At 43.6% G+C, this 71,073-nt stretch overlaps 4 protein-coding genes across 4 annotated transcripts in view; 3 read left to right on the top strand and 1 right to left on the bottom strand.

Moving 5' to 3' along the window:
• Nucleotides 1–5,171, top strand: part of STRC (stereocilin) — a 5,220-nt gene extending 49 nt beyond the window's left edge. Inside the window, exons 2-11 of the mRNA XM_053463783.1 lie at nt 45–241; nt 626–716; nt 1,587–1,767; nt 2,145–2,314; nt 2,401–2,556; nt 2,659–2,801; nt 3,226–3,374; nt 4,553–4,650; nt 4,730–4,880; nt 5,021–5,171. Of these exons, the coding sequence (XP_053319758.1) occupies nt 45–241; nt 626–716; nt 1,587–1,767; nt 2,145–2,314; nt 2,401–2,556; nt 2,659–2,801; nt 3,226–3,374; nt 4,553–4,650; nt 4,730–4,880; nt 5,021–5,112 (1,428 nt within the window). The 3' untranslated portion in view covers nt 5,113–5,171. The remainder of the gene's footprint in view (nt 1–44; nt 242–625; nt 717–1,586; nt 1,768–2,144; nt 2,315–2,400; nt 2,557–2,658; nt 2,802–3,225; nt 3,375–4,552; nt 4,651–4,729; nt 4,881–5,020) is intronic.
• Nucleotides 5,172–38,450: 33,279 nt separating this feature from the next.
• Nucleotides 38,451–44,198, top strand: EIF3J (eukaryotic translation initiation factor 3 subunit J). Its single transcript, XM_053462514.1, has 8 exons — nt 38,451–38,597; nt 40,759–40,850; nt 41,345–41,402; nt 41,743–41,834; nt 41,939–42,053; nt 42,420–42,578; nt 42,933–43,006; nt 43,123–44,198. Exons 1-8 carry the CDS (start codon nt 38,576–38,578, stop codon nt 43,252–43,254), a joined length of 744 nt encoding a protein of 247 aa, XP_053318489.1. The 5' UTR covers nt 38,451–38,575; the 3' UTR covers nt 43,255–44,198.
• A 1,848-nt stretch (nt 44,199–46,046) lies between these two features.
• CIAO2A (cytosolic iron-sulfur assembly component 2A) lies at nt 46,047–49,493 on the top strand. Its single transcript, XM_053463603.1, has 5 exons — nt 46,047–46,177; nt 47,094–47,258; nt 48,015–48,064; nt 48,830–48,875; nt 49,091–49,493. The coding sequence occupies exons 1-5, from the start codon at nt 46,081–46,083 to the stop codon at nt 49,186–49,188; spliced, it is 456 nt and encodes a 151-aa protein (XP_053319578.1). The 5' UTR covers nt 46,047–46,080; the 3' UTR covers nt 49,189–49,493.
• A 1,941-nt stretch (nt 49,494–51,434) lies between these two features.
• SPG11 (SPG11 vesicle trafficking associated, spatacsin) lies at nt 51,435–68,089 on the bottom strand. The gene is made up of 40 exons (XM_053463577.1): nt 67,896–68,089; nt 67,438–67,625; nt 66,997–67,224; nt 66,683–66,857; nt 66,452–66,583; nt 65,947–66,302; nt 65,602–65,747; nt 65,333–65,456; nt 65,080–65,235; nt 64,681–64,835; nt 64,195–64,371; nt 63,949–64,020; nt 63,740–63,873; nt 63,498–63,661; nt 63,182–63,395; nt 62,603–62,803; nt 62,213–62,319; nt 61,787–61,932; nt 61,397–61,558; nt 61,106–61,172; nt 60,817–60,982; nt 60,200–60,408; nt 59,982–60,090; nt 59,486–59,630; nt 58,999–59,247; nt 58,420–58,617; nt 58,094–58,201; nt 57,812–57,974; nt 57,509–57,723; nt 56,695–57,424; nt 56,063–56,196; nt 55,711–55,909; nt 55,485–55,622; nt 55,214–55,347; nt 54,926–55,033; nt 54,671–54,839; nt 54,344–54,432; nt 54,089–54,244; nt 53,453–53,604; nt 51,435–52,112 (listed from the first exon to the last, which is right to left on the bottom strand). The coding sequence occupies exons 1-40, from the start codon at nt 68,087–68,089 to the stop codon at nt 51,932–51,934; spliced, it is 7,050 nt and encodes a 2,349-aa protein (XP_053319552.1). The 3' UTR covers nt 51,435–51,931.
• Between the last annotated feature and the right edge of the window lie 2,984 nt (nt 68,090–71,073).

The raw sequence follows: 71,073 nt of genomic DNA, 5'->3' as shown, positions 1-71,073 counted from the left end.
TTCCCCAATATCTGATATTGACCTGCTCCTGATATTGTTTGCAGGGCCAAGCGGGGATTTCCAGCCCAGCAGAACAATTTGTGACTCTTGGATCCCTGACTCCATTCCTCAATGGCTCGTCCTACCTCTCCGTGTACCGCAAGATTCTGATGCAGAATGTGGAAAGTGTAACTAATTACTGTTACCCCCCGGAGACACAACAAGTGCTGACACAGCTACTTCAGGAGCCAAGCATGCTTGGGTATCCCTTATTTTGCAAATCTATGATTCCACATAGTAATATTGCGCTTTGTCTAATATAATAAAAAAGAGTACTGAGATGAGAGCTGTGCAACTGTCTAATATCACTGATTTGCCCTGCATAAAATATATGTCTTTGGGTATTGAATTACGTGTTTTAATGCAATTTTCAGTGTAGTAATCCATTTAATATTACAAATATGGTTTCTACCACTGTTAAATGAAACGAAAATGTCCTCATTTAATAGTGAAGTGTTTTAGACATATAAAGATATGTTTTTTGGATCTGTCAAGTATCTTGATTGGTGATTCGGTGAGATGTAGGTAATTAGGTTATTTAGTGGTTCTGGATTTATGACTTTTTATGACTTGATTGTCCACTCAGAAAACCCATTCAGTGGCAGTCTCTGGCTCTACAGCGCTTGGACAGGTTGGTTTCCCTCTTTCCAGAGCGTTCTCTGCAGTCGTTGAACACAGTAAGTGTGTGCAGTGTGGAAAGGAGAGAACATGGTGCCTAATCATTGGCGTAACAAAAAAAAAAACTGCCCACCGCTAGGAAACTTATGGTGACGGCCCCCCAAGCTTCTCCTACACAAGCACAGTAACATACTTACACACACTAACAAACTTACATACAATAGCATACTAATACACACATTGTAACATACATACACACTAACACAAAAACACACAGTAACATACTAACATACATACACAACATACATAGTGACATAGTTACACATGCATAGCATTCTAACTTACACACACTAACATACACATAGTAACATACTTACACCCATGCTAACATATGTATTTAAACACACACATCCTAACATACTTACACACAGTAATATACTCACACTGAGACACCCACACAGTAACATACACACACATACGCACACTTACACACTTACTTAAACACTCACATTTACTTAAACATACACACAAAGACATTTATACACACGCACTAACTTAAACAGACACACATCCACCAACTCTCCTCTTGCCCTCCTACCTTTATTGTCCATCGGCCAGGGAGAACTCTTCTGCTCCCTTGCGGTCCTCATACCCGCTACATCTGAGCGCCGACAAATGACCGTACCTGTGCACTCTCCAAAAGACCATGCTCTGGGTAGCTGGAGTCTAGATGTTCCCAGGTATCGAAATGACACCATATGACGTCACCCAGATTCACACCGCTGACACACCATGCGGAATGCATGGCACAGGGTGGGGAGTATTTTGGCGCGGTTGCGCTGGCTTTGCCCTCCATTACGCCAGTAAGCCTGATGATTTATTTTGCCATTTGTCTCTTTCGAGATGCAATTTTGTCACTCTTCTCCTAGGCTGTGCTTTCAAGCCGCTGGGTGCTGCAGATTTTCTCTGAAGAGAATAAGTGGGTGACGTCGCCCTTGGGTGCTGCTTGTGTTCAGAGTGAAAGTCCAGCTCAGCGTGCAGCGCATACCCTAAGAAGACGCACGTTGCTGCGTCGTTCTCTTATAGCACAGCCTTCATTGAGAACTTCATGTAAGCAATCCTGCTTTGTCCAAACTCTCCTTGTGTAGTGTTTCACAGCATTTGCTAAACATTCTATATATATAAAAAATGACTATGGAGCATGGTTTGGAAAATGGTCACATCACCATAGCAACCAAAGGAATAATCCTGCTATTGTTTGCTATACAAGAGCACCCTTTCACTTTGCACCTTAATCACTTTTCAAACATAATCGCATTGTACCTGTTCTGTCCACCCTTCTATGTATTCTGTTTGTCTTGCCTCACTATTCTAACCTCTGCCTCACGTTTCTGCCATTGGTGAGAGTACATCCCTTTTAACAGTCAAAAACTATAATAATGCGCATGCAACAAGAACTTGAGATCCGGTCTCCCTTCTATCCCAAGTGCCAGCTCCTGACTGTCGCACACTCCGTGGCGTCACTGCCTCTGTATGGGGCACAGATATTCTGATGAAGATGTCGTCTATAGATTTTATGGACTGCCTTGAAGACATTGGTCAGGATCCTGATATCACATCTAAGGAGTTGACCTCTCTGATGAGTAGAGTTCTGCAGGTAAGCTGACAACGATAAGTGTGAGTGAAAGAAGGTACTGTCCTCTTTTAAAGATATAGCAAGACCTCATCATCTTTTATTCTCAGATCAGTGGTCCTGTGTCTGAAATCCCTCCTCTTATGATTGCTCGTCTTGGACGCTTGTCAACTAAACTCAGTGAGAGTCAACTTCAGCAGGTACTTCTGGCAGACATGCAAGTGATGGAGGCTCTAGGGAGAGAGAAAGAATGGACCACAAAGCAGGTTAGTACAAAATATGAACATGGGGTCTATATATCCCGGTAGGCTCCTTTTGTGTATGTGCTGCTACAAGGCATGGTACCAACTGGTCTTTCTGCCCTCCAGTTACAGATATTGGCACAGGGTTTCCTCAGATCAAACAGTCTCTCAGTGCAGGATCTAGATGGTGTGCATTTGGCGACTCTGGGCCATGCATTGTGTGGCTTAAGAAGTGAGGACATGGAGCAGCTGCACGCTTATGAATTTTGGTGAGAACAGGATCTTAAATAACATTATAAACATAAAAATACAATTTAGCAAATGTGTGCGTTTTTGTGGCCATGTACATCATTATGATTATTATTATTATTATTATATATACGCTAACGTTCCAAAGTTTGGGGTCACTTTGAAATTTAGTGTAGATTACTATCACTCCTGTGTTCTAATTGCACATTGTGTTGCCTAATTCAAGTTTAAATTTCAAATGCTAATTGATCATTAGTAAACCCTTTTGCGATTTTGTTACAGCTAGAAATGTCCTTGCTTTCCATGAAAACAGCTAAGTGACCCTAACCTTTTGAACGGTAGTGTATGTATGTGTGTATATATATATATATAGAGAGAGAGAGAGAGTATATATAAACATAATTTAATATATATGTAATTATTTATAAGTATAACTTATTTCAGTTCTGCGGTGCTTTATCTGGGCTCACTCCCCCTTCAATGTACGGAGCAGCAGCTATTCATTCTCACCCGACTTTGCGCGCACAGTGACGTATTTGGACCAGTCAGCCAGTGGACAGAGGATATTTTTCGGGAAATGGGATCTGTGGCTGGTAAGATGTGATGGTCGATAGAACTAACATGGAAAGAATACAAACGCTAACCTTGAATTCTCTCCAGTGGCATAGCTGCTTTTACTCTTTGTGGATGTCTCTGCTTTTCATATTCTCATGTGCTGTTTAAATTTGGCCACTAGATGGCGCACACATTAACCCCGCTGCACGATTTGTTCATTTCACTGACTGCCAAGGCTTACTAGGCGTTTGACATGTCACTTCCTAACCAGGGGCAGATAAACAATGGGCCTATTGCCCCAGGGCCCGTGGTGGCAAGGTGCCCCACTTGGTGCTTACTTGCTGCATGGGGTAATTATTGTATGTCAATTGCACAGTATGCACAGTATGCACTTGGGTACAGTGCCCAGGAGTGTGATGGCCCAATAAATAATAAAAGTCTGTGTGTTTATGCATGTATATCTTATAACAGTGATGCCCCCACTTATAAGAAGAGTGGAATTTCCCCTGGGACTGGCAGCTCTACATATAGCCAACATGTCTAGAGATGCCTATGCGTTTTCTTTCTGTAAATGTTTTTGGGACAGGACTGTGTAGTGCACATGGAACATATTTTCTGTTTATTGGACTTTTCTTAACTAAACCACTCTGCTGGACTTGCCTTCCACGCTGAATGTTTTCAGCTCCCCCATGCCCCTGAGACCCCTTAAAACACATCTCTTGACCTTAAGTCTGAATCTAGGGTGAGGAGTCATTTAGCTGTTCTGCATTACTCATGTATATTACTCATGAATGCATGGGCAGCGCTACAGTATTCATAAAAAAAAACAAAAAACAGGTCACCATAGAAGTAACCCTGGACATCAGGACATTGGTTCCCCAATAGAAGAGTCCTGCTAAACTTGAGACAGTTAGTGGATATGCCTTGCATGTGAACTTGTGTGTTCTTTAAGATATCCTCAGTTAAGCAGACTTCATTTTAGAAGTTATTTTAGAGACACATGAAGTTGGTGGCTCAGGTACCATCAAGTCGGTGTAGAGTATGAAGGTGTTGGTTACAGACTCCACTGCTGTGACATTTGAGTTAAAACACCGTGATTCAGGGACATGAACCAAGTTCCCATGTATGTTACTCAGATTCTCGACACTCTCATTTCTGCTATATGGCTCCCACTGACGTGACGTATCCAGTGAATATTTTCTGCTTTATCACACAGCTGGATTGCAGGATATTGAGCTCTCTTCCTTGGTCTTGGAGCAGATTCAGGGACTGTCCCCTCTAGCCGTGTCTCTAATGCCTCCCAAGAAGTTTGCAGTAAGTATCAAAGTGTCAATTCTAAAGAAATAATTCATTGGTAAGTGACGGATGAGACCATGTTCTCTCTGTCCAACAGGTCTCGTTCTCAGCTCTGCAGCTCCGCATGTTCTCCTGGTCTCAGGCAATGGGTGTAACAAACCAGCAGTGGAAACTCCTGGACCAAGAACAACAGAAATCGCTCAATGTGATCCTCACGGGGGAAGAGAATGGAACGCAAGATTACAGAGGTACCTATCACAAATGATACACCCTCATGCACCCTGTAATTAAGACAGTCTAGCAGAATATGTCTTATGTGCTTGTATTAAGAATAAGCAATACAAGAGGCTGTATTAACACCTTCCTTACTGATCTTTCTCTTTTTTAGCAGGGATGTCCTATGCTGGTCACTGCTCCCCGTGTCCTCTACTCTTTTACTGCTCTCTGCTGCTGGCGCTGTGTGTGATTTTCCTTTCGTGACACATCTGTTGCCAGTCTGGCCCCTGGCTTGTGGCTCTCATGAGGACTCTGTGTGGGATTTACAATAAATGACCTGTATAATAAAGTGATTTTGGGTACGCATTTTGTTTTCAAGTGCGTTATGTATATTATATATGCTATAATGCCTCTTTATTGTTTGTTGTGAAGATCTATAGCTTTACTTCCCTATTAATAATCCATGGAACATATGATCTTGCATTAAAGCATGATGTTCTATTCCAGGGTTGGAAGGCCTGCTGGCACTATGTGGTGGTATTTCTGTTCCATAACCGGATGGTGGGCTATAGTTTGTTGGTGCAGGTTTTTGGCATCTCTCACAGTAACAAGCGCCTCTTCCAATTACACAGATAGATAAGTACATGTAGTAAGGTGTAGCCTTCATACATCTGACAGTTACATCTCTGTACCAACCAACTGCGCGCCAAAGCACAAGTCTGCTAAAAACACACAGTGTCTTACTTCTTACTTGGGACGGCACCATGGGAAATTACGGAAAGTTTGCGAGAAATGCCCTGGCTATACCTTCGGTGGAAGCAAATATGCCGTCACCATTGGTATATATATATATATATATATATATATATATATATATATATATATATATATATATATATATATATATATATTTTATATTTATTAATATTAAAAAGTTATAATTTTTGTTTTACATCTCATGCACATGACGTAGTATTTTCAGTGTTGAGTTCTATCCAGGTTTAAGATTGGCTTTTGATTCTAGACAGGTTTCTAAGTTAACTCAAAAGGAAAATATACTTTGGGCTACTTTTCACAGTGACAACTTATTATAATTTTGGGAAGTTTACCATAATTTTTTAAACGTAATTAATAGAAGAAAGGCCTCATATCCCATGAACCACTATGTGACTGTCAGGGGCCGTCACACTGCAAACGTGCATTTATTATTAATTGTTTTGCACTGTGCTATCATATTCCACAGAGCTGTATAATGGGTAAACAGGAGTTAACAAGTAGTAAATAACATAACAATTCGACTTATAGAAACAAGAGGTAAGGAGGGCTCTGCTCAAATGAGCTTACAATCCAGAGGGAATCATGCAGACATCCAGTTAGAGAGAGAGGCAAGCCGGTTAGATGATCTAAAAGTGAAGATAGGTAGATCTGAGTGTCATTGGCTTACAAATGGTATTGAAAGCCAAAGGTTGAGATTAGTTTGCCAAGTGAGGTAGTATATGAGGTAGTATAAAGTGAGAACAGAAGACATCCTAGAACTAAACCTTGGGGTACACTAGCTGAGAGGGGAAAGGGAAGTATGAATGGAGCGGGAGATGCTGAAGAAATGGTCAGAAAGGTAGGATGTGAACCAGGAGAACAATGTCACAGGGATCAAGACTGAAAAGTTTGAAGGAGAAGAGGCTGGTCCACAGTGTGGAAAGCAGCAGAAATGTCCAGTAGGATTAGCATAGAGTAGTTGCCCTTGGGTTTAGCAGTGATGAGGTCATTAGTAACTTTAGTAAGGGCGGTTTCAGTGGAACATCGAGAGCGGAATCCAGGTTGAAGAGGGTCAAATACGTCAAGACTTACTTAGTTGGGTGTATAAGACTTGTTCAAGAAGCCTGGATGCAAAGTAGAGAGATGCTACCTTAACTTCAAGATGGAAGCTACTGTACCATGCGTGAAGGCGGATGGGACAAATCAAGTAGAGGTTAAAGATATGAGCTGGTGTAGGAACAAGAGTAGATTAACTCTTTGCTAACTAGAGCCTTCAATCTTAGTGAACAGGAAGCTTCCAGATACCTGAAGTGGTGGTGTGATGTATGACAGCTCTGACATTACAGAAGTCTGAACTTTACTGTAACGCTAACATTGAATAGTCCTTTCAGAGTGGAGGCTTAGAAATAACCAGAGACAAGGAGTTACAGTGACTGAGAACAGCCAGGGGAAGTTCCTGGACTATAAAACATAGGGCCATCCATTACACATGCACAGGAGATATACGGAAAAACCTTGAACATGTCTTTTCTTCTCCTGCTGTACTATTATGTTTTAATGTGTGTTAAAGGGACACTCCGGTGTCCCATACAGCCTCACTGATGAAGAATGCATATTAAAGTACCTCTCGGCAAAACCATTTCCGGCTGTTTCTATACACATTATTGTAACTTTTATGGCGTTAGTCACATTCACCAACATTTTAATAATATAAAACCACACACACCAGGGGTAGAAAGAGGGACTGGGGATTGAAAGAAGTATGATTGGGAGGTACGATTTCAGGGCCAGAAACTTCTTCAGGTTGGAAATATGGCAGTCATGGGGGACATACTAAAACAAATGACAAAATGGAATGCCCATAGACTATAATGGGGAGGAATGCCCATAGACTATAATAGAGGGGAAAAGAATAATTGATTTTGAAATAAAAGTTTAAGACATATCATCTAGATCTTTGGCACACATACTCCCCTAGTACACACACATGATCCAAAACTCATATTTTGTGGGATTATAGCTGTTTTCTATGGAATGACAGGTGAATGACAGTTTTGAGGGAATGCCCATAGGATATAATGGGAGAAAAATTAAACCTGTTTTTCAGACAAAACCCTCTGAAATATCATATAGATCTTTGGTACACCTACTCCCCTAGTACACACACATGATCTATATTATGTGGAATTATAGCTGTGTTCTATGGAATGACAGGTGAATGACAGTATTGAGTGAATAACCATAGGATAGAATGGGAGAAAAATGTAACTTGTTTTGCAGAGAAAACCATCAGACATATGATGTAGATCTTTGGAACACATACTCCCCTGTTACAGACACATGATCTAAGTGTCAGATTAGGTGGAATTATGGCTATGAATTATGACAGTTGAATGACAGTGTTGAGGGAATGCCCATAGGATATAATGGGAGAAAAATCAAACCTGTTTTTCAGAGAAATAGATAGATTTTTGTCATGTATGCTCCCCTAGTACAGTTATAGGTTCTAAAACTCAGGTTATGTGAGATTATGGCGGTTTTCTAGGGAATGGCAGGTGCATTACAGAATTGAGTGAATGCTCATAGGATATAATGGGAGGAAAATCAGTTTTTTCTGCAATAAAACCATCTGACATATCATATAGATCTTTGTCATTTTGAACACTGGTGACACTTGTATTATGTTGGCAGTTTTAAGGTGCTTTGTAAAAGGTATGCTGCATGTTACCATTGGCGACAGAGGCAGCATAAAACCATGCAATCAGAGGGAGAAAATGTTCCTGGGCATGCATCCTCTGCACATGTGGACCATCTGCTACTCTCGTTTTGGAGAAGAGATGACAGATATGTAACCAATGGTCTTTCAAAGACAGTGACATTCATGTTCATTTTCAGAAGTGCTTTGTGCTTCTTACTATATGAAGCACTGCTCCATTTTTTCCTGTTCTGCGTTTTCCATTTGCACTCTTTGTGTTGTGCTATATTAACATTAGGGCTGAAACAACTAATCGATAAAATCGATAATAATCGATAATGAAAATCGTCAGCTCTGAAAAACTCCTCTCCTTATATAATCCGACCTCAAAAAGAGATCGGATTATAACACTAGAATCCAGATCCCCCGCAACGCTGCAGGGGACCTGGATTCCACTCACTGCCGGCCGGTGGGTGTCTGTGCGATACGCACAGACAACTTCCGCCTCTCCCCTCCACTTCCATACACCCCTCTGACGCCTCCCCCCTCCCATACACCGCTCAGCCTCTCTCCTGACTCCCTGGTGTTTTGTGAACCTCCGTTGCTGACAGGCACTTTCACTGCAGCTTCATAGAAGCCTCAGCGTAAGTGAAGGGCAGTAACGGAGGCTGTCTGTGCGCATCGTGCAGACCCCCACCGGCTGACAGAGAATCGAGGTCTCCTGCAGAGGATCATCCTCTCTGTCAGCTGGTGAGGGTCTGCCCGATGCCACTCTGCCTCTCTACCCGGCTCCCTGGTGTCTTGTGAACCTCCGTTGCTGACAGGCAGAGTGGAGTATGGGTGGGGGGAGGAGGCAGAGTGGAGTATAGGGGGGGAGGCAGAGTGGTGTATGGGAGGGGGAGGAGCCAGAGTGGTGTATGGGAGGGGGGGGGAGGAGGCAAAGTGGTGTATGGGAGGGGGAGGAGGCAGAGTGGAGTACGGGAGGGGGGAGGAGGCAGAGTGGAGTACGGGAGGGGGAGGAGGCAGAGTGGTGTATGGGAGAGCGGAGGAGGCAGAGTGGTGTATGGGAGGGGGAGGAGCCAGAGTGGTGTATGGGAGAGCGGAGGAGGCAGAGTGGTGTATGGGAGGGAGAGGAGCCAGAGTGGTGTATGGGAGGGGGAGGAGGCAAAATGGAGTACAGGAGGGGGGAGGAGGCAGAGTGGAGTACGGGAGGGGGGAGGAGGCAGAGTGGAGTACGGGAGGAAGGAGGAGGCAGAGTGGTGTATGGGAGAGGGGAGGAGGCAGAGTGGTGTATGGGAGGGGGAGGAGCCAGAGTGGTGTATGGGAGGGGGAGGAGGCAAAGTGGTGTATGGGAGGGGGAGGAGGCAAAGTGGTGTATGGAAGGGGGGAAGAGGCAAAGTGGTGTATGGGAGGGGGAGGAGCCAGAGTGGAGTACGGGAGGGGGGAGGAGGCAGAGTGGAGTACGGGAGGGGGAGGAGGCAGAGTGGTGTATGGGAGAGGGGAGGAGGCAGAGTGGTGTATGGGAGGGGGGGAGGCAGAGTGGTGTATGGGTGTAAGGCACCTACCTTAAACAGCTCCCGGGAGATCCTTGAACCGCCTTAAAATCACTCAAGGGAGCCGGTGGTCTGTTAAAGACCTCCGATACCGCTCCCTTGCGATCAGCGCGGCAACAGCTGTTGTGCGCCGGGGTTTGTTGTCAGATCCCGGCGCACAACACTGAAGCCGCGCCCACCGCTGAACGTGCCCTCTGAACCCCGTTCCCTCGGAACCGCTCCCTTGCGAGTCTGCTCCTCCAGCGGCGGACGTTACTGTCCGTCTCTGGAGGGGTGCCGGGTGCCGGCAAGTTGGCACCCCCCTGATGAGCGGCACCCGGTGCGGACACCCCCCCCGCTAGGTACGCTACTGATTGTAATCACAGGAGTTTTTTCTTTGTGGGCTGAAATATGAAATGCTTAAGAGAGAGAGAGAACCACAATTTGGGCAACATTCTAGAAAGCTGTTACAAAACATGACACAACAAAAGTTTTACTGAGAGGGTGGTTGATGCATGGCACAGCCTTCCAGATGAAGTAGTAGAGGCTTAACCAAGGATTGATTAATTTTAATATTAAGTTATACATATACTTGGGAACTAGCTTGACACTCAAATACAACACTTCTGAATTAAGTCACCCGTACTCAAGCAGGGGTATGTTTCTATAATGTTCGTGAGCTCAGCTGTTCTGAGAAAAGTTAAAAGGAGCGCTAATTCACATACAATAACACTTTCTATAAATGTGTAAAATAATGGACTTTAATGGTTTCTGACTATGCTTGGCCTGCTGTGTGATTTGTAACTCAGGCGTGCAGGGACTTCGATATTCTCTTTCTTTGTAAAAGGTCATGTTATTACTCTTGAGTGGCAGTACGGGAAGAGGAAAATGACTACATTTTTATGCCCTTTCTATAGCAGATTATACAAACAGGACCTATGAGATCATCATGGTGTCTATTGCAGGAAGTATTATGCTGGTATCTGCCGTTATCTTATTGCTGGCAATCATAAAAAAGGTACGTCATGTGGCATTGATAAAGATTCTGCAGAAGACCCAGACAGATAAGGGCGATTTTAAGGATGGGGGATCAGCTGATCCCCATGATTTTTTACTTGTAATTATATGTATGCCCTCAAGCGGTATTTATGCTTAAATGTAGCTATGTCTTTAGTTTTGCCCTGGTCTTATACATATTTGGGAGGCAAAGCAGGCCTTAGGTGTTCTGGCGCCCTGTGCGGACTACTCCTCTGGCGCCCCCCCATCCCAAAAAAAGAAAGGATAAAAAATCTTGTCACAAAACTCCCCTTTCTCACTATCTATCCCCTCTCCCCCTTTATCACTATCTATAACTTCTGCCCCTTCTCACTGCCTCCCCCCCTCTGCCCCTTCTCACTATCTACCACCTCTGCCCCTTCTCACTGCCTCCCCCCCCCTCTGCTCCATCTTACTGCCTTCGCCCCCGCCCCTCTCCCTACTTCTCATTATCCTTACTTACCTTGTTGAGTCCTGCGGTGAGAGCGGGAGGGGTCCGTCTTCCCGCTCTGCCGCGGTGCACGCTTCACAGCTGAGCGCCGGAATATGACATCATATTTCGGTGCTCAGCATGAAACGCCGGCACCGCCACGGAGAGTGAGGGGCGCCGAGCGGTTGCTGAAAACTTCACGAGCGACCGCTCTGCGCCCCTGCCTGGGACTTAAATTAAACCATTGGGGTTTTTTTGTTGTTTTAACTTTATTTAACATCCTCCATGTAAAATAAAGTAAAAAAAACCTTTATTTAACATGGAGGATGTTAAATAAGGTTAAAACAAAACAAAACAAAAAAAACCCTGATGTTTTAAGTCCCGGGCAGGCGCCCCTATTGCCATGGCGCCCTGTGCGGCCGCACAGGTCGCACACCCCTTAGGCCAGCCCTGTTGGGAGGGACACATAACCTACCTCCTCATCCTTGTACTGAGCGTAATCTTGGAGTACCAGGACATGACTTCACATAATAACGTCTCCAGAGGTCACACAGGTTGGCCAAAGGGGTATTAGGGAGGTCTGTGCCTGCTGTGATGTCAAATACACAGGAAAGCCTAGATCTAGATTTTACTTTGCAGTCTTATTTAGTGAGTGCTGATGTTGGTGTGATAAGGCTGTCAAGCGAGCATTGAGATTGTTCTTAATGTGTTTTTACTCAGCTCAACAGTTGAAAGGGTGATAGTAGGGTATTACGTCAAAGTTGATACTTTATTGGACCAAGATACAAAACGATGTAAAGTTACAAAGGTTTTCAGAAAGTCACGGGTCTCTCCTTCAGATGGAACATTTTCTGTGAATATCACTTGTCTAAATGGTTCTTTGTCCTTCGCACAGGCGTTGGGGTGGCTGTGACTCCTCTTACAAAGAGTACGCAGAAGAAACAGGAGTCTCAAGTGTCAACATGAATCGGAACACACATGGCAACATCTCCACAACTGACTTCAAAGGCCTGGTGCATGTAACTTATGTTACAGAGAAGGAGAAACCACGCTCGGAGATTCCCATCAGTAGGGTGAAGCTATCCAGAGATGCTCTTCTCTATATTTTTCTGATAACCTGTATGAACCTTCCCGATGACATTGATTCAGAAGAAACTCTTTAAAGATGACAATGCATCAACATGATTCTAAGAACCATTCCTAGAGTCCTGACTTGGTATGGCCACTTTCACGTTCCCATGAAACCACCAAACTGTTTAAACATAATGAATTATATCATTAATTAGAGAGAGAAAAAACAATTGAAAAAAGTGATATAAGTGCATTGATATTCAATAAATGAATAAGAAAGAGTTGAATTAAGAGTTCACACTAGAAAACTTGTTCAAGGCTCCACAATATAATAATATCTCCATTTGTCGGGCTTTTGTATTGGACCCACTTGCCAGATAAAATTGAAGATCTGTAACCAATGTGATGAAAACCAGGAATACATCGCTCATAACGGGATTCAGATTGAATTAATGAATTTTTATTTATGTATATTTTGAAGAAGCCAGGTGTTGTATCTTTAAAACAATATCAACATGTTGTCAGTTCCATTGTACAGTTGTGTCTATGTTAAGTATCCATCGTGTATTTAAAATATTTGAAATAAAATTAAAAGTGTAGCAAAGTCTTGGTATTGTTCTTACTGAGCTCCACAAGCAAAATGGACACTTAACTGCATACGTTGTATGATTTCTATTGAAAGGTGTATGTTTGGACATCAGAGGTCTCTCCTACAGAAGAAATGGTGACGAAAAGACCTCTGAGGTCTAGAAAGCTTATGTGCTTATAGCATGGACCAGGTTAAAAAAGTATAAAGATCAGTAGCAAGAAGGAAAAATAGGAAACTAGAAATGTATGTACCTTTGGTATCCAGGTAGATAATTCCGATACCAGCCTGGAGTTGTTTAATTTTTTATATATATATATATATATATATATATATATATATGACACCCCAGCCTAAAAAGCTTCCATCCACCAATTGGTGTACCCAAAACAAAAGTGCTCTGTGAAGACATGTAGAGTATGTTCTCTCCTCCATACACAATGAAAGTTTGGTGCTGGTACATGTCAGAGGTAAGGGTGATGCACAGTTCCCAAAACCACAGTGCATTATCAATAACAATAAAACGTGGTGGGGTATACCTTTCTGATCAAAGTCAACAGCCCTACCTAGTGTTAGGCAAAACCACAACATGGTATACAAAAGTTGTGATCTACCTGACCCAAGTTTCCGTGTTTAATACATAGGTACTTTAAGATAAATTTGGAACTGGAAAGAATTACACTTTTCTACAGTTCCAGCTAAAGATTTTGAGAAACATCCTCTGATCCAAAGACAAAAATGGCATTTTCCTTGTACAATCCCCCCACCAAACGCACAAAAAGTCTGCTATAAAAAAGGTATTAGGACAGACTCCTTAGGTACCACTGCCCTTCCTGTCCCTCTCTACCAGGTCTCTGTATCATACAAAAATAGGGAATAGGGAATAAAAAAACAAAAAACCGTAGGATTGCTGCAACTTAGTAAAACAAGATGAAAATGTAGGGTATTTTGATGGCACATGACCTATATAAAAACTCTACGCAGCTATCAAAAAGTTTGTTCCAGGCAAGTTAAAAAAAAAATAATGTAAAAAAACTTATGCATGTAGGGTATTTCCATAATCTAAAAAACACATGCTGGATTTCTCTGCCATAACTCATAACCTGTGCCAAAAAAATTCTACAAAACACAGAAGCGTTGGTGAAAAAAAATTCAACAGAGTATTTCTATAGCTAATTTCGGCAGTGATTGGTGGCCAAATGTCTGCTTGGACTGTGTCCTGAAACCACTAGTGACATATCCTAGATTGGGTGGTGTTCATGGCTTCTTTGTTTAAAATTTCCAGTTACAAACCCAACATACTAAATGTAAAAAAAAACAGTTCCAAAACAGCAATATACACCTTATAAGCCCAATTAAAATGCTTGAAATGCATATACAATCTGGACACCTGAATTGTTGTTGGGGGTATGTTCTGTCAATTTAACTGATTTAGTGAGGGTTTAGATATGTATGAAAAATATGGGGTTTTAGTATTTTGTATAACATTACTCATTCTAAATGTTTAACTATGATGTGTGTGAAGATGTAAGTGACGTCTAAACATGAGACGCACTGATGCAAATTTGTAACCTTTTAAATTCATACATTGTCCTTTTTGTACACCTGTGCATTGGTGTTTTTTTAATAAAGCATGAAATACCTGGCAAAGGGCCCTGAGGAAGCCAGCCCTGCAGCTCTTTAGCATACACACTGGTTGGGCACGAACCATTGGTCTGGATAAACTCCATTCATTTTTGTTATTACATATGGTTACAGCTACTTTTAGTCAATAGTATAAAAAACACAACAGAAACTGATGGTGATTTAATTTATTTATTATTAATTACAAAATTAATAGTCCAATTAATTAGGCCTGAAAGCAATGATCATGGTGACAGCTACCTCAAGACTCACGAAGAGTCACCTTTCAGCACACAGGAGAGGAAAAACCACCCTAAGGGTGGAAACCTCTAGGGAACCATGGCTTGAAAGATTGTCCTTCCCTCTGGACACTAAGAGGTTAACTGTGTATTTATACCTGTAGAAAAGAAAAGGCAAAACGTAATTGACAACATGGAAGCACAAAGCTTCTGTGGATGATTATGCCTCCACCGCAAGCTCTTTCCCTTTAATAGGACTGCCTTAACATCAGTTCAATATAAACGGACATCGCATTAAAAATGGACATCGCATTAAAAATAGACATCGCATTAAAAATAGACATTGCATTACACATGGAGATAGCATTAAACATGGATGTAGACCTACTCACAGACATAGAATTAAACATGGACATAGCATTAAACATGGACAGAGCATTACACATGGGTGTAGCGTTAAACATGGAGATAATGATACACATGGACATAGCATTACACATAGAGATAACATTAAACATGGACATTGCATTACACAATGACATAGCATTAAACATGGATATAGCATTAAGCATGGATATAGCATTAAACATGGACAAAGCATTTGTCACGGAGCTGGCTAGTCCGACCGACCACCTCCGCTGTCTTGTGCCCCCTTAGCCTGGGACAACGCACTTTCCCTGGTTCCCCAGTCACTAGCCGAGACTCAGTGTAGGGTAAAACCAAACGAAGACTGATTTATTTTGGACACACAGGGCTGGATATATCCATCAAAACACACATTTACATAAAATAAGATATTGGGACACAAACTGCCCCCCTTAATCTGCCTCCCAGAGACAACAGGGGCAGTAACGAGATTAACAATACAATGGGGGGGGGACTGATTTATACAACATTAAACTGAAACAATGGCAGTCACTCCCTGGTTGCAGATCCTGGCTGTATGCTGGAGATAATCCCCTCAGCCAGTGATGAGATGATACTGCTGGGGGTAGCCACAAAAGTCTTTACAAACCCAGGGCCCATAGTCAATAGGGAGGAGGCTGGCAGTTAGGCCTCTCCAGTGGTCCCAGTGATTGAGGGTTCCGTCATAATTCTCCCCCCCTCCAAATTGGACTGACACAGGAGGAAACCCCAAACAGGTTGACTCCGTAGTCAGTCAGTTCATTTGGCCCATCAATGCCCTCCCAAAATTGTTGCTCCTGCTGCTGCTGGGGAGATGGGCCGGCTGCGCCATCTTCCGGGTACCGCTGGGGAGTGATGTCTCCTGCATCCCCTCCCTGGTGCTCCTGCTGCCGTTGAGAAGGGAGGTCAGGTTCCTCCTGTCCCGGAATTAGGTTCTGCCGCTGGGGAGATGGACCGGCTGTTCCACCTCTCTGCTTCTGCTGCTGAGGCGGGTCGGCCGCTGTATCTCCCTGAATTCCTGCAGCTTTGGTATGTGCTGGGCAGAGGCCAGCGATGCTCTGCCCTGTTGCCAGCGCTTCAGCTGGGGTTAGGGCATCTTCTGAATCCGCCACTCCGCTGTACTTACGAAGTCCGGATCCTCCTGAAGACTATCCCATAATAATCCTGGGCCACCAAAGTCATAGCCCTCTGGGGAACATTCTTTCACAGTTCCCCAATATGCTTGCTCTGTATACCACTGCAGAGCCCTATAGTAATTTTCCAGCTCTACCTCCTGTTGGACCAGCTTGTCCAATTCGGATACCCATTGCTCCTGGGGTTGCTGTCCCAGGAATGACATGCATAGTTTCGCTGGTCTCTAATCTTTTGTTTGGAGCTTGGAAGACACTGACCCTGGCATATAACAGCCCTCTGCCATAGTGACTATCAAACCAGTTGCCTCAGATTCTGGTATTGTTCTGCAGGCAGAGTAGTGGTGTAGCAAGAGAGGATGACCCACAGCAGCCCCTGGTATTCTGATACCACATCCATGTCCTCGTCAAGGCGACCGAACTCTGCCGTCCTGTTGTTTAATCCCGGTAGAAAGTGAGTGTCCCTCAGACTAAGAAGCAATCCCACTGCTTGCCACCAATGTCACAGAGCTGGCTAGTCCGACCGACTACCTCCGCTGTCTTGTGCTCCCTTAGCCTGGGACAACACACTTTCCCCGGTTCCCCAGGCACTAGCCGAGACTCGGTGGGTCCAAGCAGGGAGTCCGCTTGGAAGGACGCAAAGCAGGGAGTCCGCTTGGAAGGACGCAAAGCAGGGAGTCCGCTTGGAAGGACGCAAAGCAGGGAGTCCGCTTGGAAGGACGCAAAGCAGGGAGTCCGCTTGGAAGGACGCAAAGCAGGGAGTCCGCTTGATCAGGAGACAAAGCAGCGAGTCCGCTTGATCAGGAGACAAAGCAGCGAGTCCGCTTGATCAGGACACAAAGCAGCGAGTCCGCTTGATCAGGACACAAAGCAGCGAGTCCGCTTGATCAGGACACAAAGCAGCGAGTCCGCTTGATCAGGACACAAAGCAGCGAGTCCGCTTGATCAGGACACAAAGCAGCGAGTCCGCTTGATCAGGACACAAAGCAGCGAGTCCGCTTGATCAGGACACAAAAGCAGCGAGTCCGCTTGATCAGGACACAAAGCAGCGAGTCCGCTTGATCAGTACACAAAGCAGCGAGTCCGCTTGGAAGGACGCAAAGCAGGGAGTCCGCTTGATCAGGAGACAAAGCAGCGAGTCCGCTTGATCAGGACACAAAGCAGCGAGTCCGCTTGATCAGGACACAAAGCAGCGAGTCCGCTTGATCAGGACACAAAGCAGCGAGTCCGCTTGATCAGGACACAAAGCAGCGAGTCCGCTTGATCAGGACACAAAGCAGCGAGTCCGCTTGATCAGGACACAAAGCAGCGAGTCCGCTTGATCAGGACACAAAGCAGGGAGTCCGCTTGATCAGGACACAAAGCAGGGAACCAGGAACAGTACAGGTGCCGAGCCACAGCAGGAAGATCCATAGACTTCAATACAAAGGCCCTGACTGAAGGGCAGGGCAGGTTCATAAAGGCAGGGTAATCACAGGTAACAAGGCCCAGCTAGATGTATTGGCTAGGGCTCAACCTAGGTAACAAGGCACACCTGAGTTCTGAGTGCTCCAGAGGGCGACCACTAGTGGTAGCAGATTTAAACACCACAGGTATAAAAAAAAGCCATGGTTCAGGCAGCGAAAAAGTGGTTCCTGACAATAGCATTAAACATGGACATAGCATTGCACATACAGATAACATTAAACATGGAGATAGCATTAAACATTGACACAGCCTTACACATGGATAAAGCATTAAACATGGACATAGCATTTGCGACAGTGTAAACCCCAGGGAGATGCTTAGTGTGGCATTTGGGTACAGGTGCTATCCAGATCGTAAATATGGGTCCCTGGGGTGGAGCAATTGGAGAGCAGGGTGGGCCAATGCTCCGTTTCCCCATGCTGTGGATATTCCATGCCAAGTTTTCCAGGAGGCAAGAAATCTGCAGGATCCGGTCCGGGATTCCTATGGGGCCGGCATCAGGCACAGGTGCTGGACATTAAAAGCCCCTGGAGCTTGATACTCAGAGAGACTGTTGGGGGAAGAGGAAGTTCCCTGTGCTCCTAGGGCAAGGAGAGGCCCTGAAGAAGACAATCCCTGAGCCAAGTGAGGCAATACCTGCCTGGACGTTTTGTGTGTTGTCTGGGGGAGGTTTTCCAGAGCCTGGCGTAGCTGGGTCTGGCTGGGAGGTTGAGGTAGTGGGTGATTAGGCTGGTCAGTCTGGACCAGCATAGTTCAGTTAGAGAGGGCTCCAATTGGGAGCTAGGTTTTCTTTTGCAGGTTTCACAGATATGCAATACTTTTATCCAGCAAAAAGAAACTTCACGTCCGGATCATCAATAAGTCGTCACAAACACATCAAGGCCATCCTCCATAAGCATATGTATTTCAGCCAGCAATACACAAGGGCACATACCATGCAACAGTCAAACAGTGGTTTTTGAGGTTTAAGTGGTTAAAATAAAGCAAATTTTTTTTCTTTTTTTTTTGGTTCCTGCTTTCTGCCCACAGACCATAGCAGTGCTTTGCCCGCATCCTCCACCATATGTGACAAACCCTATAGCATGAGGGCCATACATGTCACTTTTAGGGGTCTTAAGCACAGTCCTCCAGGGCAATTAGAGCCAGGAACAGCAGCTCATTTTTTTTTTTTTCGTTTTTTTTTTTTGGTTCCTGCTTTCTGCCCACAGACCATAGCAGTGCTTTGCCCGCATCCTCCACCATATGTGACAAACCCTATAGCATGAGGGCCATACATGTCACTTTTAGGGGTCTTAAGCACAGTCCTCCAGGGCAATTAGAGCCAGGAACAGCAGCTCATTTTTTTTTTTTCGTTTTTTTTTTTTTGGTTCCTGCTTTCTGCCCACAGACCATAGCAATGCTTTGCCCGCATCCTCCACCATATGTGACAAACCCTATAACATGAGGGCCATACATGTCACTTTTAGGGGTCCTAAGCACAGTCCTCCAGGGCAATTAGAGCCAGGAACAGCAGCTCATTTTTTTTTTTTTTTTTTTTTTTTCCTCGCTTAAACCCCAAAAGCCACTGTTTGACTGTTGCATGGTATGTGCCCTTGTGTATTGCTGGCTGAAATACATATGCTTATGGAGGATGGCCTTGATGTGTTTGTGACGACTTATTGATGATCCGGACGTGAAGTTTCTTTTTGCTGGATAAAAGTATTGCATTTCTGTGAAACCTGCAAAAGAAAACCTAGCTCCCAATTGGAGCCCTCTCTAACTGAACTATGCTGGTCCAGACTGACCAGCCTAATCACCCACTACCTCAACCTCCCAGCCAGACCCAGCTACGCCAGGCTCTGGAAAACCTCCCCCAGACAACACACAAAATGTCCAGGCAGGTATTGCCTCACTTGGCTCAGGGATTGTCTTCTTCAGGGCCTCTCCTTGCCCTGGGAGCACAGGGAACTTCCTCTTCCCCCAACAGTCTCTCTGAGTATCAAGCTCCAGGGGTTTTTAATGTCCAGTACCTGTGCCTGACGCCGGCCCCATTGGAATCCCGGACCGGATCCTGCAGATTTCTTGCCTCCTGGAAAACTCGGCATGGAATTTCCACAGCATGGGGAAACGGAGCATTGGCCCACCCTGCTCTCCAATTGTTCCACCCTAGGGACCCATATTTACGATCTGGATAGCACCTGTACCCAAATGCCACACTAAGCATCTCCCTGGGGTTTACACTGTCACACATTACACATAGAGATAACATTAAATATGGACATAGCATTAAACATGGACACAACCAGGGCCGGCCTTAGGGGTGTGCGACCTGTGCGACCGCACAGGGCGCCATGGTTGCAGGGGCGCCTGACCGGGACTTAGATTAAAGCATCGTTTTTTTTTGTTTTTTTTTTTTAAACTTTATTTAACATCATTGATGTTAAATAAAGTTTAAAAAAAAAAACGATGCTTTAATCTAAGTCCCGGTCAGGGGCGCCGAGCGGTTGCTCGTGAAGTTCTCGGCAACCGCTCGGCGCCCCTTACTCTCCGTGACTCCGTCCCGGTGCCAGCATCTCATGTTGAGCGCCGGACTATACCGGCGCTCAACATGAAATGCCGGCAGAGCGAGAAGACGGATGCCTCCCGCTCTTACCGCAGGACTCCGGCAACAAGGTAAGTGGGGGGGGGGGGGTAGTTTGAAGGGGCAGAGGGGGGGGGTAGTTTGAAGGGGCAGAGGGGGGGGTAGTTTGAAGGGGCAGAGGGGGGGTAGTTTGAAGGGGCAGAGGGGGGGGTAGTTTGAAGGGGCAGAGGGGGGGTAGTTTGAAGGGGCAGAGGGGGGGGTAGTTTGAAGGGGCAGAGGGGGGGGTAGTTTGAAGGGGCAGAGGGGAGGGGTAGTTTGAAGGGGTAGAGGGGAGGGGTAGTTTAAAGGGGCAGAGAGGGCGGGTAGTTTGAAGGGGCAGAGAGGGGGGGTAGTGAGGGGGGGCGCCAGAGGAGTAGTCCGCACAGGGCGCCACAACGCACAACGCAATCCCACTGCTTGCCACCAATGTCACAGAGCTGGCTAGTCCGACCGACTACCTCCGCTGTCTTGTGCTCCCTTAGCCTGGGACAACACACTTTCCCCGGTTCCCCAGGCACTAGCCGAGACTCGGTGGGTCCAAGCAGGGAGTCCGCTTGGAAGGACGCAAAGCAGGGAGTCCGCTTGGAAGGACGCAAAGCAGGGAGTCCGCTTGGAAGGACGCAAAGCAGGGAGTCCGCTTGGAAGGACGCAAAGCAGGGAGTCCGCTTGGAAGGACGCAAAGCAGGGAGTCCGCTTGATCAGGAGACAAAGCAGCGAGTCCGCTTGATCAGGAGACAAAGCAGCGAGTCCGCTTGATCAGGACACAAAGCAGCGAGTCCGCTTGATCAGGACACAAAGCAGCGAGTCCGCTTGATCAGGACACAAAGCAGCGAGTCCGCTTGATCAGGACACAAAGCAGCGAGTCCGCTTGATCAGGACACAAAGCAGCGAGTCCGCTTGATCAGGACACAAAGCAGCGAGTCCGCTTGATCAGGACACAAAAGCAGCGAGTCCGCTTGATCAGGACACAAAGCAGCGAGTCCGCTTGATCAGTACACAAAGCAGCGAGTCCGCTTGGAAGGACGCAAAGCAGGGAGTCCGCTTGATCAGGAGACAAAGCAGCGAGTCCGCTTGATCAGGACACAAAGCAGCGAGTCCGCTTGATCAGGACACAAAGCAGCGAGTCCGCTTGATCAGGACACAAAGCAGCGAGTCCGCTTGATCAGGACACAAAGCAGCGAGTCCGCTTGATCAGGACACAAAGCAGCGAGTCCGCTTGATCAGGACACAAAGCAGCGAGTCCGCTTGATCAGGACACAAAGCAGCGAGCCCGCTTGATCAGGACACAAAGCAGCGAGCCCGCTTGATCAGGACACAAAGCAGGGAACCAGGAACAGTACAGGTGCCGAGCCACAGCAGGAAGATCCATAGACTTCAATACAAAGGCCCTGACTGAAGGGCAGGGCAGGTTCATAAAGGCAGGGTAATCACAGGTAACAAGGCCCAGCTAGATGTATTGGCTAGGGCTCAACCTAGGTAACAAGGCACACCTGAGTTCTGAGTGCTCCAGAGGGCGACCACTAGTGGTAGCAGATTTAAACACCACAGGTATAAAAAAAAGCCATGGTTCAGGCAGCGAAAAAGTGGTTCCTGACAATAGCATTAAACATGGACATAGCATTGCACATACAGATAACATTAAACATGGAGATAGCATTAAACATTGACACAGCCTTACACATGGATAAAGCATTAAACATGGACATAGCATTTGCGACAGTGTAAACCCCAGGGAGATGCTTAGTGTGGCATTTGGGTACAGGTGCTATCCAGATCGTAAATATGGGTCCCTGGGGTGGAGCAATTGGAGAGCAGGGTGGGCCAATGCTCCGTTTCCCCATGCTGTGGATATTCCATGCCAAGTTTTCCAGGAGGCAAGAAATCTGCAGGATCCGGTCCGGGATTCCTATGGGGCCGGCATCAGGCACAGGTGCTGGACATTAAAAGCCCCTGGAGCTTGATACTCAGAGAGACTGTTGGGGGAAGAGGAAGTTCCCTGTGCTCCTAGGGCAAGGAGAGGCCCTGAAGAAGACAATCCCTGAGCCAAGTGAGGCGATACCTGCCTGGACGTTTTGTGTGTTGTCTGGGGGAGGTTTTCCAGAGCCTGGCGTAGCTGGGTCTGGCTGGGAGGTTGAGGTAGTGGGTGATTAGGCTGGTCAGTCTGGACCAGCATAGTTCAGTTAGAGAGGGCTCCAATTGGGAGCTAGGTTTTCTTTTGCAGGTTTCACAGATATGCAATACTTTTATCCAGCAAAAAGAAACTTCACGTCCGGATCATCAATAAGTCGTCACAAACACATCAAGGCCATCCTCCATAAGCATATGTATTTCAGCCAGCAATACACAAGGGCACATACCATGCAACAGTCAAACAGTGGTTTTTGAGGTTTAAGCGGTTAAAATAAAGCGAATTTTTTTTCTTTTTTTTTTGGTTCCTGCTTTCTGCCCACAGACCATAGCAGTGCTTTGCCCGCATCCTCCACCATATGTGACAAACCCTATAGCATGAGGGCCATACATGTCACTTTTAGGGGTCTTAAGCACAGTCCTCCAGGGCAATTAGAGCCAGGAACAGCAGCTCATTTTTTTTTTTTCGTTTTTTTTTTTTGGTTCCTGCTTTCTGCCCACAGACCATAGCAGTGCTTTGCCCGCATCCTCCACCATATGTGACAAACCCTATAGCATGAGGGCCATACATGTCACTTTTAGGGGTCTTAAGCACAGTCCTCCAGGGCAATTAGAGCCAGGAACAGCAGCTCATTTTTTTTTTTCGTTTTTTTTTTTGGTTCCTGCTTTCTGCCCACAGACCATAGCAGTGCTTTGCCCGCATCCTCCACCATATGTGACAAACCCTATAGCATGAGGGCCATACATGTCACTTTTAGGGGTCCTAAGCACAGTCCTCCAGGGCAATTAGAGCCAGGAACAGCAGCTCATTTTTTTTATTTTATTTTATTTATTTTTTTTTCTCGCTTAAACCCCAAAAGCCACTGTTTGACTGTTGCATGGTATGTGCCCTTGTGTATTGCTGGCTGAAATACATATGCTTATGGAGGATGGCCTTGATGTGTTTGTGACGACTTATTGATGATCCGGACGTGAAGTTTCTTTTTGCTGGATAAAAGTATTGCATTTCTGTGAAACCTGCAAAAGAAAACCTAGCTCCCAATTGGAGCCCTCTCTAACTGAACTATGCTGGTCCAGACTGACCAGCCTAATCACCCACTACCTCAACCTCCCAGCCAGACCCAGCTACGCCAGGCTCTGGAAAACCTCCCCCAGACAACACACAAAATGTCCAGGCAGGTATTGCCTCACTTGGCTCAGGGATTGTCTTCTTCAGGGCCTCTCCTTGCCCTGGGAGCACAGGGAACTTCCTCTTCCCCCAACAGTCTCTCTGAGTATCAAGCTCCAGGGGTTTTTAATGTCCAGTACCTGTGCCTGACGCCGGCCCCATTGGAATCCCGGACCGGATCCTGCAGATTTCTTGCCTCCTGGAAAACTCGGCATGGAATTTCCACAGCATGGGGAAACGGAGCATTGGCCCACCCTGCTCTCCAATTGTTCCACCCTAGGGACCCATATTTACGATCTGGATAGCACCTGTACCCAAATGCCACACTAAGCATCTCCCTGGGGTTTACACTGTCACACATTACACATAGAGATAACATTAAATATGGACATAGCATTAAACATGGACACAACCAGGGCCGGCCTTAGGGGTGTGCGACCTGTGCGACCGCACAGGGCGCCATGGTTGCAGGGGCGCCTGACCGGGACTTAGATTAAAGCATCGTTTTTTTTTTTGTAACTTTATTTAACATCATTGATGTTAAATAAAGTTTAAAAAAAAAACCGATGCTTTAATCTAAGTCCCGGTCAGGGGCGCCGAGCGGTTGCTCGTGAAGTTCTCGGCAACCGCTCGGCGCCCCTTACTCTCCGTGACTCCGTCCCGGTGCCAGCATCTCATGTTGAGCGCCGGACTATACCGGCGCTCAACATGAAATGCCGGCAGAGCGAGAAGACGGATGCCTCCCGCTCTTACCGCAGGACTCCGGCAACAAGGTAAGTGGGGGGGGGGGTAGTTTGAAGGGGCAGAGGGGGGGGGGTAGTTTGAAGGGGCAGAGGGAGGGGTAGTTTGAAGGGGCAGAGGGGGGGGTAGTTTGAAGGGGCAGAGGGGGGGGTAGTTTGAAGGGGCAGAGGGGGGGTAGTTTGAAGGGGCAGAGGGGGGGGTAGTTTGAAGGGGCAGAGGGGAGGGGTAGTTTGAAGGGGTAGAGGGGAGGGGTAGTTTAAAGGGGCAGAGAGGGCGGGTAGTTTGAAGGGGCAGAGAGGGGGGGTAGTGAGGGGGGGCGCCAGAGGAGTAGTCCGCACAGGGCGCCACAACGCCTAAGGCCGGCTCTGGACACAACACTACTCATTGAGATAGCATTAAACATGGAGATAACATGTTAACATAGATTCATTTTGGAATGTATCGATTTTATTTTGAAATATAACTATTTCTGGTTTGAACACCAGTTTTACCGCCATTCATGTGAGACAGCCATGGGTGCCAGGCTCGTGCCGAGTTACGCCAACCTTTTCGTAGCCGAATGGGAAGCAGAACAGATATGGCACAACAATCCATTTGAAGCAGACCTGGTGCTGTGGAAGAGATATATATCGATGATGTGTTAATTATATGGAGGGGAACACTGGATAAATTACATCAATTTATAGAATACATCAACTAGAACCAATACAACCTAAAATTTACTTTCAACATACTAAAGCAAAGTGTTGAATTCTTGGATGTGGAACTATTCACAGAAGGCAATGCTCCAGAAATTATAAAAATGCTACCGATGCCAATGGTTTCATTGATTACACAAGCTGTCATCACCCAGCATGGTTAGATAACATCCCCACGGCACAGATGATGAGAATAAGGAGGAACTGTACACGGGACCAGGACTTTATTAAACACACCACAGATATTAAAAGTAAATTTAGGGAGAAACACTATCCAATAGAGTTATTAGCGAGAAGTCAACAGTGGAACAAATGGATAGATCTCATCTACTAAATGGAAAGCCCAAACATAATATGAACAAGAAAGATTTCAGTTTTTCATTCATTAAGGAATATAATACTAAGGCTCACCACATTAAAAAGATATTGTGGCATGTCCTGAAGAGCGATGACATTTTAGGTCCCCTCTTACTGGAAAAACCTCAAATCATATACAAAAAAACACAAATAATTTGAAAAACATTTTCCTCCCAACAAAGAAAACAGAAATTAATTTTAATACCTTTCTGGGCAAGAAACCCATTGTTTTTTTCCCATGCGGTAGGTGCAAGATGTGCACCTACCTACCAAGGAAAACTAACAGTTTTATCAGTAATAGGGCAGGGACTACATACGAAATTAACAAATTCATCACCTGCACCACCAAATCTGTAATTTATTTATTACAATGTCCATGTGATGCATAGTATGGGGGAAGAACAATCAGACCACTTAAAGGAAGAATTTAGGAACATCTTGGGAACATTATGAATTCAAGCATTAAACACGATGTCCCGCAATACTGTAATTCATGTCCTGTTTTCTCAATTAATCAATTTTGAATCATGGGAATAGACATTGTACCCCCAAATTGGAGAGGAGGGAATAGTGCAGAAAACATTTCAAGAAAGGAAACTAAGTGGATCTTTAAATTAGGAACATATAAAAAAGGAGGCTTGAACATAAACTTGGATATTCAAGCTTACACCTAAGGGATCCCTCCCCCCATTTGAAATAAATAGACACAGACTACTTATGCATTCATGGCTTCTTCAATATTACTTTTTACTATACACAATTCCAATATTTCGTATTTTGTATTATTGTTTGGCACTTTTCCACCCTTATTGCTCTCTTTTTCGTGGATTCATATAGACATTTATGTATAAACAAAACCCATAGTATGTTTAGTTATAGTTCATATATCCATGTTTAATGTTTTCTCATTCATGCAATCGCATCCTTAAACGTTTACATCCTATAGCGTTTATACTTACCGTTCATGTTAATCCGTCTTCAAATGTCATTTCTTAACATCTGCACTTCACAGCACAGCAGGAGACTAGGACCTGATGCAACACCAAGAAAAGAGACAGCCCTACGGAGAAGGAGAAGCCGTTTCTATGGGGACGCGTATAAACAGAATGATGCCAGTACGCACATCCAGCCTCCACGTAACAGCGCCACCTAGTGTACATGTGCGCACAACACGTCCTCATGTTCTCGGAAACAACGTTACACCGCCATCTAGCGTATATGGAAGAAAATACAAAGAATTAAAACATAGAAAAAGAGTGGAAGAAGCGATCAAATACTTTTTTCCTGAGGAAGCCATTAAAGCCGAAACGCGTTGAGGAAAGACTTTTTATTTCACTTAATCGTTTGACTTTTACAGATTTATATTTTATATATCTTAAAGTACTTTTTTAAAATTTAAATAAAAGGGATATTCCCATAATAAATCTATATTTTTAAATATAAGCAGCAGTTGTTTATTCTCTGGGGGTGGTTTTCCCGCTCCCTGGCTGGAAGAAGTTGCCGCACTGTATCACAGCGTCCGGGGGATTGGACCTGAAATTCCACGACATTTGGAGAAGAGATCCTGGACACCGTGGGCTTCCCCTACCCCCCTCCCTGAGCGCACCTTGCACATAATTTTATGTGCCTTGGATCCCGTGAGTGCAACCATTTACTACCTTTTTCACAAGCTGCTATGAGAGGGGAATGAGAAACAAACACAAATCTTCAGCACTATTGTGAGTGCAACTAACGCAATATAATTAACACCGTATTGACTGAACAGTCTACACTATTGTTGTTTCGTTTGTTTTTCTTACATGAGCGCCCCCTATTGAAATTGAACCTATACTTTACAACACCTGGATAGAGTTGTTTTTAAGGAGGCAGCTGTGAGAAAACAAAAGGGAAGTATTTTTAAGAGATTTACTTATTTAGCACACACTTTTTTTGGGGCACACCGGTTCTCCTCACAATCTTTTTACTAAAGCACACACACCCAGGCACTCACACTAACACAACCAGACAATCACCACTAATACAAACACCCAGACATTCACACTAACACAACCAGACCCATACATTAACACACACCCAGACACTAACACAACCAGACAATCAGCACTAATACACACACAGACACTCACACTAACACAACCAGACCCATACATTAACACACACCCTGACACTAACACAACCAGACAATCAGCACTAATACACACACCCAGACATTCACACTAACACAACCAGACCCATACATTAACACACACCCAGACACTAACACAACCAGACAATCAGCACTAATACACATACAGACACTCACACTAACACAACCAGACCCATACATTAACACACACCCTGACACTAACACAACCAGACAATAAGCACTAATACACACACAGACACTCACACTAACACAACAAGGCCCATACATTAACACACATGCACAGACACTCACACTAACACAAATGCATGCTATCATACCCAGAGAGACACACATAGACAATATCATACCCAGACACACACAGTAATAACATGCCTGCACACACAGTAATAACATGCCTGCACACACACTAACATAAAACAATAGAAGAATTCCACGCATACTCAGCGAATATCATTCACTGATCTGAGGAGTAAGTATTGGGGGTTGCATCACACTATATGGCTATATAACGCTCAGTTGCCACTACATCAAAATTCCCCGAGTTGGACGTGTCTGTCTAACCAGCCTTAGATATAGCCATATAGTATAAAGAAATCTCCAATATATATTCTTTAGGTTTTTTGAATGATATTTACTGGGTATGCGCTAAATTCTTGCTTTGTTTTGTGTATAGCAGATAGCATTAAACATGTTGATAGCATTAATCATGGACATAGCATTAAACATGGAGATAGCATTACACATGGAGATAGCGTTAAAAATGGAAATAGCATTAAGCATGGGCATAGCATTACACATGGACATAGCATTACACATGGACATAGCATTGCACATGGACACAGCATTACGCAAGGAGATAACATTACACACCGACATAGCACTACACACAGAGACAGAGCCGGCCTCAAGTGTTCTGGCGCCCTGTGCGGACTACTCCTCTGGCGCCCCATTCCAAAAAAAAAGAAATGAAAAAAATCTCCCCCCTCTGCCCCTTCTCACTGCCTTCCCCCCTCTGCCCCTTCTCACTGCCTCCCCCCCTCTGCCCCTTTTCACTATCTACCCCCCTCTCCCGATCCTTACTTACCTTGTTGCCCGAGTCCTGCGATGGGAGCCGTCTTCCCGCTCTGCCGCGGTGTGGCATAATTCCAGCGCTCAGCATGAAACGCCGCCACCGCGACGGAGTCTCAGAAAGTGAGGGGCGCCAAGCGGTTGCTGAAAACTTCACGAGCGACCGCTCAGCGCCCCTGCCCGGGACTTAAATTAAAACACCGTTTTTTTTGTTTTAACTTTATTTAACATCCTCTTCAGAAAAAAACTTTATTTAACATGGAGGATGTTAAATAAAGTTAAAAAAAAAACAACCCCCCCCCCCAATGTTTTAATTTAAGTCCCGGACAGGCTCTGCACAGAGATAGCATTACACTTGGACGTAGCATTGAACATGGACATAGCATGATACATGGATATAGCATTAAACATTGACACGGTATATATATAGGGGGTATAAGGCATATCAGGGAGGCAGAGTGGCATATAGGGGTAAAATGCAAATCTGGGGGGCAGAGTGGCAAATATAGAGTATAAGCATATCCGGGGGCGGAGTGGCATATAGGGGGTGTAAGGCATATCTGTGGGGCAGAGTGGCATTTAGGGGGTATAAGGCATTTCTACAGATGAAATGGCATCAAAATATTTATTTTTTTATTTTTGGACATTGTGTTTTTTTTGCTAAAAAATATATTTTCTTAAAAGTACATGCTGTAAAAAAAAGCACACCACTGGGGTATGGCATGGTGGAGCTTGCCCCACCATGCCAAACTTACCGGTGCTTCTGACTCCCAGTGTGTTGTCTGGGCAGCAGGTAGACATCTATGCGATTTGCGTAGGCAACTTCCGCTGCAGCCGGAAGGAGGTGCGGTTAGCAGCGGGGGTTGTCTGCGTCCATCGTGCAGACCTTCCCTGACTGAGAATTCCCCGCACCGGGGAGTCAGAAGCACCGGTAAGTTTGGGGGGGGGTGGGGGTGTTAAATGGGGGTCATAAGACAGGAGGATCCAGGTCCCCTGCAGCACTGCGGGGGATCTGGATCTTAGTCTCACAGTCGTACCTATTTGAGGTCTCATTATAAGATGGCCCCGATTATAATACAAGGGGTATTTTTCAGAGCGTTTGCTCTGAAGAAAACCTCGTCTTATAATCAAGCAAATACGGTAGGTCATCCAATCTATCTTTCCATGTTACCAAGCGTCCAGCCAGGGGAGAGTGACATCAGACAGTTTCTCCGTTATAGATCAAGGGGAAGAAGACACAGAACTTCCTTAGGAAACCCGACAATTCAAAGGAGTGTTCCCGAAAAAATACAAATGCATATTTATGTATCTACATTATAGTAAAGAATACCTAATCAATTAATGTATTGTATAATGATAATTTATATGTTAATTTAGAATAGAAAACGAATGTACAATAAAAAATCCGAAATGCTTTCTAAATCTAAATATATAGAAAAACATAAATATAATGAATATGGCTAATGTATGTATATTTACATTTTTTTATGTGTGTTTATATGGAAAATCAATGAAATGAATATAATGGAAAAGAAATATCTAAAATATCTTAGGGAGAAAGAGAGATATAGTGCAATGAAGGTAAATGTGACAATGCCTTCTTCACATTGAAACATAGGCCAAGAGAAAGTATTATGTGTAATAATAAATGTATTTATAGTGTCTCACATATGGATATATATTGGCATATATTAGAACTGAATCACCAAAAATAATGTTGCGATTTAAATGTTACAGTTAAAATTAAATGCTGTAATAGTCTAAATAAAGGATATTATATTTAAATCGGTGTTGAGCCCTCCTTTTTGATAGATCCTAAGTTTAAAAATCCATTCAGTTTCTTTTTTGGAAATATTCTCTACATAATTCCCCCCTCCAATTTGGTGGCACTACATCTATCCCCACAATATAAAAGGTTTCCATGGAGAATTTTGTACATGAATTGCAGTGTCTTGGTACACTGAGCTTCACAATTTTATTTCTAATATTTCCTAAGTGTTCCCAGGAATTGCAGTTAATACTTTTTTATTTCATATGTTCATAAAATCTTTTGGTTTTTTGCTAAGGAGGGAATTAGCCCCAACCGATTTTTTATTACACTAGGTGAAAAATGATGTTTCAATGTGTTGGTTTTTTTTATATATATACTTTGTGGATTTACTGGTAAAGAAGAGCCCAAAATTGCCGTATTTGCCTGATTATAAGACGACCCCCCAGAATCTGATTATTAATTTAGGAAAAAAACAAAAAGGCCTGAATATAAGATGGCCCTATAGGAAAAAAGTTTTACCGGTAAATGTTAATTCATGTAAACCATTTTTAAAAAAAATAAAAGCTATGATTGAGAAAAATATTTTGTTTTTATTTTCTTTTATTTTCCAACCTTCCCCCCCGCTATGCACATCTGCCCCCAGCCTTGCCACTGAATGACGCAGAGGCCTTGCTTCTCTCTGAACTGAAGAAAGTTAGCTGTATGGAATAAGATTTTTGAGGGATCCGAATGTACCCGTAGACGAGGTACCACTCGCTGCAGATTAAGTGGTGTAGCGACTTTGGTCCTTTCTACGGAGAAGAAGAGTGCTGAGTTAAACGGAAGTCCTGGTTGTTTATTTGATTATGGAACTAGTAGATGCCCCCTTGTGTATCACCCCCAGCCTACCCCTTCCTTTAGTATTGATTTATGTAATGGCCTCAGCTGCACCCCCCCCCCCCCAGTATGGGGGATGCAAATCTGACTAGTTGGTTCCTTCCCTTCTCCATACTGCAGGACAGCATGTTATCTGGGCTGGTCAGCAATATGTAAAAGTTATATCTGTCCTGGAAAAAAAAGGCTGATGTGGTTGTTATAGGCTTATGATAAAATATTTGCTTTTTAATTTCTTCATGATTAATGTAATGGCTTATGATAAGATGAATGCAATATATACCGTATTTGCTCGATTATAAGACAAGGTTTTTTCAGAGCAAATGCTCTGAAAAATACCCCTCGTCTTATAATCGAGGTCGTCTTCTAATCAGTCCTCAAAAAAATGTCCGCTGGGTCCAGGCTGCTTACCGGTGCTTTGGTCGCGAGCAGTGTCTATTCTACTAGCAGCAGGAGAACAGGAAGCTAGCAAAGTGTCACATAATTCTGGGGGCGGGGCCAGAGAAGTTGCTCGCACAGCCGGGCCCCTGCAGAAGTCTTCGAGTGAGAGATCTGCAGTTCAGGTAAGGGGGTAGGGGAAGGTTTTTGAGCATGTATGTGTGATTAATGGAATGAATGAGTATTTAAGTGTTTGTGAATGAGTGTGTGTGATAGCATGGATGTGTAAGTGGTAGCATGGCATAGGGAGGCTGTACTCACACTCCTATCATCCCCAGGTTCCAGCATGTACTGGCTGCCTTGGCTTGATAGGAGTGTGATTGCTGTTAGCAGTTATATATATATATATATATATATATATATATATATATATATATATACCTCCAGAAATGCCTTTTAACCCCCTATATGCCACTATGCCCCATGATATGCCTTTTAAAAGGCATATCATGGTGCAGAGTGGCATATAGGAGGGTATAAGACATTTCTGGAGGCAGAGTGGCATATAGAGGGTTAAAAGGCACATCATGGGACAGAGTGGCAAATAGGGGGTATAAGGCATTTCTAGGGGGCAGAATGGCAACCCTGGGAGCAGATGTGCATAACTGGGGGGGCAGGTTGGCAAATAAAAGGAAATAAAAAAAATATATTTTTCTCAATCATAGCTTTTATTAAATATGAAAAAATTGTTTACATGAATTAATATTTACTAGTAAAACTTTTTTTTCCTATAGGGTAGTCTTATATTCAGGCTTTTTGTTTTTTTCCCAAATTAATATTTAGATTTTGGGGGGTCGTTTTATAATCAGGGTCGTCTTATAATCGAGCAAATACAGTAATTATCTATTAAGATTTGGTGTACTCACACTTTGATTTATAATATTGTAAGTATACTATTAGATATCAGAGGTTTGCAGGTGTCTGTTCGTGGTAAACAACTTTGAGTGACATAGTCAAAGTCATCCCATGGGACAATGCCAACTTTTGGCTAAGACAAAAGTATATAAGATAGTGAGATCGCAAGTTTGGGGGGGCGGAGTATGGCGCTTACTGAGAGACTGTATCCCACGGGTATTTTGCAAATTATTATCTCTATTGGTGTCAGGAAACTGGGTCCATACAGGCAACTGTAATGACCCAGCGCGCCCAAAGATGGAGTTCAGGAGGTATTGAGCAGGAGTGGAGTTGGACAGGGCCTGGTGCAGGGCGACCGCACTCACCCGGCTGTTGAGCCACTAGGGTTGTGCAGCCACATACCAGCGCCCTGACATAGCAGCAGATGTAGTCCAGAACAGAGCAGAACTAAACTTGGCTGGATGTGGAAATCCGAACTAAACTTGGAGATATCCTGCAGGCACCCTGGAGCAGGCATGAGACATAGCACTAGAATCATGTCAGGATGCTGCAGGCTGGGAGAATGGAAGCAGAGTATCAACAGAAACGTAGCAAGCAAGGACAGAGCAAGGAGGACAGAGCAAGGAACAGGGAGACCGAGCAAGGAACATAACCATACAAGACATACATGATACAGGGCACAACAAAGGACAGGGAACAAGGCAAGCAACACAGGGGAAGGAGTGAGGAGCCAGAATCCTCGGACGCTTCCCCTTTAAGCAAGGATAGGACTACTTAACTGGGACATGGGGAGAGCAGAGAGGAACCGAAATCCTCAGATGATTCAGGGAAGAAGGGCAAAGGTACATAAGAGACAGACGCACATGAATACAGGAACTAGCCTAGGACTATGAGATAACAATTGGAGATTCCGTCACATCACTACGCCAAAGTACTCCAATGACGGTGGGTCCTAACGCTAAGCCCAGCATACGAAAGTACTGATAAACTAAACACAGAACCGAGAAGGACAACCCTTTAGACTACAGACTTAGACAAACAGAACAAACGGGTGGGACACACCTTATAAAGGAAACAGGAGCTGAAGCAAAAAGCAGACTGGAATCAAGGAATCAGAAGTTCAGGACAGCATACGGAAATCCAGGAGTGGACCACAGCAAAACATGGGAACTGAGGCGAGGCAGGGAAAAAAAGAGATATGCAGCTCCGCAGTCTGGATGGACCCTGACAATTGGCAAGCATTATACTTATGAACTCTGCTTTATAGATACACTTTTGGATTCAAATTAATTATTGTTTGTATTATATATATATACTCAATAAACAGAGTTTGGTTTACAATTCTCAAGTCCCTTTATTTTATTATACCCTCAATTATTCATTACGAATAGAGGCACCTTACCATTTATATAAAATTATTTTTTTGGTACCTGTATGATAAGCTCTGCTAAATCCTGAGAAATAAGACGTTAAAAATGGGAATAAAGGTATGGACCACATTATAATAATAGGACTGTTAATGTCTCGCTCAGTATTTAGTTATAGGCGTTATGCTGTACCACCATCAGTGTCTGGCTCAGCATATAGTTATAAGAGTTATGCTGTACCACCAACAATTAGAGCAGAGCCATCTTCTCCTTTTTTCTGTTACGTTATTATGTATTAAAAGACCTCCCTCTCCCTGCAAAGTGAAAGGAGCAGTGATGTTGAGGAGACCCTACTTTACACACAGCAAAAGAATGATGGGAACATCTGATTGTTCCTACAGGAACAACAAAACTGGCTTATCTTGTTCTAGACTGGGCCAGCCTCCACATAACAATCCAGCTGTCCTTGAAATAGAATTGGGGTGATAACTACCCAGATTTTAGCAGGAATTTAGTTGTTACTAATAAGTGTTAGAAAATGAACACATAATATATAATTATAACCAGGGCTGTTTTATAATAGGTCACCAGATTTTGGCTGCCATTCAGCTTGATCACAGTGCAATCTGATGCACTCTGAGCAACCTGCTTAGTGTACAGGAAATTAACTAAAGAACCAAAGTCACTAAAAAGAAACATTTCTTAAACACATCATACAACACATTACCTCTCATTAAGAAGACTTTTTATCAAAAGCTAAGAACAAACAGACTGAACACTATATATTATCAAAGAAAAGATTTTGTAGTGGAACAGTTTTATTTGTCGTAACTCTTTTGTGTATCTAATAAAAGAGTAACAAATATCAGGAGAACAGATTGATTGGAATGAAAAATGTATAAATATGTCTTCATTATCTGTCATTTTTAGAGATTGAAATGGAAGAACAGATACAGAGGTGAGCATTTGGAGAGTAAATCTTATTCTTTAATCTCGAAAACAAGGAGGAATTTTATTAGTTCACAAGCATGCTAATTAAAACTCTTTGTAAAGCAACTTTTTTTTCTTTGTATTGCATCAGAGAAGAGGAAGTCAAGATAGCGGAGGTAGCAGTGGTGGTAGGAGGAAGCAGAGGAAGAAGATAGACAGAAGTAAGCCAAGTTTAATGACTGAAAATAGAGCATTAGTAACAGGGCCGGCCCTATAATGGGGCAGACTGGGGCAATTGCCGCCCCAAGCGCTTTTTTTTTTTTTTTGAAGCGGAGGAGAGAGAGAGGGGCACCGAGTGATTTTCGCTTACCCGCTCGGCGCCCCTCTCTCTCTCTCCTCTGCGGCGAGTCTCCCTGTTCGGTCCCGGTGCCGGCTTGTAATGCAGAGCGCCGGAAGTGACGTCAATTTCCGGCGCTCAGCATTACAAGCCGGCACCGTGGCAGAGCAGGGAGACTCGCCGCAGGACTGTTTAAAGGTAAGTACCGGGAGGGGGGCGGGGGTAGATAATGGCGTCGGCGAAGTTTAAAATGCCGCCCCCCCCCCCGGCGTCGTTAAGTCTTCGGCCGGCCCTGATTAGTAAAAGTACAAGAATAAAGGAAAGGAAAGAGGGCAATAGAGGCGGTTGGCTAATACTGAAGGTAAATACGTAAATAAGGTAGGAGAAATTAGACTGAAACACGCCCATTTAAAGGGCAAATGGGCAGGGAGCGGGGTGCGTCAAGACCCCGCTCCCGAGACCCGGAGGAACCGGTAGGTACTTCACCTGGAGATCTCTGGATTAAACAGAGAGTTCCCAGGTATGCCTATTTGATATATATATATAAAAAAAGATTTTCTGCGCATAATCTCCTGCACAAAGATGGACTTCAGGTTGACCTCTGTTGTGCCATTATAACCATTAATATTAAGTCTTTTGTTTCTATTGCAGAATCTTCTGCTGCCACAAGTAAAGAAGAAAAACACTTTTTATTATCTCTGCTTGTTAAATATTTTATTTTAATTGTATGAACGAGTATACCAATAATAAAGTTTAATCTAATTTTTCATGCAGTATTGAACTTCTCTTTTTGCTTACCAATTTGTTACGTGTAACCTGCTCCAGGATCTTATGCAGCAAGGGACTTGTATCAAACGGCTACCAGGATTCTGTTGCCCAGGCATGGGGTTTTTCATGTCATCTTAAGGTAATCGTCCACCACACTCATGGGGCAACAGAAGAGGTCTAAATGAAAGGCAACCTTGAATATAATTTCTGTAATATTTTGAACCAAAATGTAGTCTTACATAGAAATATGGTAACATGTAAACCGCTTCTTAAAGGCAGAAAAAAGTCCAGTGCAATTATAAAATATAGTATTTTTATTATATACACTTCTTCACAAACCTATTTACAAACAAAAAAAAAACACAGGTGTTTGATATAGTTAATATATACATTTGTAGGTTGGTTCTGTATATTAAACTTCATCATACCCTACTTGACAAGCAAACGCTTGTGAGTTTATCGACCTAATGCATACAATTGAAACATAAATGCCTCGGTTTTCTTTCAGGTTAATATTCTCCTGTATCTAATGCAGAAACGGATAGACCATGGACGAAAGGTATTGTGTGAGGAAGCAATATTGATAAATACAAAGCGAAATGTCTGTGAAACTGCAGGATGATTTGAGAGGCTTGAAGACTATGATTACATAACAGGAGTCCTATAAAGAGACACTCTACTCGATAAAGAGTCCTCTAAAACAACAATACATGCAATATGGTGTCCCTATTCAGAGAGACATCTATTCAAAATGTTTTATCCCTAAAGGTGATATTCCACATATGGTGCTGAGTACAGGCAACACCTTGGAAGCTTCCAATAAAAAAGTGATGTAACGTGAAATCATGTAAGCGGAATATAACTTTTCCATAGTAACAAATTATATCAATGAGGTTACATTCTAGGCTACATATGCAGGTTTCTTATAGAACTGACCATGCATAAAAATGTTGAATCAGCTTTACTAACAATGTAAAGAAAATGCTGATAAATATACAGTCTAAAGCATCTAGTGTGTACAGCGTTCTAAAATACAGATAGATTGTAGATTGCTTGGATCAGGGCCCGACAAACCTCTTGTTATGTCCTGTTTACCCATTATATGATGCTATATACATCAATAACCTTGGTAGAGGTATATATTTTATAAAGTATGTCCATGATACTATAGTGTGAGAACATATGGCAAAATCACATTTAGTGCCGCAAAACCATACTAATGAAAAGGCAGTGTAAACCTCAGCAGCCATGGTGTTACTTTAGATTAAGTCTAAACGAGAGGCATTACCTGTGAATAAATGTATGCAGAGTACGCGGGCTGCCTGTATAACACTATAATAACTAAATGCTGTATTAAAAGCATCACTTTACTACTATAATTCTTTATCCTTGGCAAATTCGGCCAGATTATGGTAATATTTTCCCTGGGAATGCTGAATTCAAGCCTGTTGTCACGTGACACAAGTAGAGATAGCACACAACCTCTGGTGGATTGTTGACTTCCATAAAAACAGAAAAGGTTTTGGTGTTGTTATGTGTGATGAAACTATTTTGATGAAATACTAAGATTAAAGATCTGTTTATGTGTCGTTTGCTTAACACTAGGACACTCCACGGTTTTGTCTGTGTTATGGAGGACATTTTAGATGATCAGTTTGCACCAATTTTTCCTATTCTTTTGTCATTGATCCTCATTTCACCTTTTGTTTGATTTTGTAACTTAATTAGAACATTGTAAGGATGAAATCTCATAACTTTAATATTCCACCTGGGTTAAACAGCAAAATCTAAACATTTCTTTGACCTTTTGTTGGTCTTTCTTTTATACTGTTGGTGTGTCATGTGTGTCATGATGTTCAAAATCAATTATTCTTTTCCCTTCCATTATAGTCTATGGGCATTCCTCCACATTAAGGTCTATGGGCATTCCATTTTGTCATTCGTTTTAGTATGTCCCAGTCATGGCAACGCTACCATATCATTCATTGAGCCATATGCAGGATTACAATTTAAAGCATCTTTTTTTCCTCAATTTGACGGTAATTTAGCCTTTAGAAAATACAGAGTTGAAATATTAACAACATTTAAGAAACGTGTATTTTCCATTAATAACGTTTCACACATTCCAGCCGATTCAGACACACAGGAACCATTATCACCCCTCACACCAAGGCCTAGCCAATGAGGAGCAGGGATGGAGACGCCTGCACGTGCGGCGCATAGAGGCTATGGATTGATACATGGGTCTCGTCTCGTGCCCGGGATCTGTCACTAGACCCTTTCTCCGCTAAAATGGCGGGCGTCCAAACCCGCCGATCGCGACCTATTAGGAGGAATGGGGGGGACAAACAACAACCGTCGCGTCCACCTCTTGATGCGGTCATGCTGGGAGGGGCATGTTGGCGGCAGGACTGTAGGTCATGACGTACATCCGGCGGGAGCAGTGCTGAGCGCGCTGCGTGCGCAGCTGGACGCGGTGAGTCACTCACTCAGAGCCGGAGCGGTTGCGGGAAAAATGGCGGAGGCCGACAGCTGGGGTGAGTCCGTATATCCTAGTCGGTGCCATGACACATACAGGCCGTGTACTGACTGCACTCTACGTGGGCTGCCCTTCCACCCGCTCTGCAGCCCCGTCCCGAGTGTCTCCGCTGCTCTTTTCGGGCCGGCCTCGTGTTCCCTCTGTGTCAAGTGACTCCTGGCATTCGTTTTCGTCGCTTTGCTCCTCATTAGGCTGCTTATACCGGGCGCCCTATGAACTCGCTTAGTTCTCCTCTAACCGTTTGCATTGTTGTCTGCGGAGCCGATCGGATACTTTTGGTCGGGTCTGCCACGTGCTTTTAAATTCGGGCTGTCCGTCTGTAGCATCACGTAGTGTAACTCGGGCTGTCCGTCTCCAGCATGGGCCGTGACCCTTCCTTTTACCCCCGCTCTGGATCTTTGCCCCTCCCATCTTTCCTTTTTTCTGGAGAATTCCAAGTCATGTCTAGATTTCTAACCTCGGATCCTAAAGAGTAACGGACACTTCCCAGGTTTCTGCGTCTTCAGATCCCCTTCCTGCGCTATTTACTATTCAGCGCTATTCACAACTTATTAGCTGCAGTCCCGCTTACTCTGCTGAATGTGTCATGTGTGGAAGCATTAGCCCAGGTATTATCACAGACCTCCAGCTGTCATGTGTTAGGGGGGATTCATCACAGTCACCCCTATGCATTTCCCAGCTCCAAATCCAACAGAAAACACATTAAATGAATAGAATAAGTGAATCAATAGCTCCTCTCTGCCAGTGGTGGACTATTATTTCAAAAGCAGCATAGAAATGGCACCATGGAGGCTGCGGTGCACTGCAGCTCTGGGGCTGCAACTTCTCATAAGTTAATAAACATTTTTAACTGAAGGGGAAAAAAGTAAAGTACTTTTTCTCCAGGGAGACACTGGAATCATCTAGTAAGATCTCGCATGATTGCAACCTGGCATACGAGCAGTTAAGATTGCCAGCACGTGAACAGTTAAGATATATATGGTAGCCAGGATTTTGGGGGAGGAAGGTATATAGGGCAGACAGGATTGTTTTTTGGGGGTATATAGGGCAGACAGGATGGGGGGGGTTATATAGGGCAGACAGGATTGGTGGAGCGGTTAGGTGTGTATGCAGTGATTTTAAACAGAGAAGCCACTGATGGTTTGAGTCAGCGGATCTAGAGACGAGGAACCCAGCACCCACCCAGACCTCTCCTGTGTGCTTTTTCTTGTGTTAGTGGTTCTCCGGCAGGGTAGGAATCTAATGGTTCTCTTATTTGTTGTATAGTTGTAGACTCAGGCTTTGTCGGTATTGATGTATTACAATGTATCAAAGATTGAGGTTTGTAACAGAATAGGCCGTTTTTATGTCGGTTGTCATTGTATTTAGTATGTAGTTAGGTTTTATGTTTTCATATAGTTTTGCTGGGTGTGACAGCGCTGAAGCTGAAAGCGTGCTGGGGTGTATGCTAACAATAAAAGAAAAGAAAATATAAGTACACAGGCGAATCCGCACCACTAAATATGATCCACGCGCCAATAATGCAATATCAAAATATTTATTAGCATTGGTTTAAAAACATATGCACTAAAATGTACAGATCCACAATATACAAAAGCTGTGAAAATTAGAAATGAAATGCTGGCAAAAAAATCAAAAAAACACTTAGCGGTTTGAGGCTCTTTAGGACTCCTCGGTCTCCGTTGCCTGCAGTAAACGCCCCCCATTTAGTTTAATCACACAAGTCATATATTGTTTTTCAGGAAAAGTAGGGCATTCTTTTGAAACCATACATACTGTATATAGATAAACCATCACCTGGTATAAAAAAATGGGAAATCAAGAAAATGTATTATCACATACATCGTATGTTTTTTTGGGAGTTGCAAAGTTAAATTTGGATCATGTAAATCCACTTTTTTTAAGTGTGTGTGTATGTAATATATATAAACTTATATAGAATGTAAAAACGGGTTTTGTAGGCAGCCATGAGCAGTACACTTTATGAAACTTCTATCTTATTCTTACTATTCATTTCAGGTGGGGTTTTTTTGTAAGAAAGTTGAATCAGCCACATAACCAGTGAATACAATTAGTTCATATGATAAATGGTTTCCCTTGTTCTGTTGAATCCCAGCTCAATGCCTGCCTGTAATTCTCAATATTCTAACTATCCGCAGAAGTGGATAACTTTGAGCCCGAGGAGGTGAAGCCGAAGGCTGCCGTGGTAGTAGACCGATGGGAAGGAGAGGATGAAGAGGAGGATGTGAAGGTGACTTGGCGTTAAATATTTGCTGCAATCGCCCCATCGCTGCCATGTTTTGGTGCATGGCAGCCTCCTGTTTGTGGAGGAGAAACAAGCAGTTGTTCTGTGGAAAGGTTACATAGTGCTGATACGGAAACTGCCTTTTGCAGATACTGCTGGCTACCCCCTACTAGTCCTGTTATCTGGGATGACTGGGCCCTGTGTCTTGCTTTCTTGACCTTATCTAAGGCTACTGCTTGCAATAGAAGCTACATTGTATATCTGTGACTGGAAAAACAAATTGTGGAAAATACAATAGAGATAGCTATTCGATACATGTTTTATACATGTTACATGGCATCTCTTGAGCTCAGCAGCCACATGCAGGCTTCTGATTATAAGATGGCTGTGTAAAGAGGGTTCCCCTGGTATAAATGGGCTGTTTCTGCTTTTACTGACTGTAGACTAGCTTAAGTTTCTTTATGTATTGTAACAGTAAGTAATTCCCTCTCTCTGGGTAGGATAACTGGGATGATGAGGAGCCAGAAGATGCAAACAAACAGGAGCCACAGAAGTCTGGTAAGGATATAAAGGGTATAGGTTCAGGCAGAATTTTGATTTAACGGTTATATCTCATGGGAAAATATTTTCGTTGAGGATTAATATAGTGCTGTATACAGTACCGTAGTAAAGTTGTTTTTCTTTCAATATGGTCAAGTAAACATCTGCTATCTGTGTGTGATTTTGGGTGACTTTCCCCGCATTACACTGAAATGATTAATTACGGCAAACAGGATAGCTAGAGTGAATCTGGAGAAGCATGGCTTGGAAGCCGGCAGAAACAATAACAGGATTGCACTTTTTAAAACCTTTCAATCTCATGAATAAAAAAATAAGCTTTTTTTTTTTTATTTATAAGAACAAAAAGTCACAGAAAAGAAAAAACTCTCAGAAAAGATAAAAGAAAAGGAGAAACAACAGAAAAAACGGCAAGAGGAGTTAAAAAAGAGGGTGAGTAGCTTAAGGTTGCACTAGGCTTTTTTATAGGCTTCCTTGTAGGTGATTGTAGACTTCAAGAACATCTTAATGATACATTGTCCCCCAACTATCTCCAGTTAGAGGAATCACAGGAGCCTCAGGAGTTATCCCCGGAGGAACAGCTAGCAGAGAAACTGCGTTTGAAAATGTTGCAGGAGGAATCAGACCTAGAATTGGCAAAGGAAGCTTTTGGTAAGTGTTTCAGAAGCCTGTGAGCTTATACGGTATTTCTGCACAAATTATGATTTTGTCGCAAAAAAGTACTGACTATTTAGAGCAGAATACGAGCAATCATAATCTATAACAGGCAGAATGTTCTGACAAATGTTTGCAGACCGATAGATGGGGTCTCAGTCTGAATTCATACTTGCAGATAATAGACAGGACATGTTTAACATGCACGCCGTCTAGCCTTTGTTTTGAATCCTAAAATGCTGCTGTCCACAAATCTGGTGGCACGTATGAGAAATATAGCGCAGGCGTTATACATAGTGTGTATGCAAATGCTGTCTTGGTACATATGGGTGGCAAATGATGGCTATCTGCTTACTGCTGTAGGTGTCGTCAGTGTTACTGGAATTGATGCAATGAAACCGTCTACACGAGAGGACTTTACAGAGTTTGGAAAACAGCTGAAAGAGAAGATCACACAGTATGAGAAGTCTCTGTATTACCCTGGCTTTCTAGAAGCACTTGTTCGTGATATCTGCATATCATGTAAGGATTGTTTGCTTTGTTTATTTGTATAATTACCATGCAGTTCACATTTTGTATTGTGTATTTAAATTGTCGCTTTTCCCGGGGACAATATACACATTAAATGTTAAAGCTTTGCAACATTTAACACCCAGTAAACACTATTTAAAGGGAAACGAATGGAACAAATTATTTTTTTTGATATCACTTGTCATGGAACGGAGATAAAAATTGACCTGTTCAGGCATGGAAGCTACTCGGATCCAATTGGGTGGATGTTTCCCTTTAAAATCAATGATCTGTTGGTGATGTCTGTAACCTTGTGTATTCGTGTGTACAATAATTGGAAAGCTGAAAATCATTTTTCTATTACAGTGGAAGTTGAAGACCTAAAGAAAATCAGCAATTCGTTGACTGTGCTATGTAGTGAGAAGCAAAAGCAAGAGAAGGTGAGCACTGGGAATTGATGTAAAGTCCCAATATACTGGTAACAGCAGTGACATTAAACTATTTACTACTGGCGAGGCCAGGCGTTAAGTAACATTTTTGTGGCTTTACATTGTAGCAAAGCAAGGCCAAGAAGAAGAAGAAAGGTGTGGTCCCCGGTGGAGGATTCAAGGCCACAATGAAGAATGATTTAGAAGATTACGGAGGTCTGGATGAGGGATATGCACGAGAGTATGAAGATTTCATGTGACACTTGTGTGATGCTCAGGGCCATCAAATCAGCACTGCGGGCACCCTCTCCCCTCAGGCCAAATGCTACAGTCAAAGAATTCTTCCCCTGTCTGCCCTCCCCACCTGGCTCCAGGTTTGTGAATCTGGAAACTACCAGGGTATCAGACTCGTTTTACACCCTGCACTTGCTGTCTGCCCGATATCCCTAGGCCAGTAATCTCTTCCACTCTGCTTGTGGCATGCGTGTTTAAAAGCTGATGTGCTGCAGGCAGAGTGGTATTGGCCCCCCCATTCCCCTACCTACATCAATTTGAATTTTTATTGTTTCAGCAGTGTTTGGTTTCTTGGTAAACCCTTCCATATTTTTCTTTTCTCTTTCACTTCCTGCCCACAATTCTGCTGCCCCCGTTGCCACAATAGGCTTCATATTGTGGTTGAAGTTCTAGCTTTTGCTGATATTCCTCCTGGATGCAGCTCAGTGCTTTTCATACATTTTAAAACAAGACTTCATATAAACAGAACTTCTACTTTTACAAATGTGAACCTGCAGGAGAAGGGCAGCGGGTACCACTGAAGCCTCTGCCCACACGGGGTCCTCTCTTGGTGCTTGAAGAGAAATCAGAGCTGCCGGTTTGAAGCCTGTGTGTTATGAGCAGCGTCTAAAGATCTTGGAAGGCTGGGGGGATTATTTTGTTTTTGGGGGAGGGGGCAGTGGCTTATTTAGTGATGGAGTGTATGTGTGGTTTCAAGGTTGGTTACTTGCTTTTGACACTTGCTCCTAGGTACAGGGTCTTACATCTTCTCTTAAACTTCAATTCTGCTAAATTATCGGATGGCGCTTTGCAAGCAGGTCCTTCAATGGGAGAATTGTTATATTAACAATGAGACTGCAAGTTTGTTTTATAAGACAACTAATTTAATAAACTCATCCTTGTGACGAGGGCCGTCAAGGGTTTCTTCTCAGTTTGTGGCAATATATATAGTTTATTTTTTTTGCCGTGTTGGACTAGGCATACACTTCACTTGTTAATGTGAAAACCCCCTTTTAAGACTAAGAAGCTTCATTTTGTTTTGCTGCTTGTATAGAGCAAAGCAGATCTATCAGTAAGAAGCAGGTACCATGCTCTGACTACACCTGTTCATACCTACACCTTTCTGCACGTCATAAATTGCATCAATTACTTTCTTCAGAGGTGTAGTGCTGAATTAGATTCGATTTTACTTGTATTCGAGTCTCAACCCTCTGATAAATGCAATTACCCTCCATAGTTCTTGTCGCTCCTAAATTGTACAGTTTACAGCAGGAGGGCATGATTATGACTTCAATATAATGGGAGGAAAACAAATACCAAAACAAACCAGTGGGTCCTTAGAGTATTCAACCATGAGTGCGAGAATAACATTGTATGGAGGTTGCATCATTTGTACCCAGTCACAGCTTTAATATAGCCGGCTGTACCTACAGTGTTTAGTAAGCTGCTGCAAGATAAAGCTCTTCATCTCGGATTTAACTGAAACACTGCACAGTAGATCTGGAAAACAGCGGACCTTCTCGCAGGAGACGTGTCTTATATTTATACAGCACCAGAGAACACAATGGATCTGCCATTCCGCATTGGTGTTCTTGCATAGCGGGAGGTACGGTACTGAATGTAGCAGATACTATGTTTACAAACTTCGCTGGGATGACAAGCTCTCCAGTGTCGTTGAACTAGTGCTGATTAGTCTCTGAGCTGACCATGTTGCTTTACCTTCTAATGCATTGTATAGAAACCAAGCACTGTCACAAAATAAATGCTATTTACATAGAGATAAAGAGGCGAAACCTAAGTGTCTGCTTTTATGCAGTGTTGCTATCTGCACATAACCCCTTTTATCTGGTATAACAGGAGATTTGACGGTTAAGTAAAACGTCTCATGGGTTGGACGCTCCTTGCATCTGAGTACAAATACTGTCACACAAACCTGCCTCACTCTGTATCTGTAAATTATATTACATGCCAATTAAACGTATCTGTATGCGCTATATGCATTTAGTACGCTTTGTCATCGGATGACGCTGGCACATATTAGAAAATGTATAAAAATACCACTATCATCACATGTAGTAAATATATCCTTCCTCATCATGCTTTAGGATTCATACCGTCTAAGTTAAAATGTTGCACCTCGGTCTACTAAATAAACCTTACGGAGGCAAAGCATGTGCAAGAAACTAACCTTGTGTATGTATCACTCGGATCAGCAACTTTCTGTTCCCGGGATAAGTATTGGGGTATCCTGCATATGTAAGACAAGTAGAAAATGTAGCACTTGTAACAAAACAATTTATTTAACTGGCGTTAACAGCCATTATACATACATCTGTGACTGTGCCACCAATTACTACTTACGTCTTCCGGCTGCCAAATTACAGTTGTAAACAAACAACATATGACAAGGATTGACAAATTTAGCGCCAAAAGGACTTTTATTTATGACACTTAGGAGGAATGGGGATTTTACATAAAGGGTTAATATTTAGAAAGTCCTCATGTATGGCTTTATAACGACGAATGTGGCAGCTCTACTAAAAATCCCAAATGATCCAGATTCCTCCCGGCAAACACAAGATCTAAGGAGAAGCCCGTACCCCGTGCTGTCTATCTTTCCTCTGGACCCCCATCCCAGCGTCTGTCGAACATTGCAGGAATCTCCATCATCCGGCCGTTCTTATCATATGTCACATGATTCCGCCAAGCACCCGGAAGAATATATTGCCATCACGTGAAAGACGGGGTCACGTGACTTCCTCCAGACACAGCGGCTGTTCATTGGCTCGGTGTGTCAGCTGGGCGGAGAGGGCATGGAGTTGCTCTCTGGGCTCCTAGCTGTAATTCGCGGTGCACCGAGAGGCAAAGAGCGATCCCGGGTCATGGACGAGCGAGCCATGGAGGTTTATGGTAATTCAAACCGGGGGCACCGGCCGGCGCGAGACATAAGCGACCCCCGGTGTAGCCCTCAATAGTGTATAACGCGGCTGAACGGCCGGAACCGAAGTGCGTTGTGTAGTGACGCCTTTACGTGAACGGTGACCTTGTGAATATATATCACTTCGCTCTTTAGACCGTAAGCTTTCCCACCCTTTCCCAAGATAAATAACGCGGAATGTCACCAGCAGCCCGTTGTACAGTGCGGCGGGACAAGTTCACGCGTTATAAATACACGTTACTGACATCTGGGGGGGCTGATCACTAGATTGACCTTTATCCGGGCTGGGGGGTCAGCTGCCGATCTTAATTGGTACACGTTTCCTGGGTGTCATTTAACTGGCCCGGTGGCTGCCACTAGATTGTTACACTCCCCTTTCTTCCTGTGAGCAGGAGGGGGGCTACTGGGCTTTCACACAGAAATGGCTCTCTTGGGTTTATTCACTAAATGGTGTTGCAGTTCCGTCACATCATGAAGGGTCCGCGCCAGGAAGAGGAGCTTGGCCAGCCACTTCTAATGGTGCTGAAGCCGAGTGTCGGACTTCCTTTGTTTCCCTTCTATCTGCATTTATTTTCATTTTCCAGAACCATTGGTATAAACCAGAATTTGGAAGTTAGGAGCCAAACAGATAAATCTGGGAGCCAGCATGATATTTGTCTGGTTTTCCATAGATCCCCGGTATCGGATATGGATGCTGTGTGACAGCTGTTGCTTATGATGGGAGTGACCCTTAGGGATAAGCGCGACTGTGTGGGTGCTGCTTCGTTCATCTCGTCCCTGCACGCTACCAATTCTATCTTGTATATAATGCACTGATTATACAAGCGCGACGTGCCTGCATCTCACCGTGCTTGGCATTCGCTAAAACCACGCGTGTCTCTTTCACAGACGTTATACGTAACATCCGGGACCCGGAGAAACCGAACACTCTCGAGGACCTTGAAGTGGTGTCAGAAAGTTGCGTGTCTGTGGAGGAACTGGATGAGGAATGCTTTCTGGTGACCATCAGATTCACACCCACCGTACCGCATTGTTCCCTGGCTACGTTAATCGGTACGGTGAATAAATGATAATGCCTGCTATATTGGGCAACAACAACAAGCAATTTAACGATATGGCAGAAATAAGCTACCGAGGGGCAATAATCAAGCACAGCAAAAGAAAAGGAAGTTAGCGTGCCTTTCCTCCAAATTTCACTTATTTTGAAGAATATCCACTTATTTAGTTTAGATTATACTGCCCCCCATGCTGGGAATAGGGGCCGAAATCGCTGTCATAATCAGAAGGAATTTGCGTTCATGGCACCATCAGGGCCACTGCACTTGTAACCCATGGGGAGCAATTAAGGTCCGTGGGACGGGAACGCAGCTGAGCCGCGTGGCACATCGGCACGTGACCCCGCAGGTCTAGCACAGCCGCTTCCACCACATGAAACGCCCACAACATGCGGCTGATCGTTGTACCAAGTAAAGCTTTTTCAAGCCTGTATTTTATGTCCTTTTAATCATAAAAAAATATAATTTAAACTTAATACTGAATGTCTTCTGACCCAGTTTAATGTGTAATGACTCAAAATTCTATAAACGGAGCCCGGTGTCTTAGTTTAGTCACTTATTTCACATAATTTTTCTTATTTTTATTAACATCAATTCTACAAGAAATACAGTAAAATGATTACCCTGTCCGGATGAGATTCTATCCTCTCCAATGTTTTCTTGTTATTGGCTTGGATCTCTATACTGTTGTGCACGATGTGTCGTCTATAATCTAGGCTGCCCCTTTTCATGCATGTTCCGTGTCCCTGTGCAGGTCTGTGTTTGCGAATCAAGCTGCAGCGATGTCTGTCCTTTAAACATAAGGTGAGCCCTAAATATTTCCTATATCTATGTATGTGAGAAGCTATAGACTGGCCATTTGTGTAAGCAGATCAGCAGAACAGAGCATCCCCCTTGGCTGCGTTTGTGACACAGAATAAAGCTCGTCTACGGCTATAGATCAAGGCTCGGTTATACTCCTATTTTAATTATTTTGTATGTTACGCAATCAAAAGGTGGTTCCATTAGGTGAAAATGCTGGTTTAAATGGAACGTGCATTTTTTCCTGTCTCTATGTCAAGCACACCAAAAACAAAGCATTTAAATAAAAATACCCCAAATTCCATTAATTTGTACCGCTGATCTAACCTTTTTCCTACCAAATACGAGAAGTTGCATAGGTACTTATGTACCATCTTTTAGTGATCTGTTATGGTGATGCTTCAAATGACCATCATATCCTTATCTAAAAGAAACCCGCTTTCCATTGTGACTAATTCTCCTCCCGGGGCTGCCGTCAGTGCTGCGCTCACCGTGTAATGGAAATCCCAGTGCTAGAAGCTGCCGTCAGTAGCTGATGGCTTCACCACATTGCAGAAGAACTAATGACAAAATCTGGCTTTACGCACCTACTGGTTTGGCCCAGAAACACGGGTAGCGGAGACATCTGGCGAGTCTTTCACCCTCCAGGCTAAAACAAATCTCATGTTCTCCTCGCAATAAAAAGATCTCTACAGGTGTTTTTCAAACGCGACTCCCTTGCCATTCATTGTCCTACAGCTTGAGGCTCATGTTTTTCTTTTCTTTCAGCTTGAGATCTACATTTCTGAAGGGACCCACTCAACAGAGGAGGATAGTAAGTCTTGACTCCTTTTGATAATAGGAGTGTAGTTGGTACATAGAATGAGATGTAAGGGGTTGTTGGAAGCTTGGGTTTAACATCCAAGGGAACAGCTTAACTTTTGGAATCCATGCGTTTCTACTGTGTTCACATAGACTGCTGGGTATCGCTGGTTTGGAAAATGCATATATACTATACCTTTTTATAGCGCTAACTGGTTTCTTCTATAGTTAATAAACAGATAAATGATAAAGAACGAGTGTCTGCAGCCATGGAGAACCCGAGTCTGCGAGAGATAGTGGAGCAATGTGTCACGGAGCCGGACTAGACCCCACCTGAACGCTCGGAAGAGGCCACTCTCTGTGTACAGTATGGGTGCAGGGCCTAGAAATGGCTTCCAAGAAGATGTTATTCTCTTCAGTCAACAACGGCGGACAAAGGGTGTGTTTCTGAGGAGGAGCATATCCGACGAGCAACGTGTTCCAGCAACGACTCTCTGTGGATCCCATATTGGGACGAGAGGCGTGGAGTCAACATACAGATAAAAGTAGATTATATTTACCAACAGTGCCTGTAATCTGAACTATTCTATTCATAACAGGCAGGCATCATAAATAAAATATTTTAGATAATTATTGGTGCAGCTGAAAAGTCTTTGAATAATGCTACAGATGGATGCAGGTTGATGGTGAATGTTATGAATGTACACCTCAGAATAATGGGCCTGTGATTTCCAATGTGGGCTGAATAATATCTCCAAGAATGTCTCCACAAACTTTAAGTGACTTTTATTAGATAGATATATATTTATATATATAAATCTTTTGGCTGCTTTGTCTGCATTTCCATCTTGAAACACTTACACCCGGGTAGTAACCGGTATAACGACCTGAACTAACTGTGCCGTTAACGCCTTTTGTTTGATAGATATTTTATCACATAGCATCATTACAATAATATTGTGCGAGTGAGAACCAAGCAAAGTCTGTATACGTTACTTCTGGGTAAAACCTAGCGTTTCATGGGATGCTTGCGTTATGAAGCTATTGCCCCTGTGTGGCCTGAACATTGTGCATGCAAAATATTTGTTTTATATAGCGCTGTACAAATACCACTTACACTGCAGAGTTTATTTACTAAAGAGAGTTGTTTTAACTATACATTATCCAGGACCAACTCCAGTGAAATGTATAGTTAAACAAGGATTTTTTAAAGCCTCTTTACACATTGACTTGTGCATTTTTTTAATCTTTTATTTATATAGTGACAAAAACGCGCACATCACTTGTTATAAGGGCCAGCTCAGCCCTTCCGGCTGGAAAAACCTGCTAGTGTTGGCCAGTTATAATGGATGGTGAAGCAGACGCTGAAACACAGTCAATAAACCCCGGCATGTTTATGGCAGCTGGAGGTGTTAAAATATTTTGTGTTCGGTTCTGATTGTGGTTTATCTATACCTGGCCCTCTTGTAACAGGCCAACTCATTAAATGTTTGAGGTTTCCAGTTACAAGGAGCGAGTTAGTACATACAACCGGCATTTTTTACTTTAAACTGCATGTACCTAGCAGGAGCTGGTTCACCCGAGCCATTGCGATAGTTTAATGTATTGTACCTACAGGACAGGCCATACTGGTTCCGCTAGGATTTTTATTAAAGCTACCAAGGGAGTTGGGCCATGATAGTGATAAACATACCTGGGGCATCTCCAGGAATAATGCGCTGGGGAAGTAGAATCACGAGGCGGATGGCTTGAGCCCGACCTGCAGAGCAAATTGTCCACCCCGAGAGCAGCAATCTATAGCTGAAGCCTCCAGCGTTCCAAGGAAGGGTTACCAGCAGGCGTATATGGCTGTTATAGCAGACACAGTATAGACAAATGTATGTGCAGGAAAAGTCAAAAATTAAATAATAATAATAATTAAAAAATAGCCTGCAAGGACTGCCCCAATCCCAAAAATACATGTGTATTTCTGCTCCTACTATCGCCCCAGGGCTCAAAATGGAAATGGATTATCCTTCCTTCCTATATATTCATTTTTGAGCCCTGAGGAGTCCCAGGAGCAGAAGATGGCTTTCTCTTTATCCTTACCCATTTTGATTTAAGGCTGGTGCGTTAGGACTTGGTTGTACTGTGTAAAAAAAAGCCCTGCCAAGGACCAACTGTGGTCCCTCAGTCCTGCCCAATGTGAAAGGAGTCCTTTACATTCTCACAAGACAAGCAGATAATTCTGTACAAGAGTCTTTTAAACTCAAGTTATGGCCTCCCTTTCTGATTCCGATATGTTTTTTTTACCCTCTTAAAATTGAAGTGCTGCTCAAACCATGATAACATTTTTGTCTTAGAAGTCTGATTTTGTTTAAATCAAATTTCTTCCGAAAAGGTCTGTATGATCGTATGCTGTAAAATAACACGTTGGCAAAATTAACATAGAACTGCATTGCAGTCTCGTATTGACCTCTATGGGAAAACTACAGATCTAGGATCGTAAAATGTGAACAACATGAATTATGCAATTAAAATATAGTGCATGATATCATCAAGAAAACATCAAAAGATATGAAACATTAATACATAACTGCAACATTTTCCCCACAAGGGAAACTTTAATTCTATATTCTCTCCATTCTTGACATATGATTGACACATAATTATAACACATTACAGCACAACCAACCGCACGCGTGCGCACACACACTCTTACACCGGCGGAGTGACTGCGTGAAGTATGCGTGTCAAATGAAAGGCGGCAGGTCGCTCCGTGTAATAAATCTGGCTATTGTGTTAAATGTAGAGAGAGAGAGATTCACACTCAGTTCTCCTTAATCCCAAGATAAATTGATTTAGTTTACCACTTAAAGTACATGTACAAAAATTACGGAATGTGTAATGTTGTTGTAGACGGCAGAGCAGCATATTACAAAATGATGAGACGCTGCTTTATTTGGCATGCAGGCAATTCCTTCACAGCATCCAGAATTAGATCTACGAGCCAGAACAGTTATCATCTATAAATGATCCTGACGGTATACTTATTCTTTGTGTGTGGAGAACAGCTCCGTGTCTCACGTATCACCGAGACAGCATATCTGTGAGACAGCAGCGAGTCTGTGAGTCTTTCATGAGAACATCGGTCACATCGTAGAACTGGTTTTCAAACGCCAGCTTGTACTGAGTGTAGGTGTCCTCGCAATAACTGATCAATCGCTTCAGATTCTGGAGACCGGCAGCACCTGGAGGCTGCAGCTTACACCTAAGAGAAACGCAAAGAATATCAGTCCAGCTGCATTAACATCAAGAGAACTGTTTAGTAGTTTACCCACGCAGATATATTGTTCAAGACAAGTCCTACTCACATACAACTACAATGTGCAATTGGGCTATAAAACAATAAAAGTAGCTGAAACCTCAACATTTTTTACATATGACTTTTTTTTTGGTCTAGGGCATTTTAACGTGGATAAATGTAAAATAATGCACTTGGGACACATCCAAGACAAAAAACATAACAATGGTGGAGAGCATGTAATGGTAGGCAGGCAATGAAATAAACAAATCAGAAAAAGTAAGCAGGGCTCTGCGTGCCATCCCTGTGCCCCTCCCCACCATTATCATTCTTAGAATCCCTTTGTTCCCTCCTTCCTCGTTCTCTCTTTTCCACCCCATGTACTTCAAATATAGATCAAATAAACTCCACAAGGAAACACAGCATTGCAGGTATAGATCAATAGAATAAGACATACAAACCCTGTATTAGCAGGTATAGAGTAAATACAGAGTTTTACACTGAAAATGCAAACTCAGCACTGCAGGCATAGATCAAATAAATAATGCATGGAAACCCTACGTTGCACATATCACAGGTCGCACACCCTAAAGGACAGCTCTGGCACCCAGGTCGCACAAGAAGGATTTAACCCCAGCACCCAGATAACATCCACAAGACTTGCCCAAGCCGACCAGACTGCATCCCATAGATAAGCGTGTTCAGTTTTTTTAAAACTTTGCTCAGAAAGCAGTAGATAAGTGTAACAGCTTTCCAGCAGAAGTGGTAGATGTTAATAATGCCGTCTCCTGCTGAGATTAGTTTGTCAGCAGATACAGAGATATCCCCCTGCCGATGTGTAAGATGCATTAAGGAATTTCATGTCCTGGTGAATGTTGTGGCTACTATAGGGGTATCAAACTAAAACTACCTATAGCAGATAAAGCATTGAGCCCTGCAAGTCAAATTTTGGCCTTGAATCGAATCAGGACCAAAATTCTGTAATCAAACTCAGAATCAACTGAAAATAAAGAGTAGAAAACAAGAAAATGTGAAAAGTAAATGTGTTAAAAGGCTATTCTTAAAAAGTAATATATACTATACCTTCCACACACACCCCCCCCTCAAAAAATACGACTACCACCAACCCAGCGACATCCACTTACCCTCCGGGAAATAAAGAGTACTAAGGCGAGAGGTCCAGCACCTGGCTCATGCATGACACATGGCTGGATTTAGCAAACTGATAAATCTCTCTGCACTCTCGCAGATCATCCTTTCTAGCGTTTTGCCGCCACACAGTTTTACCCACACGAGAAGCATCTTACCTGTTGGAGATTTGCTCGAACACCCCGCTCTGGAGCAGCTGGCGCTGTTTGAATTCTTCTAGGTACTGGAAGTCACCTCCGACGATAACATTGTGATATAAAACCTCTGCCCAGTCTGGTTGTTGGTCGTAGGCTTCAGCTACAATAACAGCCTGAGAAACGAAGGGAACAAATGCTTGCCGCAGACCAAGAACAGTGAAATCATGTACGGCACGTAGCTTGCGCTTTACAGAGCATGTCACATCTTCCTGATCCCGCTACACAGTCCAGTAACCGGTTCTATCACCGTCCTGTCTGATCACAGAGACAAAGGCCCTGTTTGGCCGAAACGTTGCTTTTGTTTGCTCTCGCTTAATAAAGTATCCTAAAGATTGGAAGCTGTTTGGAATGCTGGGATTCCTTTTCTTTGTTTATCACAGAGCTCAGACTGAATGAAGGAGAAACAAGCTATACGTCACTGTCGCACGAGCCTAGAGCACCGAATACTGCTCTGGTTTCAAAAAAAGGTTGCTGCTTAGTGATTAAAACACAAAATGCAAGCGAACATCTGCTTTGGAAAGAAGCCGGAGGTACGTGCAGAAAGGGGGTGAAAATTCTCAAGAAATCTGCCAAGAAAGCCCATTTATAAAGACCAACCTGATAAAAGCGTGGAAGTGCCAGAATTGGAGTCATTACACTCTCTTTCTCCAAGTTGATAAGTCTGGTTTCATGGCCAATGTTCAGCAGATGGATCTGTAGCGTCAGGAGGCGGGTGAGGCGCGCACAGCGCAGGGACTGGCGGACACACGAATCCTGAAGAATGACATATATATATATACACACACACATATATACATACACACATATATACATGTAACGTGTCAGTGAAACTGATTGCAAGGCCCAGGTTACCTTGGAGTAGCTCTCCGCGGCATCAATGAGCAGGGTCAGGGCTTTCATTAATGAAGACTTCAACTCGGCCCGTTCAGACATCCAGTATTCTGCAACATAAAGGCAAGGAGAGTGTTTGGAGACTGGTAACAAACGAACACGCTCTGCCACATGATCCCCCGACACTCTCCTTATTAAACATAAACACATAAGAAAAAAAAAGTGCAATATAATCAATAAAAAAATCACATTTTTACTAATCAAGACAGGTAATTCTGACACTTACACTTTTAAGAGCAATGCTCTGGTGTTTAAGCAGCCCTACAGTTACACATCACCATCACTTACCCCAGGGTTGGGACTGGATCAGTTTAAGTTGGATGAGAGCCGCCTGCTCGTGGTTATGGCCGATATCTCGATGCAGGCTGAAGCAGAGCGCAGTCATGTTGTGTTTCTCACTGTCCCCCGGATGACAGCGCTTAATATATTCCAGTAACGCGGTCTGCAGTCCCCCTTTCTGGACAGTAACAAAGTGACAGCGAAACAACTCAATAATGGCACCGCAAATCTCACTATATTCCAGTATCCATCCCCCAACCTTACCGTGTCCAGCTGTTTCCGTAGCAAAACCTCAAAATGCTGGCTTTTGTGCAAAATGTCAAATACGTATACCATGTCATTGTAGCGACCGATCCCGGAGAGGAGACGCACCTGACGGATAACAACAGAGAAACAGAATTTAACAGCAGATAAGAAGCATTCGGCTCCTGCGGTCTGCCTGGTTTATTTCCTGATGTAAAGACTCAGACCATAATCGTTCCTCGGTCTTTGTTTTAGATTCAGGATGGATTTAGACCTAAAAAATCTAAACGCTTTGACTGCTCTTCTCACCATAAGGCTGTATTCTTGATTTGGTGCCAAGTGCATTTCAATGAGATAGCGGCAAGCCTGTAACACCCGTCGAATACCCTCCAGATGACAAGTCAAACTGAAGCAATCATGGGCAGAGATCAGTAGCTCAATAACTGGAAAACACAAGCAGGTCGTGTGCAGCGCAAGTCAGGGAGGGCGGCAGAAAAATAAAAAGGAAAGGCAAAGGAGCTGAAAGAGCAACAAAAGAAAGGGAAGAAGGAGGAAGATCTCCCTCCACACTCATGCTCACTGCATTGCGACTCTGTAAGCGGCACGGTCTCCAGATTTTCTAGTAGCGTTAACCCCACCAAGGTCGGATCGGGACAAAGCTTTGTGAGTTGCAGGAATCGGTTCCTCATTTCGGAAACGTTGCACACTTCGGCTGGTCCTGGACATAGCGATAGAAACACAGAGTTTTAACCCGAAGAAAGCATGTGACTGCCAAAAAATATTTAGGAGTCCCTTTTGCCACCAACCTCCTTCCTTGTACTGTGCTTGCCAAATTCGCAGTCCCTCCTCGGCTACAATCTTTGCCACGGTGTCTGCGGAGAGCCTGTGCGAGCTGATGACCGCTTGCGCTCTGTCACTGAGCTCAGGACGGCGACAAGAAATAAGAGAACGTAGAACGTCAATGGCATCTCTGGAGGAGATATCAGAGAAGGAACATCCAAGATGCTGGCCAAGACACAAGGACAGAGTCTCACGTTAATATCTACGGCGTAGCTAAGAAACACGTCCAGCTTCCTGGTTTATCCATTGTGAATCTCAACGATGTACTTTAGATTTTCATCATGAGCCTTAACTTCATCTCTTAGCGCCAACACCTACCTGACTCAGCTCGTACATGCACAGCAGCTGCAGGCAGAAGGGTTTGCCATGAGTGCAGGCATCTTTGAGGATCTCCAGATAGGTGAGCACCGGATCACTGCGCAGAGGGGACGGTGAACCTTCTAAACTAGATGCTGGGATATAATCAGTTCAGGTCAGGAGAAGTGTGCCAGCATACCAACACGTTAGAAATACACATTCTGAAATATGATTATTTATTCTGGGAAGCATTCCAAGAAATTATTATTTGGACTGGAGAAGCAGTTAAGATCTTAAAAAGTATTATGTAAAGAGTTCATTAAAACTGCCTAAAAATATTTATATGGAGTTTCCTTTGGCCCCATTTCTGACACAAAAGCCTAAATCTGCTTTATTGTTTTATAGAATCCAAACTGCACCCTAATTGGTCCATCAATGTAAGTAATATTTAATTAGACGGCCACACTACTGTCTGGATTTATTAAGCTATAGCATCTTCTTTACGTAAAAGTACTTAATAGTACTATTTGGGCCACACACGGTGTATCCAATACCCGCATACTTGGAGCCTACTGAAGCGGATGCATCCCAGTGCTAGATGGTTGTGCTGGAAGGAGATCTTTGCTTGTATACAGGGTAAAGGTAACACTCACAGCTCTGCAGACGCTTCCTCCGTTTCCAGACACATTCTTGTAATTCTAGTCCTTCTGCGAGGATGGCTTGGATATCCGGGTGCATCTGATCCTTTGTAGTCTCACCTGTGGCCAGAGCTCTACAGTTGAGCACCAGCCATAGGTTGCGATGGGGAAGCTGGAAGTATCTGCACACGCGACTGGCCTCATGCACGTGGCTGTCATCAAGCAGACGATCTACTAAGTAACTCAGCGCCAGCAAAGCATCAGAGTCTAATGTGCCAGGCAAGCCACTGAGTGGTGGCAGAGTGGATATTTCAAAAAGCAATGGGGAGTTGAGTGCAGGTAGGTTGGAGAAGGAGAACTCAGAAGCCAGGCTAGTGAAGGGAGATACAGAGCAGAGGACACGCGCTCCTCCGTTTCTTCTCAAAACCTCTTGGTCAATGCGACATTTCCAGATCAGTTTCTCCAGTTCCTCCAAAGAAGCCACCTGAGCACAATCACTGAGAGACAACCAATTTCCTGCAAGGCTGAGCAACAACTCCTCTTCTGCTAGATGATCAATATGTTCTCCCGCTCCTGCCATGGCAGCGGAGAAATTAGCAGCCTGAGAATTAAAGAAGGCGGAAGCCGCAACTGGGGACAACTGGTTGGTGGTGAACATCTGCTGACATTTCTTCCAGAATTCTGCTCGACTCTGTGGACATTCCCATTGTCCAATCTCCTGTAGCAGAAACTGGTCCTGCAGAACCTGTAATGGGGCATTATGAGAAAAGCAATACATTTCTCAGTGTTACTCTAAACAAATAAGTAGGTAAGTGCGCGTCAAGCTTACCTCTTCAATCACCAGGCTGTCAGCAGGCAGATTTGCCAGTTCTGCCACCTTTCGTGCCAGACAGAAGTGCTTGCCTTCCAGCAGTAGGTGCAACAACCGCTGACACTCCACTTGAAGGCCTTCTTCACTATACTCTCTGAGGAGCTCCTTGCCAATACAGACAGGATAGTCATGCAGAATCTGAGTGAGTGCACTCAACTTGTGGATATCCATTGCTGGAAGTATTAAAAAGGAGCAGATGGTCACCAAACAGAAGGATAAGAGGAAGTATATGCACGCTTTGAAACCTAGGGGTTTCCTTACCCCCACAAACATTCTGGCTGTCATTATCGCAGAGTAGTTGCAGAATTTTCCTCTGTTCGTATGAAGTTTTGCTCTGCAAGAGAAGAAGCTTCAGAAGCTCCGAGACCTGATCCTGAATCCAAGTAAGTGGGAGGAGTGTAGAGGAGCCATCTGATGACTGGAGCTGAGGAAGAATGAGATTTATGGTAACAATTGATAATATTAACACGAGAAAGATGCATGTGTGCCGGGTACAAATATTAGCAACACGTTAAAAACATGATCAGTATACAGGTAACTCACACTCAACAGCTGGCGTTTGAAATCTTGCAGTTTGTCCTCTGCACTCAGATAGTTTTTGTGATGAAGACACGTCTCGTACATATCAAGTAGGGGTAACAGGGGACAGTCCTAAATAAATCATAATGTGTATCTGAAAAATCATAGGAAACATGAGCCCCTCTTGTCTCCCCCTGTGTGTAATGCTGATTGCTGCTGTAACGCCCTTGCCTTCATGGTCCACATTACCAGCATCTCCCCGCTTTATGTGTTAAATCAAAGTGACCGTATACACTAAATGCCATTAATCTTTTTATATTATCCGATACTTGTCATGTAACACGTGTCACCTCCATAAAGATGCTGAAAGCTCTGTGCAGGGTTCTGCTCGCCTTTCTTTCCAGCAGATTAAGCCAAATCCATGAGAGATCACTCAGGTCCCAGACATGATCTTCAGGGGTAGAGAGTGAGCGTTTGATCACGGCACACGTGGCAGCATCCACAGATGTAAGAATCCACACACAGAGACAGGAGATGAGGTCAGCGTCCTGGGATAGAAGAGACGGGACAGGTTAGTGGATAAAACGAGTAGTTAATGGATTAAAACAAGAGGTTTGATTTATTTTTTTGCTTATAACAAGACGTAGGGATAACATCATTCAGCTAAAGAAACGGTATCCTTCATCAAATTGTCCAAGAAAAAGTTTCATTAATTTTTAGCACCTTTATTCTGTTTTTGTTTTGTTATAATCCAGGTTTCATTTAGAGTTTTGAAGGATCAGTGCAGAGTCTTCTGGACACATGACATTAATCTGAGAATTTCACCAAGCCTCATTAGCTCTCCATCTTCCTGGGCTGACTGTAGCCCTGATTTTAATATACAATGCCCGTGTGGTTAGTGTTGCATATATACCTATATTGTGACTTACCTGCACACATGCAGCAAGCACACTCAACAGCGGAGCACTGTATCTCACGCTCTCCTTTAGTAGCATACGTCCCGGCTTCTCTGACTTTTGGCATCGAAGCATAACATGGAACAAATTCACTGGTCCTGCTTCACTGTCCACTTCTGCTTGGGAATCACACGAGGGCTGCTCGTCTAACTTCATTCTTTGCAACGCCAGAGCCACGTGACTGCTCAGAGCTGGGCCGAGATCTTCTAGAACACAGGATATCTGCAGCGGGCATAAAAAGAACTCTGTGGGTAAAGAACATGAGTGAGCACCCAGGACTATGTCCATAGACATAAAGACTACTGGTTTCTCTTCGGCACTCTTGGTAAGGCCTACACTGAAAATGGGTGGACATGCGAAAAACAGACAGTAGATGAATGAAAGCGGGGTATGTGAACAGAGTCCCCGTTAAGCTCTGGCACTTGCTAATAAGGAAGGCCGAGAGAGAGTGTATACTGACCTGCTGATGAGAGTGAGTGTGCATCAGAAGCTGCAGCCAGTCCTGCCTCTGGCCGCAGTGTCTCAGGTATCGGGAGCTCAAAGGAACAGAGTGCAGCAGGCAAAACTGCGTGATCGTGGACCATGGGCCACCGCAGGCGTGGGGCCTGGACAAACAGAGACATATATTTGTGTGAATGGCACTCCAACAAATGCCCCTCCAACCTGCTTCTTAGAATCCGGCCTCTTAAACGTAATGCAAGAGCAGGCTTCAGAACTGCGCTAATGGCGTTCTGGACATTAGATCAGTAGCTCACATGGCTAATTATAGTTATGAATAAGCAGTGTTGAAGTACTTCATACAATGATCTCGCAGTACACCAGATGCTGAGTTTAGTAATATTTCATCCATCTCACACTGAATTACAAATGACAATAAAAAGTCAGCAAGTAACTTACATCGAGATGAAGCCTACTGCCCCTGTTCCTTTAACCGCTTTCACTTTCTTTAATCTCACCTGCTTTCCCATTCCTTCTCTAAGGTGGAATTCATAGCTTCCTCCAAGCTCACTGAAAGTTCTCCTGCAGCTTTGGTCTCGTTGTCCACCAGTCTGAGCATCCTTTGGGCTGACGACATAGATGTGAAAAAGCAGACAAGAAACAAAAGTGAAAAAAGGAAGACGAAATGGGCATTTGTAGAAATACACTATAAAGACGAGAGGAGAAATGATGATACCTAAGGCTTGTGCCTCGGATTTCTGTCCCAGCTCATCGTTTGGAGATGTTGAATGGGTCAGGATTAGATCTGCAACATTTACATCAACGCGGAGCTTGTGGCTGCTAAGACCCAGCAATTCCAGGAAACAAACACAGGAAGCAATCACGGTCTGTACGTTGAAACAGGACAACGCTAAGGAATAGACATCCTTCGCAATCTCTTGAATTCTGCAAAGGATACAAATCGTATGACCCCGTAAAGAAGAGGAAGAATGGTGGAGGCCACGACATACGCAACAATAGCGAGTAGGACTAGAAAAATGATTTCGATAAAAAATAAAAATAAATTAAAAAAAAAGTATTTTATCCGACTAAGCTACAATTGTAGCATAATAAATATTTGATATTTTTATAATCTGAAGGATGGTTTGCTTGGAACATCTCAAACCCCTGCAATATCATGCAGAGATAGAAAAGGTCAGGGTTCAAATCCATCACCGGTGGAATTTTATTAATGGGAAAATATTTCCAATTTAAGGTTAATGCATAAAAGTATCACTGAATAGAACCTAGGACCTCATGGGAAAGAGGAACTGCAGAGGCCTAGTGATTTCCCTTTTTCTCCCATTGACTTACTGTTGTTGGGGTGCTTTGCTTTTTAGAAGCTTCTGCACCAAGAAGTTGGCAAACGCGACTGCCGGTCGCCCCGTACGGAGATAGTAGCAAACGTCCAGCTGCTCTACCACTGCCCACTTGCTGACCAGCCGTGGGCATGAGCAGTGAGGGAGCTCTGTGCGGCTGTCTGTGAATAATAAAGATCACACAATCATTCATGCCCTCTTTCAATTTTCAAATGTATGAAAATACTATTAAAAAAAACTTACTTATCCCATCTGAAACTACGATACGCTAGCAGTTTACTTACCAGCGGAAGCAAGAGTGTTTGCTCCTTGCCAGGTGAAAAAATGCGTTGGGTTGAAGGGGGAAAGTGCCTGTGAAGGAAAAGGCAGGTTATACATAAAATAACGTACTTTTGTTCGGTGGTTCATTGATTCTAAAAGGTTTGATGAATAGTCGTATCTGTACTATAAGAGAAACCGGTATACATTCTAAATAAATCATCTGATACATTCTTAACCTTGTAAGTAGTTCACAGGCATGGTTGTTTTTTGCCTTTCAATCAGTGTTCGTGTGTCTGTAGGATATTACCATATACCTGTAAGAGATGATAGAGTGAAATGTGGGAAGGAGATCCAGGAGCCGGGTGTTGGGGGAATAAAGCGGCTCTAAGTTTTGGATAGGGAGCCAGAGCCATCTTCAGCAGCTGGGGATCGACATTCATGTGACAAGGTGTTTGCTCCTCGCGCTGCTCCAACACCTGAGTGGACAACAGTATAATGAGTTGATAATGATACTATTTTAATGTTCTTTATAAACTCCATAGCTGAACATATACAAAAAGAAACAGAAACAATCTATGCTGCAAAGTCTTTATTTACAAGAAGAACTTGTCAAAACGATGTCAAAGGTTCCACGTAGAGAATTGGGTGAAAACATGCACTAGACAGGAGAGGAAATAAAATAGAATGGAGGTATGATATATTACCCTATCAATGCCCCCAGGTGCATACATGTTGGTCGCGAGGGCGAGCAGTGTGTGTCCCTCCAGCAGCATGCTGCTGACGCTGGGCAGGTATTCAGGCATCACCATGTGAGCGTTGGCCAAGCTTGCATGGAATATCTGGCTGTAATCTGAGAATGAAGAGCCATATATATGTGAGGAGGTACAGAAACACCAGACAAACAAACAGCATGGCAACAAATACAGTACAGGACTGAAAAGACAAACTAAATTACCAGAAAGAACACGGTAGAGGAAAGACGCAAACAAATAATAAGAAGAAAGACCGGAGATGTGTATTCCACGCAGAGTAAAAATAGCGTCAACGCAAAGCAGGGTGATCTATGGTAGGAAATCCCAACAAACAATACAGTGCATTCATCCGTCCCCATCTCTCTGGGCGTATCTTACCCCCCGGGTTGTCTTGAATTCTTCGGATTTGTACAAGGAAACTGAACCAAGGGAATCTCTCTAGAAGTGTGGGACTTGTCAGTGCAGAGCAGAATTCTGGAGTCAACCTGCCAAAAAGGAAAATATATATAGAGCTAAGTTCCTGCGGGAACAGGGCCCTCCATTCCTCTTGTATCTGTACGTCAATTGCTTTTCATTTTGTACTTGTCGTTATCTGTAAAATTTTCACCTTGTACAGCGCTGCGGAATTGGTCAGCGCTTTATAAATAAAGTATAATATTAATAATAATAATGTCCACATCCCAGCATATAACAGCCTCAATAACCTATATGAAGTGAGATTCTTGAACCCTATATCAGCTCTGCAGACCTCCAAGCCGGTGGGTTTACCTGTAATAATCTAGGTAAGTGTACAGGAGGTACTGAAGGCCATTCTCTGCACACATCTGGACAAAGCGGTTGTGAAAATCCATGCTGGTAAGGAAAACACTTGGAAGAGAGTCAGAAGATGACATCAGTTTGTTGCCAAATGCCAGGCGTTCCACAAGACTCTCAAAATCATTCATTTCAGACGGGACAATCATTCCCACACTGTAAAAAAAAAAAAAAAGTGATGGTAAGTTATTGCCCTCGGCTTCCATGCCCCTGCTGAAAGTCACACCCAACCACCCTTCTATCCCCCACTCCAGAACTCATGCAGTTCTGTATTACAGATACAACCTACTATGGAACTCTCAGCAGACATAGAGCTTTCTGTTACATGGACCTGGATCCCACTACAGCATAGCGCCTTTCCAAAGCTCTTATTCACACCTCAACACAGATTCTGCTTTATGCACACAAAGCAAATCCTCCTACACAGTTACACATGGAACGTGTTTGGTTTAACCAATTCCATGAAAGATTACACTTCTTACGATGTAAAAAAAAAGTAATCATCTCCTAACCCCACATTCTTTTTCCTCGCACCTTAACAATTTGTCTAGGATTTTCTGCCTTGTGTAGCGACAGCACATGGTATTTTCATCCACTAATTCTGGGGTCAGACGAGGCCATCGTGTGAGCTTTGTGTTGTCTTTCTCTGCGTGCGATCCAGTTTCCTCAAGCCACGAGCAAATCGATGGCCACGAATGCCACAAAGTCAAGTGACGCCAAAGGATGTGGGGCTGACAGAGACTTAAGTCTGAGGGTGAAACAGACGGTAGAAAGACAGACACATGAAGATCAATTAATAGTCTATTAATAGTGATCGCAGTAACTCCGGGTTGGAAGTCTTTGCACTCACCGCTATCCTCCTGTTCAGCGAGTAGGATCGCTTCCTGAGTATCTTTGTTCCAGCCTTGTGCCCAGTAAAGCCGCAAAGTCTCTGGATCATGATCTGGAGCTGTCAGCACCTCTTCCAAGATGTTTGATTCACACGCTGCAGTGTAGGGCTTCCATGATGGCCTACTGGACAAAGGCATAGTGGCTCAGCAATATAGCTCAGCATAGGATGTTTGGGGTAAAGCAAATCGCAATGCAAGTTACCCATCATACGTTGCTTTCCTCTTCCCTCTTTCACGGTTGTGTGGGTTATAATACAGTTCCTCCACCCGACACACTGTGTGAATCTGCTCCTGTTCCTGCTCAGAAAGGCGCCCCTCAGCCCGTAGGAGGTCAACCTAAAGAGAGACTCGCGGTCAGAGATGTCTGTAAACGAGTCTTAAAGAAGGCGCGTGTTGCCCTAATTTACTCACAAGCAGATTTCGGACACTCCGTTCAGATGTGTGCATACAGATACGATGAAGTTCACTCCACACAGAAAACCCCTAGAAAAAAAGAACAGACACACTCAGCTATTTCTTCAAAAAAGTGTGATACTAGCTGAATGGGATTTTATACAAAAACCCTGGCAAGATCCATCTCTTTATACACTGCTATACTACACAGGAGATAAGGAGGAAGGGACATGGGCAGGAGTGTGACTGTACGAGTGTTTGTACCATATTACGGAGAAGCTGACAGGCCTCTGGCACGCATTTCTCTTGCAGGCATCTGTAAACCAGTTTCAGACCTTCTTGTTTCAACCAAGTCAGACCAGGACAGGGATGTCCTTGAAGGCGAAGAAACGACTGTGCCTCAGGAATCCGATTTGTTAGGATGGCATCAGAGATTATTTGCTGAGATTGTTAGAATAAGAGAGAGAAAATAGAATATGAGAGTCCCTCATCATCAACTCAACAAATATGCAAATGAACATAGGCAATGATTTGCAAAATTCTATAACATTGACTGCAATTTTCTTTCCTTAGTAAGGTCAACTCTAACTTATTTGTCCATCTGGAGTTTTTTTAAACAGACCCCAATCAGATTAACCCATGTATTGTAGTGTATTAAACACGTGATTTAATAGGGTCCACCATCAAGCAAACAGTGTTATACTCAACCCTTATTTCCTAACCTTGTTGTATCGTTTAAATCCCACGTACCTCAACAGATAAGTTCTTCCATGCTTTCTTCTCCCGCGCAGACTGTGGGACCTGCATCGTCTGTGGCTGCTGCGTGAACCTCTTCATGAAGGGTCGGAGGCCGGTGACATAACCAGTTAGAATTCTCACACATTCTTTAATCGCAGGATCTGGCGCTAAAAAAACAAAGCAGATATTGGTATCAGGTATATGCTATTCTGTGACTGAACCTGCTCAGTATCAGAAACTGGACACAGATGGGGGTTAAATCATAGGGCATTCGTAATAGAATCTCAATCTCTGCTTCCTACTGGGACTAATAGAAAAAACATGTATTTTTTTGTGAAAGGGATGCCCTTGAAAAGTCAGACTTCACATTCATAATAAAGCCCAAAATGTCCAGCTGGGTTTGCGAAATACCGGATGTGAGGGTGCAGAGCGTGCGCAGCTGCCCATTGAGGAAGCCGAGGGTGAGCTGTAACAGCTGTTCGGAGAAATGCTTGCTGTGAGTCTCCTGGTCTGTGCCTCGGATGTAGGAGGAAAGTAGATCAAGGGCCGGTAGCAGGTCCTGTACATCTGCGAAAGAGAGACACACAGAGCTTGTGAGAGGCAGTAATACAGTCGGGGGGAAAGAGCATGGGATGGGATAGATGTATGGATGGAATAAACTCACTGCGCAGGTAGTGCTCCGATTGGACATCAGCATTTACATCTTCGGGGCCAGAAGGGTTCAGGATATTTTCTTTACTCTTCAAGAAGAAATCAACAGTATCCAACTGCCTGTTCTCTAGGCCAGCCTGAAAGGCACCAAAGGACGTGTCAAAGTCAGAGAGGGAGTAGATATTAGGGAAAAACCAACCATGACAAATAATATTTCAAAATGAAGGAAAGAAATGAAAAGGCAAAAAATAGATATTACTTTTTCTCAGCAGACTTTCTTACCTCTAGCGTATGGATAGGTATGGAGCAGCGTCCCCAGTTATTTAGGAGACACAGGGTGTCTGCGTTACTTGCACTGCCGTGGATCATTAGTCTAGTGAGAAATTCATCCTGTGATGCACCAAACAGCACAAGAGAAATGCCTTTATCTGGAAGAGGAGAGACAAAGCTATCTAAAAACTCGGAAGTGCATGGACTACAAGCACATTATCATCTGCTTCCCGGACACAGAATTCTTTCAAAGATAAGGTTTTGGTCTCCTCGAAGTCCAATTGCACCTGAAGTTAGTAAGGTCAGATCTAACATCCTGAATACAGTAAACCACCAACACATACACACTTCTCTCACCTGTGATAACTAGGCAGGGTTGATCTGGAGTACAATCCACACAAAGAGCTTTCCCTAATTGGTGGTACATAACACTTTGAGTCTCTGTGTCGAAGAGCACTACAGTGAGGTTTCCATCGCTTCCCCGGAGGCAGAAGACAGCACTGAAGGAGGACACAGACCAGATTCGCAGACTTACAGACTCCTCCATTCCATCCACTTGGATAATCTGCCAGCCCCCACCTAAAGGGTTCCAGCTGAAAGGCACCTTTGAACAGTTGCTACATGGCAATGGATGTGAAGTTTGGGGATATAAATGCAGGTCTTCAACATCTCTGATTTCTGTGCAAAGGGATGACAGCGTGGCTTCCCATGACCTTTGAACAAAAACATTGGTCAGTGGTAAAGACTGCAGTATAAAGAAAATAACAGGAGAGTGAAGAGTGTGGAGAATGAATTAAAGAAGTAAAGTATTTTTGGTTTAGCTGTTTAAAAATGCACGATCAGACAGGAAAGTGAAAATCACCTATCTGTACGGAAGGGACATCCAAATTCATGGATGCCCCCATCACAGCTGCTGACATCATCCTTATCTGTATACGATTCAGGTAACTCTCTGGGCTTTTCATCACACCACTTAGCTTGTCCTGACTTCTGCCTGTGAAAGAGGTGTGTTGTGTCAGCACTTCTGATGTCTAGGATAGGCTGCACACTATGGCACAGACACAACATCTCAAATGATCTAGTCGCGCCATACCTGAAATACTCATACAGCCGCAGAGAAAGGACCCAACCAGCTTTTGAAGACACCACAGCCAAGCTCAGGTCTGGAGAAACATGTATGTTTGTTAATGGGTCCAGGGAGCTAGTCTCTGGCCTTAGGGGAAGCTCCATGTCTGCCACATGTGACCCATCCAGGGTGTCATAAATATCTGCAGCATTGTGTAAAGGAGGACTAAATAATATGAAAACAAGTAGTCTCTACCACAAAGATGACCACATAATCAAGATCATGAGCTTCAATAAAAAATGAGAAAAAAATATGGAATACAGAATGTAGAAGAAGGATACATACAATCCCAGAGGAGTCTAACAGGAACAAGATGTCATTACTTAAGCACACATCTGATATACGGTCTGCAGCCTCTGGATCAAGGTCTAGATCGAAGCAGGACAAAGTCTTTGGGTTCACATCTTCCCCGTTATAATCGAGATGCAGCAATACACGGTTATTGATCAGAAGAAGGATCTGTTCACCGTGAAGGGCCAGGAGATGGACTGAGAGCACAGAGGAGATACCTATACAAAAGGTATAAAAACATCCCGGCACAAATTGGAATACATTTTTTTCATGTATTGTAATTGCCCCTATTGAAACAACTCTACAGAATCTGCTACCACTATATAAATAAACACAATGTAAATATAATACACTTCTTTTGGTACAAAACAAAATCTCTTACTGATATTTTTCTGGAACCAGTTTGATGATATAAGATTATTCATACTTACAAACGTGGTTGTCTACACAGAGTTTCCTCAAAGTGTCCTTATCACAGTGACAGACTGTAGTCAGGTCCAAACGTCCTTCTGTAGCGTTCACCTCGTAAACCGAGAGCTCTTTATCCTCATGTAAAACAAGAAGATGTGGGCAGCGGTCCAAAGAGTCCTGCAGCCCATCAGCATCTTCCCACAGAAATCTGGAGAGATGTCATTAAGAGAAAGACAAAGCAGTATCCATCTTCAGTCCTTACCAACAGGTCCATTACATGGCACACAGTACAAGACATAAGCAAACAAGAAAAGTTCTTATGAAGCCATTTGCCGTTCTGCATTGAACTCCCATCAATAGACGAGTAATGACAAAATACGAGAAATGGCAGAGATCACTATAACAATTTTTCTTGGAAGATGCAAAAGAGACCCAACAACACCCAACACATGCCACATAACCCAAAAATAATTCTTACTTAGAGAACGATCCCTCAATGTGGGTGTGAAAACAGTTAAGGCTTCCTGGTGGGAGACAGGTGAGGCAAAGGGTACCCCGAGGAAGAAGACTACATAGGGTCAGATTCTTCTGTCTGTTCAGGGAAACTTGTAGTGGATTTTCAGTCTCCTTGTGCAGAACCAACCCGGGAACTAGAAGGATCTTCAGAGGCATCTTTTACTAAAATAAAAAAAAAAAGGTAATCGAGAAGAATAACATGTTTCTATACAGAAAACGTTAAATCGGATCACTTGTAAAGTCATTGTGCGATAATACATAGGTCTCAGATCATGTTTAAACGAGCTAACCAGCTGTCAGAATTCTACTAGCAATGTTTAGCAGTTCTCTCTAACAAGAACACAAAGGACTCGGCTACACAATAAAGGTAAGAGACAGTCAGCATCCTCTCTCATACAGTTATATGCAGAGACAGTCAGCCTCTCTCTCTCTCTCTCTTTTTTTCTGACAGTTTTCTTCAACTTTTCCCCATAAACCCACCTACTTTAAGTTTGTTTCCTAATCCCCAACTATTTCCCAGCCTCTCCTCTGGTTATTATCTTCACGCGCGATAGAAATGTTCACTCTCTGTCTAAATATCTACAAGTTACATTTATTTACATTGTTTCCCTTATCATTAGGCGCCGCCATAGCCTTCCAATATCACATGACTCGGAAGCATTTTGCTGTCACATGACACAAGAGTCACATGACACCCAGAAGCTGCAGCATCAGCTCATTGGCCCAGGGAATGAGCTGGGCGGGGATGTAATGGGTATATGTCAGGGATCTGTCAGCTTCGGGTTACCGCTGGTGGCGGAGAAGCGGGCCCTCGAGGTTTATGGTAACACCGGGAGGGCTCACCGGCGGGGAACACCCCTGGTACGTCTGACAGGGGGCGCGGTGTATTTACTGAACCGGTATCTCACCGTGCGTTATGAACAGCCAATCCGGTGCTTTTCCTGCCAGAACGGATGTTGTGGACTTGCCTAATGCGTGTTAAAGATGCTGTTCCAATTTGAAAAGCATGAATTCAGCTCCCAGTCAGTTAAAGGGACACCAAAGCCATCGCATGCACTTTAATATCTGTAATACCGGTAGTTATGCGGTCCCTTTAAATCTTCGCGCGGTTTGTTTTGCAGTAATATGCACTCGCCCTCCCCGCACTGATGAGCCTTTTGGCCTCAATTATTGTAACACCCAGAAGCGATGATTGCCCATCTTTCCCGAAAATATTATCTACCAGAAATAGGACGATTATGCTGCCGTTTTCATTACCAGTATTGGATTAAAAACATGTTTTAAATGTATTGTGCTGTTTTTTTTTATTTACCTCTTTCATAATATAATGTTAGCCATTTGTATGTGTTATTTTCTTAGCCCAGTCTACTAGAACAGCACACTGACTCCTTTTACATACTGCCATTTGGCAAAAAAATAGACTAACTCGGTCTTAATCACCCAACTGGACACTCTGACTAATGATCTGTGGAGGAACAAACTTCGGCATATCGGCAATCGGCATACCTGGGAACTCTCTGGGTTTGACGTGGAGATTCCCGGGTGAGCGCTGCTCCTCCGGTTCTCTCTTGACACGCCCCGCTCCTCGCCCATTTTTTCCTTTAAATGGGGGTGTTTCCCGCTACCATCAGCGGGAACGCCCCTGACGTCAGCGGGACTGCCCACCGACGTCACTGTGCGGTCCTGGCCGCGTCCTGCAAGGGAAGGCTCCGGATAGCCGGAGCCGAGAAGTTCCCAGGTATGGCTTCCTGTAGATAGGCTACTTAAAAGGGAGATCTCCCCAACCGGCTGATTAACACCATGGAGGGCTGGGCTGAGTTTGCACGGTACTCCATAGTTTCCTTTTGCACCATGCTACCTGTAATAGTACAGTGCTGGGATATGATGTCATCAGGGCTGCCTGGGTTAGGCCAAGGGCCAATGAGCCTCTGCTTCAGCAAGCACTTGGTTGGCCCTGTATAATGCATAGTTTAATCAGTGGGCTCTATTTAATTCCCTTCACCTATTAGATTATACATTATACAGGCCCAAGTCAGCCCTTTATGTTAAGCTGTGAAATGAGAAAGCTGAAACACAACTCCCTGCAAACTCTCCCTTTAGCGAATAAACCCTTATATAATGATGGATGTGGTTCTTGATGTCTTACATCGGGGCTTGTCAAATTTATTTTGGATTTAGGAGTCAACTAAAAAAATTTGTCCATTTTTTTTTTAAATCTTTATTTTTAACGATAATACATTAAATGTGTTAAATATGTGGATTGATTAAGGCTGGTTTATTAAACTGATTAATATATGAAGTTGTTGATAACTTAATAAATAATTAATAAAAACAAACATTGAACCGTAAAATTATGATAAAGAAAAATTCTAAAATTGATTTATGTAAAGAAAATGAACTGAAGGAGGGTTATTTAGCTATAACTGCAGCTGCTGGGTAAAGTATTTTGTTGCAAGATTTCTATGTATTTACCATTGTACTGCGCTGTGGAATTTCTTAATTGCCTGTTTCAAGTAGCCAATCAGTGGCAGGAATCCTTAGTCCATAAGGAGCACCTGCAGAGCTGCAGCTTCTGCCTTAGGTAAGTGGTTTTTATCTTGTTTTTCATTTTTGAAGAATAAATATTAGAGCGCTCACAGAGCTTCCATTCTTACTTAGTGAGGCCATTTAATCTTCTTGCTTACATTGAGACTGGCAAGCAAAGAGACAGAAAGCAGGCAGAACGACGCCTTTGCCTTCAATTCCCTGCTTTGAGTTTTCGAGATCCATTCTTGTAAGTGGTATTGTTCTGTAAACATATAAAGTGCACCATCCCCATTAACGCGTTCATATATCGCTTCCTTTGGTAATTGTTGTTGGCGTGTACCGGAGTCCACATGTGCCGTACTTAGAATAAGTTGAGCCGATTTTTCCTTTGATGTGTCGGAGCCATAAGGTTCGTGGTATATTCCATATGGAACCCACATGGATGCCTCCCTTCCACGCAGGTTTCATCAAACGCAGTGCAAAGTTAAAACGAAAATCTAACATGTAAGTGGGCCTGATATACTTGGATCGTGCTGTGCGTGGCAGCCGCCAGGAAAGTGTCTCACTGTATGGCTTTTCTTTTACAAAAAAATACAGAAAGTGAAGTGGGCCCC

The sequence above is a fragment of the Spea bombifrons genome, chromosome 4, assembly GCF_027358695.1.
Source record: "Spea bombifrons isolate aSpeBom1 chromosome 4, aSpeBom1.2.pri, whole genome shotgun sequence".
Taxonomy (NCBI): Eukaryota; Metazoa; Chordata; class Amphibia; order Anura; family Pelobatidae; genus Spea; species Spea bombifrons.
This window is presented reverse-complemented; position numbering and strand designations above follow the sequence as displayed.

What these genes read in the sequence shown, in the direction of transcription:
- CIAO2A (XM_053463603.1), top strand. Translation starts at nt 46,081, where the DNA reads ATGGAGTTGCTCTCTGGGCTCCTAGCTGTAATTCGCGGTGCACCGAGA. An exon ending in GTCTGTCCTTTAAACATAAG is followed by an intron (nt 48,065 to 48,829) that starts GTGAGCCCTAAA and finishes CTTTTCTTTCAG; the next exon opens with CTTGAGATCTACATTTCTGA. An exon ending in CCACTCAACAGAGGAGGATA is followed by an intron (nt 48,876 to 49,090) that starts GTAAGTCTTGAC and finishes TTTCTTCTATAG; the next exon opens with TTAATAAACAGATAAATGAT.
- EIF3J (XM_053462514.1), top strand. Translation starts at nt 38,576, where the DNA reads ATGGCGGAGGCCGACAGCTGGG. An exon ending in GGCGGAGGCCGACAGCTGGG is followed by an intron (nt 38,598 to 40,758) that starts GTGAGTCCGTAT and finishes AACTATCCGCAG; the next exon opens with AAGTGGATAACTTTGAGCCC. An exon ending in AGAAGCAAAAGCAAGAGAAG is followed by an intron (nt 43,007 to 43,122) that starts GTGAGCACTGGG and finishes TTTACATTGTAG; the next exon opens with CAAAGCAAGGCCAAGAAGAA.
- SPG11 (XM_053463577.1), bottom strand. Translation starts at nt 68,089, where the DNA reads ATGCCTCTGAAGATCCTTCTAGTTCCCGGGTTGGTTCTGCACAAGGAG. An exon ending in GGAAGAACTTATCTGTTGAG is followed by an intron (nt 64,372 to 64,680) that starts GTACGTGGGATT and finishes TAACAATCTCAG; the next exon opens with CAAATAATCTCTGATGCCAT. An exon ending in TTCGAGCAAATCTCCAACAG is followed by an intron (nt 52,113 to 53,452) that starts GTAAGATGCTTC and finishes CGTTTCTCTTAG; the next exon opens with GTGTAAGCTGCAGCCTCCAG.